General features: G+C 46.3%; 3 protein-coding genes across 3 annotated transcripts; 2 read left to right on the top strand and 1 right to left on the bottom strand.

Moving 5' to 3' along the window:
* Positions 1–4141: 4141 nt before the first annotated feature.
* LOC130128058 (HLA class II histocompatibility antigen, DQ beta 1 chain-like) lies at positions 4142–12807 on the top strand (the record flags this gene model as incomplete). Its single annotated transcript, XM_056297768.1, has 5 exons — positions 4142–4427; positions 10980–11193; positions 12022–12089; positions 12197–12310; positions 12782–12807. Coding segments are annotated over 5 exons (708 nt in total), but the record flags the coding sequence as incomplete, so codon positions are not given.
* A 14978-nt stretch (positions 12808–27785) lies between these two features.
* On the bottom strand, positions 27786–39972 carry LOC130127211 (probable JmjC domain-containing histone demethylation protein 2C). The gene is made up of 4 exons (XM_056296781.1): positions 39913–39972; positions 35911–36087; positions 35562–35693; positions 27786–29959 (listed from the first exon to the last, which is right to left on the bottom strand). Exons 1-4 carry the CDS (start codon positions 39970–39972, stop codon positions 29867–29869), a joined length of 462 nt encoding a protein of 153 aa, XP_056152756.1. The 3' UTR covers positions 27786–29866.
* Positions 39973–48212: 8240 nt separating this feature from the next.
* Positions 48213–58835, top strand: LOC130127210 (H-2 class II histocompatibility antigen, E-S beta chain-like). The gene is made up of 7 exons (XM_056296780.1): positions 48213–48550; positions 49752–49783; positions 51284–51577; positions 57192–57405; positions 57965–58032; positions 58140–58253; positions 58810–58835. Exons 1-7 carry the CDS (start codon positions 48213–48215, stop codon positions 58833–58835), a joined length of 1086 nt encoding a protein of 361 aa, XP_056152755.1.
* The last annotated feature ends 2804 nt before the right edge of the window (positions 58836–61639 follow it).

Below are 61639 nucleotides of genomic sequence, written 5' to 3'. Positions count from 1 at the left end.
TGTGGCTGATCAACTTTATACCTCTGTAGTTGCTACAGTTCTGCACATCGCCCTTGTTCTTGAAAACCGGTACCAGTATGCTTCTTCTCCACTCCTCAGGCATCCTCTCACTTTCCAGGATTGTGTTAAACAATCTAGTTAAAAACTCCACTGCCATCTCTCCTAAACATCTCCATGCCTCCACAGGTATGTCATCAGGACCAACTGCCTTTCCACTCCTCATCCTCTTCATAGCTGCCCTCACTTCCTCCTTGTTAATCCACTGCACTTCCTGATTCACTATCCCCACATCATCCAACCTTCTCTCTCTCTCATTTTCTTCATTCATCAGCCCCTCAAAGTACTCCTTCCACCTTCTCAGCACACTCTCCTCGCTTGTCAGCACATTTCCATCTCTATCTTTGATCGCCCTAACTTGCTGCACATCCTTTGCAGCTTGGTCCCTCTGTCTAGCCAATCGGTACAAGTCCTTTTCTCCTTCCTTAGTGTCTAACCTGTCATACAACTCACCATACGCCTTTTCCTTTGCCTTTGCCACCTCTCTCTTTGCTTTACGCTGCATCTCCTTGTACTCCTGTCTACTTTCTTCATCTCTCTTACTATCCCACTTCTTCTTTGCCAACCTCTTCTTCTGTATACTTTGCTGTACTTCCTCATCCCACCACCAAGTCTCCTTGTCTTCCTTCCTCTGTCCTGATGACACACCAAGTACCTTCCTAGCTGTCTCCCTCACTATTTCTGCAGTGGTTGCCCAGCCAATCGGCAACTCTTCACTACCACCCAGTGCCTGTCTTAACTCCTGCCTGAACTCCACACAACAGTCTTCCTTCTTCAACTTCCACCATTTGATCTTCGGCTGTGTCTTCACTCGCTTCCTCTTCTTGGTCTCCAAAGTCATCCTACAGACCACCATCCGATGCTGCCTAGCTACGTTCTCCCCTGTCACCACCTTGCAGTCTCCAATCCCTTTTAGATGGCGCCTTCTACATAACATATAGTCCACCTGTGTGCACTTTCCTCCACTCTTGTACGTCACCCTGTGTTCCTCCCTCTTCTTGAAATATGTATTCACCACAGCCATTTCCATCCTTTTCACAAAATCAACCTCCATCTGTCCTTCCACATTCCTCTCCTTGACACCATACCTTCCCATCACCTCCTCATCACCTCTGTTCCCTTCACCAACATGTTCATTGAAGTCGGCTCCAATCACCACTCTCTCCTCCTTGGGTACCCTCTCCACCATGTCGTCCAACTCACTCCAGAATTCTTCTTTTTCATCCATCTCACACCCAACTTGCGGGGCATATGCGCTGATAACATTCAGTAATAAACCTTCAATTTCCGGCTTCATACTCATCACTCTGTCTGACACTCTCTTCACCTCCAGCACGCTCTTGACATACTCTTCCTTCAGAATTACCCCTACCCCATTTCTCCTCCCATTCACACCATGGTAGAAGAGTTTGAACCCACCTCCGATACTCCTGGCCTTACTCCCCTTCCAGCTGGTCTCTTGCACACACAGTATGCCTACCTTTCTTCTTTCCATCATGTCAGCCAGCTCTCTCCCTTTACCAGTCATAGTGCCAACATTGAAAGTTCCAACTCTCACCTCCACATGCCTACCCTTCCTCCTCTCTAGCTGCCTTTGGACATGCTTTCCCCCTCTCCTTCTCCTTCGCCCAACAGTAGCAGAGTTTCCACCGACACCCTGCTGGTTAACAGTACCTGTGGCGGTCGTTGGTAACCCGGGCCTCGACCGATCCGGTATGTAAGTCTTATTTATGATCCGCATATTTGATTTGGCAAAGATTTTACGCCGGATGCCCTTCCTGACGCAACCCTCCCCATTTGTCCGGGCTTGGGACCGGCACTAAGGATGCACAAGCCAGTGCAGCCTCAGTGGCTGGGTTAAATAAAGGTCATCAATAAAAGTTATTAAATACTCCATGTTTTATACAGCATGGAGACAATGATATAAATTCTGATCATCACAGCAGATATAATAACTGAGGATTGAGTTTTAACATATTTCAAACTCAAGACCTCAAGAAATATGGTTTTAATGAAAAGGATCTAGCTACTGCTCCAGAAAGGCAAAACCCCCCCAAACATATCCAATGAAGCACCAAACGTCTCCGCTGTTCTGCTCCCGCCATGCAGCTCTCTCGCTCCGTCCCTCCCCCTCTCTCTCGGGGACCGGAACTTCACTTCCCCGGCCTGTCATGTCCTCCATGTGGATTGCTGCAATAGAAAACATATATAGAATTAGGGCCAAAAGTGTTATTTACAACCACGAAAAGCAAGCCAGGCTGAACCGAAGTGACGTGTCCTGTCTGTCTCTCCTCCACAGCTCCGCTCCATCTCAGTAGCAGGGACAGCGCCGCCAGCCGACACACAAACCAGCAAACTTCTGTCTTACCTGCTGTCCTCAGTAGACTTGCAGCCTCCTTGCTTGCTTGTTGAACTTCCTGAGTAAGCGACCCTCCCGGCCTTCTTCCCGAAATCGTCTTGTAAGACCCCCTTCAAACGCCAGTTGGATCAAGTGAGCTTTTCTCTGGTGTAGCATGCTTTACCATTCGGATGGTAGGGTCAGGATTTGGCGTCAACAACATGAAAGCATGGATCCATCCTGCCTTGTATCAACGGTTCAGGCTGGTGGTGGTGGTGTAATGGTGTGGGGGATATTTTCTTGGCACACTTTGGGCCCCTTAGTACCAATTGAGCATCGTGTCAACGCCACAGCCTACCTGAGTATTGTTGCTGACCATGTCCATCCCTTTATGACCACAGTGTTCCCATCTTCTGATGGCTACTTCCAGCAGGATAACGCGCCATGTCATAAAGCTCGAATCATCTCAGACTGGTTTCTTGAACATGACAATGAGTTCACTGTACTCAAATGGCCTCCACAGTCACCAGATCTCAATCCAATAGAGCACCTTTGGGATGTGGTGGACCGGGAGATTCGCATCATGGATGTGCAGCTGACAAATCTGCAGCAACTGCGTGATGGTATCATGTCAATATGGACCAAACTCTCTGAGGAATGTTTCCAGTACCTTGTTGAATCTATGCCACGACGGATTAAGGCAGTTCTGAAGGCAAAAGGGGTCCAACCCGGTACTAGCAAGGTGTACCTAATAAAGTGGCCAGTGAGTGTATACACACACACACACACACACACACACACACACACACACACTGATGAGCCGCCATTGCGTTATGTGACGCAGATCAGGAAGTACTGTGTAAAGAGCCGTGCTGTAGTAACGTACTGAGGCCCCTCCCTCTTTAACTTCTCCTAAAACAGTGTCGTGTCCCCCCCCTGTTGTCCATGACGTCATGAATAAATCCCTCTCAGAGTTTGGGACATTTATACCTATTTCCGCCATTCAGCATCAAACTGATGCATCGCTTTTATTATTGGGCTTGCTTCGCGCTTGGCTTGTGTGTGTGTGTGTGTGTGTGTGTGTGTGTGTGTGTGTGTGTGTGTGTGTGTGTGTGTGTGTGTGTGTGTGTGTGTGTGTGTGTGTGTGTGTGTGTGTTCTTGTACATGTTGAGTGTGTATTGTGTACATGTTGAGTGTGTATTGTGTACATGTTGAGTGTGTATTGTGTACATGTTGAGTGTGTGTTGTGTACATGTTGAGTGTCCTGCAGCTAGGGGGCGATATACTAACAACACATGTCTTCTTGTCATTCTGTCACCGGCCAAAGCTTCTCAGTCCCCGAACAGGCTCGAACCTGTGAGTTTCGGTCCCTTTCCAGCATTAGGCTCTACCCTCTACCTGGTAACAGATGACGTGGAAGGCCTCTGTTTTTTCTATTGGCTGATGTTGGGAGAGCTAGCCAGCCCAGTGAGGTGATTGGGTGGTGGACTGGTTTATGTCCAGGGGGCAGTCCACACCAGTCAGTCTGTAAAGGAGGACAGTTTATTGTGTTCATCAGCAAGACAGACACATGGCTTCATGCTGCCTTGATGTGTGTTGCTCCCTCCTGGTCGTGGGTTTCTATGGAGCAGGTGAGATAAAATATGTAGATCAGTCTCTGTTGGATGGACTCTGCTGTGTTGTTAGAAAAGAGGTTTTAATTATTGTCTTTAAAACAATTCAACTAAGTAACTTGAACCTGTTTCTCTTTCTGTTCCAGATGCGTTTTTGCATTATAACCTGCAGACATGTGTGTTCACCTCCTCTGAGCTTCCTGACATAGAGTTCATATACTCTAAGTATTTCAATAAGATAGAAGTTAACAGGTTTAACAGCACTGTGGGGAAGTTTGTTGGATACACTGAGTTTGGTATCTATAACGCAGAGCGCTTTAACAACGATCCTGCAGTTCTGGCACGCTGGAGAGCTCAGAAAGAGAGAGTCTGCAAACCTAATATAGAGATAGAGTACCGATATGCACTGGATAAGACAGGTGAGATGCTCTGCTATGATGACTATTACTACTACTGTTACTACTACTATTAGTAGTACTGTTATCATGACTATTACTACTACTGTTACTACTACTATTAGTAGTACTATTATTATGACTATTACTACTACTGTTACTACTACTATTAGTAGTACTATTATTATGACTATTACTACTACTGTTACTACTACTATTAGTAGTACTATTAATATGGTTATTACTACTACTGTTACTACTACCATTAGTAGTACTATCATTATGACTATTACTACCATTACTGTTACTACTACTATTAGTAGTACTATTATTATGATTATTACTACTACTGTTACTACTACTATTAGTAGTACTATTATTATGACTATTACTACCACTGTTACTACTACTATTAGTAGTACTATTATGATGACTATTACGACTACTGTTACTACTACTATTAGTAGTACTATTATTATGAGTATTACCACTACTGTTACTACTACTATTAGTAGTACTATTATTATGACTATTACTACTACTGTTACTACTTCTATTAGTAGTACTATTATTATGAGTATTACCACTACTGTTACTACTACTATTAGTAGTACTATTATTATGACTATTACTACTACTGTTACTACTTCTATTAGTAGTACTATTATTATGACTATTACTACTAATGTTACTATTACTATTAGTAGTACTATTATTATGACAATTACTACTACTGTTACTACTACTATTAGTAGTACTATTATTATGACAATTACTACTACTGTTACTACTACTATTAGTAGTACTATTAATATGGTTATTACTACTACTATTACTACTACTATTAGCAGTACTATTATTATGACTATTACTACCATTACTGTTACTACTACTATTAGTAGTACTATTATTATGACTATTACTACTACTGTTACTACTACTATTAGTAGTAATATTATTATGACTATTACTACTAATGTTACTACTACTATTAGTAATACTATTAGTATGACTATTACCACTGCTGTTACTACTACTATTAGTAGTAATATTATTATGACTATTACTACCACTATTACTACTACTATTATTAGTACTATTATTATGACTATTACCACTACTGTTACTAATACTATTAGTAGTACTATTGTTATGACTATTACCACGACGGTTACTAATACTATTAGTAATACTATTAGTAAGACTATTACCACTACTGTTACTACTACTATTAGTAGTATTATTATGATGACTATTACCACTACCGTTACTACTACTATTAGTAGTACTATTATTATGACTATTACTACTACTGTTACTAATACTATTAGTAGTACTATTATTATGACTATTACCACGACGGTTACTAATACTATTAGTAATACTATTAGTATGACTATTACCACTACTGTTACTACTACTATTAGTAGTAATATTATTATGACTATTACCAGTACTGTTACTAATACTATCAGTAGTACTATTATTATGACTACTACTACTACTACTGTTACTAATACTGTTAGTAGTGCATGTATGTGTGCGTGTCTGTGAGTACGCGCGCGTGTGTAATTGTTCGCGCGCGTTTGTGAGTAGTGTACGCACGCGCGTCTGTGAGTTGTGCGCGTGCGCGCGTCCGTTTGTATGTGCGCGCGTATGTAAGTGTGCGCGCGTGTTTGTGAGTTGTGAGTGCGCGCGCTTCTGAGTTGTCTGTCCGTGTGCGCGCGTGTCTGTGTGCGCGCGCGTGTGTCCATGTGTGTGTTTGTGTGTGTTTGTCACCGTGTGTGTGTGTGTATAATTGTGCGCGCGCGTCTGTGAGTTGTGTGTGTCGGTGTGAGCGCATGTATGTGCTCGCGCGTTTTTGTGTGCGCGCGCATGTCCGTGTGTGTTTTGTGTGTGTTTGTCACCGTGCGCGCGTATGCTTGTGTGTGTGCGTGTGCGTGTTTCTGTGTGCGTGTGCGCGCGCGTGTCTGTGTGTGCGTGTGTCTGTGTTTGTGTGTGGGTGCGTGCGCGCGCGTGTTTGTGCGTGTGTGTGCGTTTGTGTGTCTGTGTGTCTGTGTGTGTGTATGTTTGTGTGTGTGCGTGTGTGTGTCTGTATGTCTGTGTGTGTGTATGTGTATGTGCGTGCCTGTGTGTGTGTGTGTGCCTGCGTGTGTGTGTATGTGTGTGTGTGTGTGTGTGTGCGTGTGTGTATGTGCGTGTGTGTGTGTGTGTGTGTGTGTGTGTGTTAGTGAACAATAGAACATGGTACATAAAACAGGTGTGTAGTATTACGGACACACATCAGGTTCAGTATCATTACACAACTACGTCAGAAGAACACAATCAGGGTGTGAGACAGTCCCCGACATAAAGCAGCGCTGCCAGCAGGTATTAACGGGCTCCAAGCCCCCATGTATGTAAGTCGGGTCTGGCTGTCTGTAGGAGCCTCGCTAGTTGAGCTGTTTGCTTATTAGACGGATGCAAGTCTCAGTCTTAAAGAGCGACGGTGGTCGTAAAGCTGTCCGTCAAGATGGTGTATGAGGATGATTGTGAACACAGCGCACAACTATTGATCATCTATGACGTCAACAAAGGATTATTGATGAACCCGGAACAGGTTATTAACATCGTGGGGGTTGGGGCTGGAAGAAAAACAACATATGTGTCTAAAAGAATATAATGACATGTAGGGATGAGGTGGGGAAATGAGTAGTATTAGGCTGTACATACTTGTCAACAATGTGGAGTGTTAAGTACTGAGTACTAACAGTGGAAGAGCGTGTAGTATATGTTTTAGGAGAAGTACAATTCTAGTGTTCCCTCCCATGGACGAGGCAAGTGTGGGGCTGACAGGAGCGAAGAGGTTGTCTTCCACTAACTTCAGAGGGTTTCTTGGCAGCCTTGCAGTGAGTTATTCAGTAAAGTGGGAGAAATGCAGCCTGCTGGAAACCTTGTTCTGAGCTTCAGGGAACTTATTTGTGTTTTAATTAAACCTGCTGAAGTGGGAGTAGGAGGAGATAATGAAGCATGAGTATGCTGCATCTGAGTTCAGCATCTATGCAGTGGATGCGTGAAGGCGTCATCAGGAAACTGAGATTAGTTCTTAACAGACGCAGCTAATGGCGGTGTCTGAGCCAGAGATGTGGAAGCAGAGGCTTATCTTACAGCTGCTATGGGTCATTCTGTGACTTGTTTGCTGATTCTGAAAGAAATGTGTAGTTATACTCCTGTAGTGCGTTGTGTAGCCGTGTCAAAGGGCAGTAGAGTGGACTTGGGGTGATAATGGTTTGCATTATAAAATGTCCTTTACTGAAGGGTGCTCACAAGAGTACATAGCTGCTAGCTGCAAAGCTTCAGTTTGATCACACTGACAGGCTACAAGTAGTTTAGATATATAATGTTAGCGCGTTTCATGATTTTGCAGCATAGCGCCACCTAGTGGCCAATTAACAGTAAATAATGCACAGAACCTCAGGGCGTCATGACTTATTGGTGGACCAAGTTTCGTGTTAATCGGAGTTGCTGTGAACAAGATCCGCCACCTTGAACCAATAGCATAGCTGCTGCTAAAGAGCTGCATGTTGTCCCTTATACTTTAAACGCTTATAACACAAAAACCGTCGCTGATAAACATCTGAACACATTCACACGTCATGCTGGTAGTGTCACGTGTCCTGTCAAATATTTTGGAATAGTTTGATCAAATATGTTTGAAAATAAAAAATATTAGGTATATTGTACACCGTACAGGCATATATTGTACATTGGTGTGGATGCATGTTTTGGACCGATTAGAATGACCTTTGACCCCCTTGATATGTTCATTCTCCAGAATGTCTGTGGCGATGTTGGTAGCAATTGAATGAATCTGTGCAGAAATATTTATGTTTTATGATTTTTCATATTTTGAAAAATATAGAGTGACGGACTTCTGAATTGACCATATGTTGCAGCGCAGCAAAGTGTTGGCATCACTTACTGGATCTGCTCACAACATCTCAGCTCTGTAGGATGTGCAGGGGATTTGGGGGACATTTTGGGGCATTTTTGAAGTTTCGCAGGTGAAATTAACATTTTTGTCATAAACCACGCCCACTTTTCTAAATCATGACCACATTGCACCTATCAACTCCAGTACGGTCCGGAATTGTGCCCCCCAAATGTCATACAAATCCATAATGCCAATTATGAGATATAAACTTCTCCAATTTATATCGCCCCCTACTGGACAAATGAAACGCACTTCATGGGTTAGGATCTTTTCACAATACGAGACATACGTCTAAAATTTCAAGTTGATATGTCAATGCATTGATGAGTTATGGCACCGTCATGGAAAATCACCGTTTTCCAGTCAAGGTTCATTGATCTGTCAAATCAAAACCGAGCAACGGATCAAAATTCTTTCGATAACTTTTTGCCTTGAGTGACTGTAGATGATGTGTGCCACGTTTCGTGTAAATCGATCGCACGGCCTTGGAGGAGTTCGAACAAGTAGTTTTGGCTATTTTCACAAATTTGCGAAATGAAATTACAGCAGAAATGGGCGTGGCCTATACCACGTGATTCAGCTATGCTCAGTGAATGTGCACATGTAAACGTTTTGCATGTCCGATGTACGGTTTGGGAGTTACACGCCAAAACGCGTTGACCTTCAAAATAGCACCACCAACTGGTTGACATGTGTCATGTTTTGCAACTGGGGTAAGTGCGAAGTTCTGTACCAGGCCTCCAAAGGGTTTTGTAGAATCTGTTACGGTGTAGGCTGCAGTACCACTTTTACCAACGGAAAAATAAAAATAAAAACCTGAGCAGAAAAAATAGGGGTCCCCAGCCCCTGGGGCTTGGACCCCTAATAAATGGTAACAACATAATACAAACAAAGAACAGACACACAACAAAACAGAAGGGGGGTACACGTGTACACATGTAAAGTAACAGACGGCTGTCAGGACACAAGTGTGGTAGTAGGTCAGCAGCTCGTTACTTGTGTTGTTGTTTCAAGGCTGAGAGGTTTAAGGAAAGACTCACTTCTTGGAGACAAGCAGGGATCTTAGGTAGTGATTTACACAACTCCTGTTTGTGAGTACACATGTTGCATCTACAGTAACACAATTAATCAGGTGTTGAAGAGCACATCTTCTGGATGAAGACAGCAGCAGATCACGTGTCTCATGTTAAAAGAGGGACAGAGTCACGAGACTCCACACCAGTCCAACACTTATGGGACATTTCACCATCAGACAACAAGTGTGAGCGTGTTTGTGTGTTGTGTTACCAGAATCAACGGAATCTAGAACTTCCAGACCTCCTTCTGCTTCACTGCTGGACAGGACACATGTTTTAAGCTGGTGTGGTTTATTCTTCCAAATGACATTTAAGAAAGTTCTATTTGCTTCTGTGGCGGTAGAACCATAAACCAATAGAGACACAGATGGACCCACAAAGCGAGACAGGCCCTCTGCTTTGGAGAGGAGAACTCCTCCTAAAGTAGAGAAACCCCTTCCAAGACCAATCCTGAAGACAGACTTGGTCTTTTTAATCTGTTGGAGAAATGGAGATGTTGTCTAGCTGTAAGATGTGTAGTTGTATATATTCCCAAATACTTAACGGACTCTTTTACCAGATGTTTCCAACTACACAATCGCTACAATCACGCACAGACAACATTCCACATGTGCACACATTTAGTCGCAGGTCCGAGGCCCTGGAACACTGGTTACCTGAGGTAACAGAGTTCCTCACGTGCTTCTTGTCCTTCAAAACAAAGTGGTGTCGTCTGCCAGTTGTGAGATTTTTAACTCTCCACCAAAACCCAACATTCCTTCCAAACGTCCATCATTCTCGATATTAACTGATAAGAATTCAGCCCCTCAAATAAATAAGGGAGGAGGAACAGGGCAGCCTTGGCGGAGCCCTCTGTTCATCTGGACTCTTTTACAGCTGTTGAAGTTCATCATAACAGAACTATTCATATCTTTGTAAAACACACTGACAATGCCAACAAAGTTATTCCCAAAGCCCAACGCCTCGACGGACTGTAACAGCACCGTGAGTTCAATCACGTCAAAGGCCTCATAGAAGTCTAGGAACAAAATAAGTGCTTCAGGATTTACTGCATCTGCATAATCCAGCAGATCTAGGATGAGTCTCATGTTACAGTAACGTGCCGGGTTTTCATGAGTCCTGTTTGAGGTCCGGCTATAACAGAGTCTAGTCCTCAATGCGGAGGGCTGGACTGAGGCGACTCACCGCAGAAGAGCCGTTTAACATGCTTTATTCCAGCTCTGCTAGACACTGCCGTAAATCAGTTTATGGTAACTCCTCTGGGGGCCGCTGTCGTAATAATGTAAACTAACCTACGACACATCAGTACAACCGCCAAGGTTGGACTAACCCGGGATTCCAACCTACGACCTATCTGCTGTGAGGTGACCGCGCTGACCACTGCGCCACCATGTGGCCCCAAACATTATATACTCTGAGGATTAGCAACTCTACACATTTGACGTTGATTCAGACAGTTAATTTCAAGCCCTGATGATGATGATGATAACGATGATGATGATAATTATTATTATTATTCTTTACCAGCTGAGCCCAGTGTGAGACTGACTTCAGTGAGGCCCCATAGTGGCCGACATCCGGCCATGCTGATGTGCAGTGTCTACAACTTCTACCCCAAATACATCAGTGTCACCTGGCTGAGAGACGGACAGCCAGGGACCTCTGACGTCACTTCCACCGATGAGCTGGCAAATGGTGATTGGTACTACCAGATCCACTCCTACCTGGAGTACACGCCCAGGTCAGAACACTTAGACTCAGTACCGAATGGACCGGTCCAAATACATACACCATACTTTAACTATATATATATACACTCATATTTACACACACACACACACACATACACACACACACACACACACACACACACACACACACACACACACACACACACACACACACACACACACACACACACACACACACAATGATTGGACAACAAAGCAGAAAGTGATGGTTGAGCATTGGAACGTGTCTCCTCAGTGTCTGCTCTGTAGACACCAGCTGTATGTTTAAGGTGGAACGTGTCTCCTCAGTGTCTGCTCTGTAGACACCAGCTGTAAGTTTAAGGTGGAACGTGTCTCCTCAGTGTCTGCTCTGTAGACACCAGCTGTATGTTTAAGGTGGAACGTGTCTCCTCAGTTTCTGCTCTGTAGACACCAGCTGTAAGTTTAAGGTGGAACGTGTCTCCTCAGTGTCTGCTCTGTAGACACCAGCTGTATGTTTAAGGTGGAACGTGTCTCCTCAGTGTCTGCTCTGTAGACACCAGCTGCATGTTTAAGGTGGAACGTGTCTCCTCTGTGTCTGCTCTGTAGACACCAGCTGTATATTTAAGGTGGGATGCATGGCTCTTTACAGGTGAGATCCCAGATGGACGACTGAGTATTTATTGTGTATTAATACCGTCTTTTAAACTGGGCTGATGTTTAGTATCAGACTCGACTAGTTTCTGTGCAGACAGACAGGAAAGTACAGACTTACCTCATCCAATCACATCACGTCTTATTTATTGTTGATATGTTGTTTATTTCCTGTGTTTTCTTCTTCTTCACTTATTTCATCTCAGGTCTGGAGAGAAGATCACCTGCATGGTGGAACACGCCAGTTTCCCCTCTCCTAAGAAAGTGGACTGGAGTGAGTATCTATGTGTGTCTCTGTCCATGGATAGGTGATGAAGACATAGAGAGACAGGTCAACATGCAGATGTGTCTATAGATAGACACATGTGTCTGTCTCTCCAGATCCCTCCATGCCACAAACAGACAGAAACAAGATCGCCACCGGAGCGTCGGGTCTGCTTCTGGGTTTGATTTTGTCTTTGGCAGGTCTGATCTACTACAAGAGGAAGGCCAGAGGTCAGTAACACAAGATCAGTCCAGACCAGGTTTACACTGGTTCACATCAGTCCACATATACACACTACACTATAATACCACTACATATACACACTACACTATAATATCACTACATATACACAGTACACTATAATACCACTACATATACTACATTATAATACAAACATATATAAACAGTACACTCTATATCACTACACTATAGCAGTACATATAGACCATACACTATACATATACATAGACAGTACACTATACATATCAGTACTTATAGACAGTACACTGTACATATAGACAGTACACTATACACATCAGTACACATGTACAGTACACTGTACACATTAGTACTTATAGATAGTTGAAGAAACAATAGTTAAGTTGGGTGTCATCAGTACTTGAAGTGGGCCAGACTTGTTTGGTTGTATTTCAGTCTCTTCACTCTTCACCACTTTTCTTATCTTTGGTCTTTTTTAACAGGGCGTTTTCTGATTCCAACCAGCTGAAGCAGGAAGTGACGCTTCTTCCTCGTTGGTTGTTTTGGTGGCAGTCCAGTGTGTGTTGCTTCCACCTGAAGGTTTTCTCCCAGAATGTCAGTGCTAGCCCCTGCTGGATCTCATTGCCTCCTGCTCGTATTCTTACTAATGCTCTACAGATTCTGATGTCATAGACATACACTCACCGGCCACTTTATTAGGCACACCTTTCCAACTGCTCGGTAACGCAAATTTCTAATCAGCCAATCACATGGCAGCAACTCAATGCATTTAGGCATGTAGACATGGTCAAGACGATGTGCTGCAGTTCAAACCGAGCATCAGAATGGGGAAGAAAGGTGATTTAAGTGACTTTGAACGTGGCATGGTTGTTGGTGCCAGAAGGGCTGGTCTGAGTATTTCAGAAACTGCTGATCTACTGGGATTTTCACGCACAACCATCTCTAGGGTTTACAGAGAATAGTCCGAAAAAGAGAAAATATCCAGTGAGCGGCAGTTCTGTGGGCAAAAATGCCTTGTTGGTGCCAGAGGTCAGAGGAGAATGGCCAGACTGGTTCGAGCTGATAGAAAGGCAACAATAACTCAAATAACCACTCATTACAACCGAGGTATGCAGAAGAGCATCTCTGAACGCACAACCCGTCGAACCTTGAGGCAGATGGGCTACAGCAGCAGAAGACCACACCGGGTGCCACTCCTGTCAGCTAAGAACAGGGAACTGAGGCTACAATACGCACAGGCTCACCAAAATTGGACAATAGAAGATTGGAAAAACGTTGCCTGGTCTGATGAGTCTCGATTTCTGCTGCGACATTCGGATGGTAGGGTCAGAATTTGGCGTCAACAACATGAAAGCATGGATCCATCCTGCCTTGTATCAACGGTTCAGGCTGGTGGTGGTGGTGTAATGGTGTGGGGGATATTTTCTTGGCACACTTTGGGCCCCGTAGTACCAATTGAGCATCGTGTCAACGCCACAGCCTACCTGAGTATTGTTGCTGACCATGTCCATCCCTTTATGACCACAGTGTTCCCATCTTCTGATGGCTACTTCCAGCAGGATAACGCGCCATGTCATAAAGCTCGAATCATCTCAGACTGGTTTCTTGAACATGACAATGAGTTCACTGTACTCAAATGGCTTCCACAGTCACCAGATCTCAATCCAATAGAGCATCTTTGGGATGTGGTGGACCGGGAGAGTCGCATCATGGATCTGCAGCCGACAAATCTGCAGCAACTGCGTGATGCTATCATGTCAATATGGACCAAACTCTCTGAGGAATGTTTCCAGTACCTTGTTGAATCTATGCCACGAAGGATTAAGGCAGTTCTGAAGGCAAAAGGGGGTCCAACCCGGTACTAGCAAGGTGTACCTAATAAAGTGGCCAGTGAGTGTATAAAGAGTAGACGCCGCATCGACCGCTGCTGCCTATTGGCGCTGACGAGCCGTGGGGCCGCCATCTTGGACCGGTCACCCGCTCCACTCAGTGTAATGTGTTTGGCAGGCGCAATGAACTGTCAGCGCAGTTAATCAATCATAACTCGCTGAATACCAAACTAATTTCCACGCCTTTTTTGTTGCTGAAAACGTCATACATGTAGCTATGATACAGGACACATGGTTTGACGTATTTTAATGTTCATAGTTGGCTTGACAGTAATAGAATATTCTGATATATGATATATGTGATGTATGATAGGTAGCTACCGTATTGTTCAGAATATAAGACGGGGTTTTTACCCTGGAAATACGTATGAAAAAGGGGGGGTCGTCTTACATTCGAGGTCTAGACTTTTGAATGTCAATATACATTCTCACTCAGTCAGATTTGTTTCAAGACCGTTCTAAAATTAGACCACCTCGATGGTTAATGCAGGTATTGAAATGTTGAAATGGTTATTTTTTCGCTATGAGATGGATAGTCTCAATAGACTACAGTTTATTTTCATTTGTATGCTATTTAAATACCATAAGTCATTCATTTACAAATGTATTTACATTTTTTTATTTAAATGTGACAATTTCATCTAAAATATATTGAAATCATAATTTTATTTAAAAGCTGTTAAACAGACTACCTTGTTTTATTCAATGTGTTTTTATTATCATTATTTTCAAATATAATGCTTTTCTTTATCTACTACTACTACTACTACTACTACTACTTTCGGCTGCTCCCATTAGGGGGCGCCACAGCGGATCATCCGTTTCCATTTCTTCCTGTCTTCTGCGTCTTCCTCTGTCACACCAGCCACCTGCATGTCTTCCCTCACCACATCCATAAACCTCCTCTTTGGCCTTCCTCTTCTCCTCTTCCCTGGCAGCTCCATATTCAGCATCCTTCTCCCAGTATACCCAGCATCTCTCCTCCACACATGTCCAAAACATCTCAATCTTACCTCTCTTGCTTTGTCTCCAAACCGTCCAACCTGAGCGGTCCCTCTAATATAATCGTTCCTAATCCTGTCCTTCTTCGTTACTCCCAGTGAAAATCTTATCATCTTCATCTCTGCCACCTCCAGCTCCACCTCCTGTCTTTTCGTCAGTGCCACTGTCTCCAAACCATATAACATAGCTGGTCTCACAACCATCTTGTAAACCTTGCCTTTAACTCTTGCTGGTACCCTTCTGTCGCAAATCACTCCTGACACACTTCTCCACCCACTCCACCCTGCCTGTACTCTCTTCTTCACCTCTCTACTGCACTCCCCGTTACTTTGGACGGTTGACCCCAAGTATTTAAACTCAAATGCCTTTGTCACCTCCACTCCTTGCATCCTGACCATTCCACTGTCCTCCCTCTCATTCACGCATAGGTATTCCGTCTTGCTCCTACTGACTTTCATTCCTCTTCTCTCCAGTGCATACCTCCACCTCTCCAGGCTCTCCTCAACCTGCACCCTACTCTCACTACAGATCACAATGTCATCCGCGAACATCATCGTCCATGGAGACTCCTGCCTGATCTTGTCCGTCAACCTGTCCATCACCATTGCAAACAAGAAAGGGCTCAGAGCCGATCCTTGATGTAATCCCACCTCCACCTTGAACCCATCTGTCATTCCAACCACACACCTCACCATTGTCACACTTCCCTCATACTTATCCTGCACCACTCCTACATACTTCTCTGCAACTCCTGACTTCCTCATACAATACCACACCTCCTCTCTCGGCACTCTGTCATAAGCTTTCTCTAAATCTACAAAGACACAATGCAACTCTTTCTGGCCTTCTCTATACTTCTCCATCAACATTCTCAAAGCAAACATCGCATCTGTGGTGCTCTTTCGTGGCATGAAACCATACTGCTGCTGCTGATCATCACCTCTCCTCTTAACCTAGCTTCTATTACTCTTTCCCAAATCTTCAAGCTGTGGCTGATCAACTTCATACCTCTGTAGTTGTTACAGTTCTGCACATCGCCCTTGTTCTTGAAAACCGGTACCAGTATGCTTCTTCTCCACTCCTCAGGCATCCTCTCACTTTCCAGGATTGTGTTAAACAATCTAGTTAAAAACTCCACTGCCATCTCTCCTAAACACCTCCATGCCTCCACAGGTATGTCATCAGGACCAACTGCCTTTCCACTCTTCATCCTCTTCATAGCTGCCCTCACTTCCTCCTTGCTAATCCGCTGAACTTCATGATTCACTATCCCTACATCATCCAACCTTCTCTCTCTCTCATTTTCTTCATTCATCAGCCCCTCAAAGTACTCCTGCACGTTCAATAATAAAAGACAAATACAGATATACATATATATTTTAAAGAGAGATAAATATATAAACAATGTAGCATAACAATGTATAAGAATAAAAGTTGCTAATTAAAGTTGGACATGAAACCCCTAAAACCCTTGAAAGAGACCTGTTCTGCAGAGTTTCTTTCTCGTGCTCCCTCTCTGCAGGTCAAGAGAGGTGAGTTTTGCAATGTGGTGCCACCGTATCTTGAGAAACACAGACACAACCAAAGACAACAAGTTGTAGTGGTGGTTGTCGATGCCAAACGGTGTCTCCTCAGTGTGTCTCCCCAAGCAGAGAAACCTCCTCCTCCGTGCCAGTCTCCTCTCGGACGATGTGGGTGACTGTAGACAGCTTTGGAGTTTGTTTTGTTGCAGCTTGGCGAACCACCCTCTCTGCAGCTCTCAGCACCTTATAATAATAATAATAATAATAATAATAATAATAATAATAATAATACATTATATTTATAGAGCGCTTTACACAGCGCTCAAAGACACTTTACAGAACAGAGAAAGTAAGAACAAAGAACAAAGCAACTTTAATATACAAAGATTAAAGTATGTGTTAAAACAAGATAATGAAACCCAACCTTCCCTGTGCCTTGTGATGGGTCACTAGGCCGCCGCCCGCCGTTGTGTTGCAGGGCCACAAGGTGGCGGGTGGGCAGCTCTCGTCACGTGATGATGGCACGGCAGCATCTCTGACGAGGCTCGCACGGCACACGTCACAGGACAGCTTCCGCTCTAGAACTGTTTTAAATAACTGCGTATGGCGCCAGTGTTTGGGGGGAAGGGAGAGGTCTTATAAACACACACACTGACTTCATTGCGTCACGTCCTGTTTGGTTTCCTTGGAAAAAAGCTCTGTGCTAAGTTGGCGGCGTGTTACTTTGGGCGCGGTTCTCCCCTATCTTCCTGTTGTTAGGATGGATGACATGTGAATAATACAGTCTGTGCTGCGCCACCTGTGTAACATTCGCTGGTCAATATAATACCAGTAACGTTAATATTGTTTTATCTGTACAATAGCATTCTTTTGTCAGCTGTAAAGTCAGTGTTATGGAATATGACTTATAAAGTCTCAGTTCATAGCCGGGTGAACACCGGCACTGAGCATAGCCTAGCTAGCTGGCTACGATTTCGCAGTTGGACATAAATACAGTACAGTAATATTATATTCACAAAATACAACCAATAGTGATGTTCAATCTTACTTGTGAAAAGTAATCCCCCGAGCCCTGTTTTCCACGGTCCGTCGATTGGAGCAGGAATATGCTGAACAGTGTTCCGCCATCTTTCTCAGTCGTGTCGTGTATTCTGCTGCTAGGCAACTCGTAGGATGACCGGTCCAAGATGGCGGCCGTATTTCTCGCGCCCCAACAGCCAATGCGGCGTCTACTCTTTATATGTCTATGGATGCACTGCTACTATCCTTCGCGGACTTCCATATCCCAAGATGCTTTGCGCGCCGCAGCTCCGCCCCTTCTCCTCACCAACAACAAATAAAGATAAATAAATAATGGGCGGCGGACGAATGTCTGTTCAAAGCACCGAGCACGATTTCCCTTATAAATGTAAGTACTGGGTTTCTACTCATTTGGACATCTAACGGCAGATATGTTATACTTCAGGGGCGCTTAAAAGCTCAAAATGTCTGTTAAGATACGTGAGGTTAGTATTGCTTCCATGTAGCCAACTAGCATGCTAGCCGACGGCTCGATGTGAGGCCTCAGTTTCAGCTTTGAACTAAAGCCTTATAACGCTTCACTTTCCCATGTTCCACTTTACAAGCTGGACTCATATCTAAGATGATCGGGACATTTTATAGACTATTGATACTTCATATTATCTACATCAATGCACCAAGATGAACTAATGTCAGGTTAAGTTGTGAGTCCTGCCTTATTTCCAGACTGTAAAACCGTTAAGTGTAGTTAAAGGTTTTAATTATGATGAATGTAGTCCATAAGAAGCCTTCTGTCTGGTGACATAACACACAACATGCTTTACATGTCAGCTTGTTTAAGGCAGCAAGGAACAAACTGAGCAGTTCATCCCACTCCGTGAAGACAACCAGCAACTGTTTACTGGAGCCAGAATGAGAGACAGGCGTTGATTGGTTGTTGTTCTTTGTGTGGGTATTAATTGTTATGAATAAGTTTATTGTGCAAAACGTTAGATGTTTTATAAATTAAAACATTCTTACTTTGTTATATGTGTTATCTATTCTTTTTACTATTTACAACTAAAGTACAACCATTTATAAAAGGGTTAACAAACATTTCACGGACAACAAAGGACTGAATTTTTTCTGTTATTATAATTAATAATTAAGCGACAGTCTTAAAATGTACAACTGTTCACAAATTAGGGGGAACAAATTTGCTGAGCAGGAGTCCCTGACGGTACTGCTGGGCTGGATGGAATGCCACAAGAAAGACCCTGGTGTCTTCTGGCTGCCAGCGGGACTCATCAAGGACGGTCCCCAGAATTTGTTTGGGGGTGCATGTTGTCTTGTACTTTATAGTACTGATATTAGTCATGAATGGACCGGAGACCAAGGCATAACGTTGACCTTTTACTAGGCATGTCTTCAAGTCCCAACACTCGCGCATGCGCGCTCATTACATATCAAAACCTGCTCACTACATCTCCCCCTTTTACACTGATACTTTCAGGATCTTTACAGAACAATTAAATCACATGTTAATAAAGCCTAATGCTGATTTTACCAACAAGGCAGGGGAACAGCTGGCACCTTAAACCTCTCTGTAAACGTGAGCATATGTAGACTGGTTAAATTAACTTCATATCGCACATCTCATATCTAGACATACATTTCCCATCTCATATCTAGACACACATTTCACATCTCATATCTAGACACACATTTCCCATCTCATATCTAGACACACATTTCACATCTCATATCTAGACACACATTTCACATCTCATTTTCCTTTTCTTTTTTTTTAGCCTATGAACATATCAAGGCAAGTACATAACCTAACTGAGAGGTAGGGTAGACTACCTGATCCTCTCTGTTGTGGTATGGAGGTTATTCTGCTCCGTGTATACTCACAACACTAAACTACAAATTCAGTCTTTTAACAGGCTTGACTGCCCTGCCAACTCTGGTGTGTAGTCCAGAGTCCGGCTGGCTTCCAGACGGTGAAGGCACTACTCTCAAATGAGGACGGTTTCTTCGGAGACTGCCCGTTGAGGTTTGGATCACGTATAAACGTGGTGTCCCTGCTGATCCAGAGACGACTCCTGTGTGTGGAACATTCCGTATCCAAACTCTCTGACCTGGCTGGAGTGGTGGTGTCTCCCGTGCTCTATGTCGTCTGTTGTATCTTTCAGCCTGTTGTCTTTTAAGCTCCTGGTCTTTCAACTCAAAAGCTCTCAAGTCTGTCCATGCTGGTTTGAGAGTGCGTGGACACACCGGAAGGGGTGTTTGGATGTTGCGCCCCATCAGGAGCTGTGTCGGTGATCCTCCATGGGCAAGAGGAGTTGCTCTGTACGCCATAAGCGCTTTGTGAGGGTCCTCACTCTTCTGCAACAAGGATTTCACAGTCTTGACCGCACGTTCAGCTTCCCCATTGCTTTGCGGGTAACGGGGGCTACTGGTAACATGTTGAAAGTTGTAATCTTTAGCAAAATCTGTGAACTCTGCAGCAGCAAACTGCGTTCCCTTGTCTGTGATGAGTGTATCCGGCACCCCGTGGCGGCTAAAGATGACTTTTATTTTCACAATCACAGCTGTTGCTGAAGTGCTTGTTAAATTGGCAACTTCAATGTGTCTTGAATAGTAATCAATGACTACTAAATACTGACCCTTCTTCCACTCAAATAAGTCAGCTGCTAGCCGTTCCCATGGGCGTGATGGCAAGGGTGTGGTCATCAGAGCTTTTGTGGCATTTTGACTCTGTTTAGCACAAATTTCACACTGACGTACCTTCTCTCTGATCTGTTTTGTCAGCCCAGGCCACCACACTGCTTCATGGGCCCTGGCCATGCATTTCACCATTCCCTGGTGAATTTTGTCCAAGATGTCCTGTTGCATGCTTGCTGGAATCAGTCTTCTCTTTCCTTTCATCAACAGGCCATCCACCATCAACAGGTCGTCGTTTCTGTATTGCCAGAAAGGCTTTAACTGTGGCGCAGAACTGCTTCTTTCTCATCCTGTGTGGATCAGGGAGGACAGCTGCTTACACACTGGATCTTCTTCTTGTGCTCTTCTTATTTGTAGCAACTTCTCAGGTGAGGCCGGGAGTTGCTGAATGACCTCATTGATTTGAGCTGTGATGTCATTCTGAAGCGCAAGGTCTTCCTCTGTTGTAGTACGCTGGAGTGGAGCTCTTGATAGAGCATCAGCTGCAATAAGATTTTTCCCTGGTACATGTACGATTGAGTAGGAAAAATGCAGAAGTCTCAATCTGAAGCGTATTATACAAGGCGGGACGTCATCCAGCGGTCTTGAGCTGAGAAGACTGATTAACGATTTGTGGTCGGTTCACATCACAAAGTGTAGGCCCAGGAGGTAGGTCTTAAATCTTTTGCGAGCCCAGGTGACAGCAAGGGCCTCCTTTTCAATTTGGGCATATCTGTTCTCTGTTTCAGTCATGCTGCGAGATATGAAAGCCACTGGCCTCCAGTCTCCAGGTTCTTGAAGCTGAGATAAGACCCCTCCTAATCCGTAAGACGATGCGTCTGCTGACACCCTGGTCGGTTTCTCTGGACTGTACTGGGCAAGGACAGTAGATGAGCTGAGCTCGTTTTTCACCTTTTCAAAGGCACACTGCTGCGCTGCTCCCCGCATCCACGTTTTCTGCTTTCAGGAGTTCTCTGATTGGCCCAGTGAGCTCTGCGATGTTAGGAGAGAATTTCCCCACATAGTTGACCATCCCCATGAAGCGTTTTACGTCAGCCACATCTTTGGGTGGTGGCTCTCTAATTGCGCTAATCTTCTCAGGATCTGCTTGTATGCCCTCTGAACTGACGTGTCCGAGAAATTTGACCTGCTTCACTGCGAACTGACATTTGTCATTCAGAGTTAAGCCCCACTGCTGCAGTCTTTGCAACACTTGATGCACCCTGTCATCATGCTCTTTGGGTATGGCACCGAACACCAGGATGTCATCCGCATGACAAAGTTCCTTCTAGGCCGTCAAGCATCTGTGTTAAACGCTTCTGGAAGTGTTCTGGCGCGGATGATATTCCAAAGGGAAGCCGATTAAAACAATAACGGCCAAATGGTGTGATGAAGGTGGTGAGTGGGGCTGAATCTTTGTGCATAGGCACCTGCCAAAAACCGGCAGTGGCATCCACTTTGGAAAAAATCCTAGCTCCAGCTAGCTTAGCTAGCGTCTCATCAACAGCTGGAAGAATATGTCGCTCCCTGCACACATTTTCGTTCAGGCGGGTTAGGTCGACACATATTCTAATTTTTCCATTAGGTTTTGGTACTACGACCATTCCTGAGCACCACTCTGTAGCTTCCTCTATTGGAGAAGTAACGCCCATTTCCTCCATCCTTTTTAACTCTTCTTGAACTTTTCCTCTTAAGGGGAATGGCACATGGCATAACACAGCGAGGGCAAAGGGAGTGGCTTTTTCTTTTAATTTAATTTTGTATTCTCCCTCTAGCTTACCTAAGCCTGTGAAAACTGGGATATTGTTCTTTGTGGCTTACCTCAGCTGCTGTGATAGCTTGCACAGGGCTGAGCAGGCAGAGGTCTTGTATCGCTGGTAAGCCAAGCAAAGGAGTCACTAACCCTGGCACAACATACACTTGCTGCTTCGCTACAATTCCACCGTGACTAATATCCGCAGTAACATGTCCCTTCACCTCTATGGGAGAGTTACTTGGTCCACACAGTCTTTTGGTTGGCATTAGCAGCTTTCCATGTCGCTTTTGTGAATACAAATGTGCCGGGATACTGTCACTGTAGCGCCGTGTCCAACTTGAACGTCATCTGCTCACCATTCACTGCAACCGATTTCTGCCAGAATGTGTTGGATGTTGTACAATTCACTGTGCCCAGGAACAATGTCTCTACGCTTTCATCCAAGTCATTTTCCTTCATTTCTTCCACACTCATTTTCGTTTTACAAACAGGGGCAAAATGCCCCCTTTTCTTACATTTCCTGCACTCAGCAGTGCGCGCGGGACATGCATTGAATGAATTTTCATGTGTCTTCCCACATCTGCCACATTTAGTATTTGCATTATTTTGCCCTCTTTCCTTTGGTTTAAAACCACCTTTTCCGTGTGGAGAGTATTTCTGTTTGAACTTGAATCTAACTGCGTCCATGTTTGCCTCTGTGCCATCTGTGCTACTCTGTCTCAATGCAGGCTGTTGCTTTTTAATTTCCTCACTCTGGCGGATTTGTGTGACAGCTTCCACGAGAGTCAACTCAGAATCTAGCTGCAACTTCTCTGCAGGTCCATGGTCTCTGGTACCTACCACAAGGCGGTCTCTGGTCATCTCGTCTTGGAGAATACTGACATACTGACAATGCTCAGCCAGTTGATGCACAGCAGTAATAACGCTTCAGCCGTCTCACCAGGCTCCTGGCTACGTTTGTTGAATTTTGCTCTTTCCTAGACCACATTATGCTTGCATATGAGATGTTTATGGAACGCTTGCTTTACTTGGTCCTACTTTGTCTTGTCCTCCTCCGTCAGTGCTGACGTGGTCAGAACGTCCTCCGCCATGTCTCCCATAGTGTAAACTAGCGAGTTAGCTTGATTCTCTCGACTCTTTGCATTTAGTCCTGCTGCCGCTATGCGGAATCTTTCTAAACCTCGCATCCAATTAGGCCACTACCAAAGTCTCCCAAGTCAAATGCTTCAGGCGGACTTATTGAAACTAGAGAATCCATTCTGTTTTACCTTCCGGATGCTCCTCTCCAACGTTGTATCAACGCAGCTCCCCGTTAGCGTTAGCTCTGCTAGCTCACTCGGACACTTCAGAAGCTCTTTTCTCACGGAGTCAAACTGCACGGATCATTCCGCTCACTTGCGTCGGGTGATTGTATTCATCTCAGAGGCGAGGACGACGACGTCTGACACCATGTCTTGTACTTTATAGTACTTATATTAGTAAAGAATGGACCGGAGACCAAGGCATAACGTTGACCTTTTACTAGGCATATCCTCAAGGCTCCACACTCGCGCATGCGCGCTCATTACATATCAAAACATGCTCACTACACATGTCTCCACTGTCCACCACATCTACCTATCTAATAATAACATTACCATGGGTTAAAATAATAGGTTTACCTCTCCAGGGTCCTCTCCCTTCCGGATATAAATCAGCCGCCGGCTATGACGGCGGAGCATCTCCTCTTCCTCCAGCATGAGGCAAATTAAAACAGAACAAAAGCGGCAGCTCCGGCTCCATCATTTTTCAGTAGTAACTCCCAAGAGTAATCGTGACGTAAGGATAAGGTGACGCAACCAGAAAATCCACCGAAGGCTGGACCGTCCCATTTAACAACCGTTAACGCGGTATACAGAGGAGCCTCCGGAGGATTCGGCTTCGTAGACCGCGCAGGCTGCACCCTCCGAAGGATGCAGACCCTGAATTGGGACACAGCTAAGAAGGTGAGTATCAATTTAAAACAGGAAGCACAAGACAAGGAAACAAGAGGAGACAAAAACAATGACTCAGATGGACTGTGACAAGTTCTGAAAACCCCTAAGTACGTGAATCCTGAAGTAGACCACGAAAATGGAAAGTCCGGCAAGTTTGGTGTGTTCTCATCACACCCAAGTGGCATAGCCACTGATTTGTTCAAATGTATCTTGTATCCTGAAAGATGATGTGTGACTGACATGATAGGAGGGATGGATTCCTGTAGATCAGCAACAACCAATAAGACGTCATCCCTATACAGACCAATCTTCTATGTAGTAAGTCCGATTGCATTCCTGTTAAATTAGGGTGGCTCCTAATAGCCCCGGCGAGTGGTTCAATGGTAATGGAAAAAACAAGTGGGACTAGAGTCCCCTTGACGTGTAGACCTACCCAACAGGAATTCTGGTGATCCCGTGCCATTAACCACCACACTGGCCCTCGGTGAATGGTGCATCAACTTCATCAAGTTGATTCAGTCCCTGCCAAGGAAAAACGTCCCATGGTACTAAATAGGTAAGGCCACTTACTTTACCAAAGGCCCTTTCCGTATCAAGCGAAATAACAAGACCTTGCTTTTGATAGATTTTCGCATATTGGATAATGATGAGTCTACTACTACTACTACTTTCGGCTTCTCCCGTTAGGGGTCGCCACAGCGGATCATCCGTTTCCATTTCTTTCTGTCTTCTGCGTCTTCCTCTGTCACACCAGCCACCTGCACGTCCTCCCTCACCACATCCATAAACCTCCTCTTTGGCCTTCCTCTTCTCCTCTTCCCTGGCAGCGCCATATTCAGCATCCTTCTCCCAATATACTCAGCATCTCTCCTCCACACATGTCCAATCCATCTCAATCTTGGCTCTCTTGCTTTGTCTCCAAACCGTCCAACCTGAGCGGCCCCTCTAATATAATCGTTCCTAATCCTGTCCTTCTTCGTTACTCCCAGTGAAAATCTTAGCATCTTCAACTCTGCCACCTCCAGTTCCGCCTCCTGTCTTTTCGTCAGTGCCAATGTCTCCAAACCATATAACATAGCTGGTCTCGCAACCATCTTGTAAACCTTCCCTTTAACTCTTGCTGGTACCCTTCTGTCGCAAATCACTCCTGACATACTTCTCCACCCACTCCACCCTGCCTGCACTCTCTTTTTCACCTCTCTACTGCACTCCCTGTTACTTTGGACGGTTGACCCCAAGTATTTAAACTCAAATGCCTTTGTCACCTCCACTCCTTGCATCCTGACCATTCCACTGTCCTCTCTCTCATTCACGCATAGGTATTCCGTCATGCTCCTACTGACTTTCATTCCTCTTCTCTCCAGTGCATACCTCCACCTCTCCAGGCTCTCCTCAACCTGCACCCTACTCTCGCTACAGATCACAATGTCATCCGCGAACATCATCGTCCATGGAGACTCCTGCCTGATCTTGTCCGTCAACCTGTCCATCACCATTGCAAACAAGAAAGGGCTCAGAGCCGATCCTTGATGTAATCCCCCCTCCACCTTGAACCCATCTGTCATTCCAACCGCACACCTCACCATTGTCACACTTCCCTCATACATATCCTGCACCACTCCTACATACTTCTCTGCAACTCCTGACTTCCTCATACAATACCACACCTCCTCTCTCGGCACTCTGTCATAAGCTTTCTCTAAATCTACAAAGACACAATGCAACTCTTTCTGGCCTTCTCTATACTTCTCCATCAACATTCTCAAAGCAAACATCGCATCTGTGGTGCTCTTTCGTGGCATGAAACCATACTGCTGCTCGCTGATCATCACCTCTCCTCTTAACCTAGCTTCTATCACTCTTTCCCAAAACTTCATGCTGTGGCTGATCAACTTTATACCTCTGTAGTTATAAAGTTAAATTAGAATAGAATATTGGATAATGATGAGTAATTTCCTCATATTGGTCCGAGACACCCTATTTTCAATGAAGCTTGTTTAATCACCTTCAATTATAAGAGGAAGAAACCAAGTCGGATCAGCAATAGTTTGGAAAACATTCAGCTATCATTTGTTAAACTAATGGGGCAATATGAACCACCGGCATCTGGGGTTAAGAATCGCCGATATGTTTGCAACATACAAGGTGGGGGGAGGAGAGAGACTCGTTCTTTCCTTTCACCATGTTCCTCACTGACTGCACCAAGTCCAGCAGGGAAGAAGTCCACGTGTGGTGCACAACAGGAATTTTCATAGACCTGTGTAACTTCATGGTTTTGTGTGCTTTAAGCATGTTGTCCAGCAGCTCAGTGGAGTTTGGTGCTCTGTAGTTGCCAAGGAAATCCCCCACAACATCCTGAAACGCCTTCCATGCTGTTTTCCCTGGCCCACTAGCAGATCTTCTACCTCCCTGTCACTGAGGACCTGTCTGACTTGTGGACCAACACAAAGGCCTTCCTTCATCTTGGCACCAGTTATTCTTGGAAACATCTGTCTCAGATAGTGAAGTCCATCACCTCCTTTGTTCCCTGCTTTCACAACATGTCCCATCAGTCTGGGTTTTAGATGAGGAGGCAGAAATATCTGTGTTGGGGTGACAAGTGGTTTATGCCCCACACTTTCTGCCCTGGAGTAAAATGCTTACGGAGTGGCCCGGTCTTTTTAACGTGATGTGAAAGGTTTCTGTAATGTGAAGGTTGCACGAACTGGCAAGTGGGCGTTCCTTTTACTTAGGGGGCGTGTCTTGTGCCTTACGTCCCTGTCTGGCAGTCCGCAGACAGGTACTGTTGAATAAAAACGCAGACTTCTTTCACAGTAGCCAATACGACGCAGGGTAACGAAGTGGCGCTCTAGTACTGCGAGAGAATACTCGCGAACACGAGTTTTACTCAGTACCATCTAAAGGACGACAGATAGACGTCCGTCCAGACGTTGTGCTGGACGCCCAGCAGAGCTTAAAAACCCAACAGCACGTCTGCGGACTGAAGGACAGGGGCGTAACGTACAAGACACGCCCCCAAAGTACAAGACACCCCCCCAAAATAAAAGAAACGCCTACTAGCGGTTACAGCGATGCATTACATCTGACAGTGACGGTCTCAAAGCAAAACTCTGGGCTGATGGATCCCAGCGGCAGGAAGGAGGGTTTTCCCAGCAGGGTAGAACTCGGTTACTCGGGAAGGTGGTGGTCAGTAGCCAGTTTGAATTGGAAACGGCATTCCATGTAGGGGTCCACTTCGAGGAAGACCCAGGAAGTGTGGGAGAAATTCAATCTGCCAGTTAACCTGAGAACACATCTTGGGATTCCGCAGGAGTGGGAAAAACTAACTGGACAAAGACACCCGGCTCACTTTTGCTGCCCGGCTGTAATAAGGGTGAGCAGTAAAAGTACAGCTCGAACATCAGCTATGTAGTATATAATGCATAGTTAGCAATTTAACAGGCTAAGCTAACCCCTGTCCCTTCCTTTGTAGCACTCTAGTCATGTATAGAAATCAGTTCAGCAGTGTACTGCACTCTGCACTGTACCAAAGCCTCTGACTCGTTAGTACACATCCATTCCTCGGGTTTGGGACAAGTGAGACACAGTCCCTGACTAGCCGGTATGCAAACCACAGCAACCACAAGGTTGATAAATCCATTTTAATGGAAAATGTAAAACCCTTTAGAACTTCAATGTACAAAGCATGTAACACTTGCACCTTAAAATCTGAAATTGAAGCAAGCCATGTTTTAAAAAAATACCTCAGTGAATGTATATATGTATATATGTACACAACATAGTTTTTCATTTTTGTATCATTTACTTCAAAAGTTCACTATGGTAACTTTTTAACCAAAGAGAAACAAGACAGGTTTCTTAAATAAATTACATTATGTTGTATAAATGCCTTAACTTTACAGTGAATACCGTTTTAATAAAATGCTGAAGTGTATAAGCCTTGTAGGTCTTCTTGTCTTTACATAATACAACTTTACACCGTCTTTACAATAGTTTGGCAGTTCATTTTCATAAAAAGTATTTTATGGCATGAGGACAGTAGAGCTCAGCAACACTTCCCAAAGTTACAGGCATGAGCTGGTGTGTGTCCTCCATCACAGTAGAGCCGTATCACAACTGAAAACCATGTGGCAAAAAACACAACTGTACAAGTCACATTTACATCAATGTTTTTAGCTCAATAACATTGAAATATCAAAACTATGAAATAAATACATCAGAGGAAAAAAATACTCCGTATGAAAAGAGCCAAGAACAAACACAACAGGAGGGAAACGACAACAGACCAACTACTCAGACACACGAACAAATGAGAACAGGGACGCTGTTTGCTTGCGGACTGAAAGAGCTTTCATGAAGAGTTCTGACATGTTCTGCTTTGTGTGTTAAACGTCTTGACGCATGCGCAGCAACCCAGCTTAGAAAACCACAGAAGGTTGAGTCAGTCCATCTGGACACAGCGTTTACCATAGGCAGATGTCTGACAGATGTTTTACAGATGTCTGACAGGTACTAGATGATGAAACGTATCGGTCGATAAAGGTGTCCAGAGGAACTGATTCAGCGTTTGATAGTTTTAAACGTTTTTCAGGGTTTAATCATTGTAAAAATCACAGTTGTTCTCCTGCTGCTGCTGCTGCTGCTGCTGCTGCTGGTGATGCTGCGGTGATCAGCCAAGTCTGAGACTTATCTGTGGACCACGAGCACAGACTTGAAATAAGCGTAGCACATTAAAAACACTAGCTGACAACTTACCCAGAACAGCTTACAACAAGAGAGCAGAAAGAGATTTCATGCCTTGCTCAAGGACACATGGACTGATAGACCTGGGGCCACCTACTTGCATCTCCCTCAGTACTCCAGCATCCTGCGAGGCTCATTTCCACCTACGCCTGCCCTATGAGGAACATCCCGCTACCACCAGCCTGTGTGGTACAAACTGAAATACTATTGGTCTTCATTAGAGTAATAGTGCCAAGTTGCTTTTAATGCTTGTTGGGCTTCTCTCCACCCCGCTGAGAAGAGGACATTGAGGACATAATGGCACATGCCATGAAACACAAAATATAGTGGTTTCTAATAAGGCTAGCCACTTCAGTCTTAAGCCCTCATCTCTTTACCGGATTTCCTCTCGACCGACTGATTTTCTGAGCCCATTAAAACAGAGAAACCATAAAATTATCGTAGAAAGCACAAGGCTGTCTGTCCCACAGGCCCACAGGCCTTCTGCTCCAAGTCTGCTTGGCACTGAAGGTTTGGGATGATGTGAACCACCATCACAGTTACTGTATTTGTCCATCCATGCATATTCTCAGGTCACATGATGTGTTTGCTGTTGGGTCATGTGACGAAGCCATTGTGACTAGGCCTTCTTGACCACATCACTTCATTTCTGGAAAAGAATGCCTCAAATGCCTTTCTCCTCATATGACCTCACCTCAGGTCATGAGGTCGGTGTTGAAGGTTCCACGACAAAGTCCCAAATGACATGACATAGTTCCAGAACAGCTACAGTTTTACATTACATGACCAAGTGCCAACTCACAGCACCTGCTGAGCCGGCTGACCAGGAGCAGGCAGTGAAGGTGACATGCCGATGGTGGTTTCATCCCCTTTTTCAGAAACAACTTGTTTTTTTTGCAACCAGCTACAAGGATCCCAGCAATGACCCCTGTGGACCTCTGAGGAGGAGAGGGTTGAGGAAGATGGGGTGTCATGAGTTCTCGTCTTCCCCGGCTCCTTCAGCACTGGCCCGCTTCAGGGAGGTCACCACCTCCTTCACACAGTGGTACAAAATGTTTTTCACCTGGGCAGAAAGAGGGAGAGAAGAGAGGTTAAAGATGGACGTCTGGGAGGCAGAGGTCCTTCTTCACACTCCACATCATCAAAGTTCAAACTTCCTAGAAAGAATTCCCCAAATCATTTCTTGGCTGAATTTGAGTTGTTTTTAAAATTGGGAGTGCCTGCTAATGAGGCTGTGCAACAATGTAGGCTGTATCACACAGTACCTCCAAGTCTTTACAATATGTATATTGAATGTGGGTCAATATACAACATCTTGTTATAATTACCTACAGGTAGAAGACTGTCTGTATGGACAGGCAATGCTTGATGGGATTCTACCATAGATTTACCATGTTACCACAGAATGATGCCAGCAGCGGCTGAAATGAGGTCAACCATTAGACACTTATCTGCTCCCGACAGCAAGAACAGTCAACTCTTATACTGTGACTCTACAGACCTGCACAAACATGGTCCATCCTGTCCATCTGACTCTACAGACCTGCAGGGACACGGTCCAGCCTGTCCATCTGACTCTACAGCCCTGCAGGAACATGGTCCAGCCTGTCCATCTGACTCTACAGACCTGCAGGAACAGTCCAGCCTGTCCATCTGACTCTACAGACCTGCAGGAACAGGGTCCAGCCTGTCCATCTGACTCTACAGACCTGCAGGAACATGGTCCAGCCTGTCCATCTGACTCTACAGACCTGCATGAACACAGTGCAGCCTGTCCATCTGACTCTACAGACCTGCATGAACACAGTCCAACCTGTCCATCTGACTCTACAGACCTGCAGGAACACAGTCCAACCTGTCCATCTGACTCTACAGACCTGCAGGAACAGGGTCCAGCCTGTTCATCTGACTCTACAGACCTGCATGAAAACGGTCAAGCCTGTCCATCTGACTCTACAGACCTGCATGAACACAGTGCAGCCTGTCCATCTGACTCTACAGACCTGCAAGAACACAGTGCAGCCTGTCCATCTGACTCTACAGACCTGCAGGAACATGGTCCAGCCTGTCCATCTGACTCTACAGACCTGCACGAACACAGTCCAACCTGTCCATCTGACTCTACAGACCTGCAAGAACACAGTGCAGCCTGTCCATCTGACTCTACAGACCTGCAGGAACACAGTCCAGCCTGTCCATCTGACTCTACAGACCTGCAGGAACACAGTCCAGCCTGTCCATCTGACTCTACAGACCTGCAGGAACACAGTCCAACCTGTCCATCTGACTCTACAAACCTGCATGAAGACAGTCCAACCTGTCCATCTGACTCTACAGACCTGCAAGAACACAGTGCAGCCTGTCCATCTGACTCTACAGACCTGCAGGAACACGGTCCAGCCTGTCCATCTGACTCTACAGACCTGCAGGAACACAGTCCAACCTGTCCATCTGACTCTACAGACCTGCATGAAGACAGTCCAACCTGTCCATCTCACTCTTGTCAAAGAAGGCTGTTAAAGATAGGGAGAGTACCGTGTTAACCCAAAAATAAAACGACCCTGATTATAAACTGACCCCCCACACACACACACACTTTTCAAGACTCATTTTTGGAAAAATACTTTTTGAAAACCAACATTTTTTTTCATGAAGAAATTTATTTTATTTGAAAATAATGACAATAAAAACCATTGAATAAAACCAGGTAGGCTGATGTTTTTAACAACCATAAAACTTAAAATAACGTGTAGTCTATTGGTGTTTCTAATACCAATTAGACTCTCCATCTCATAGTGAAGAAAACCACCATGTAGCCTATCAAAGGTCCAATAACTGCAATAACCATCCAAGTCAAGTCGAACTGTTGAACATTCTTGAAACAAATCAGAATTAAAAAACAAAAACGGGCTGGATTGCTTCAGTAAGAATCGAAACACTTGTTTTACAAATATTTGGCGCCACCTGCTGTTGTGAATGTATACTGACATTTAAAAGCCCAGACCTCAAATAAGACGACCCTACTTTTCAGACGTATTTCCAGAAAAAAAAAAAACGAAACCTCTCTTATATTCAGACCAATACGGTAATATAGAGATGAAAACAGACGCAAGAGATAGGAGGAGTGGGAACTCATTCCCATTTCTGAAATATCCACCCGTCATCCATCCATCATCCATCCATCCATCCGTCATCCATCCATCCATCATCCATCCCTCATCCAAACCGCGTATCCTGCTCTCAGGGTCGCAGGGATGATGGAGCCTATCCCAGCAGTCACTGGCTGGCAGACGGGGAGACACCCTGGACAGGCCGCCAGGCCATCACAGGGCCCACACACACACACACACACACACACACACACACACACACACACACACACACACACACACACACACACACACACACACACACACACACACACACACACACACACACACACACACACGCACACACACACACTATAAGTTGTGTAATGAAGGATTTGAAGCATGAGAAAGAAAGAGAATAGAGGCTAAGTCGGTGAGACAGAAAAAGGCCGAAATGTCTTCTGAACAGTGGACGATTTTAGGAGAGGGGATGACAGAGAGGAAGAGGAAGGGGGAAGATGAAGAGGAAAAGAAAGAGGGGGGTATGAACCAGGCTGTATCTATCATGTGCTGGTGTGTGGGTGCAAAGCGTGGTGAACACAGCTGTCGTCATGTCCTACTGACAGACCCCGTCTACTGACAGCACAGTCCACCAGGTGAGTCACAGACGGCCTTAACTAGCAGGAGGAGGAGGACGAGGAGGAGGAGGAGGAGGAAGCATGGAAAATAGCACCAAAACAAACCGTTTAGTTTTCTTTAAAAAACATCGAGACGAGCAGAGGATGCTCGTTGTGGCCATTGTGACTGATAGTCATTGTGATTGATAGTCATTGTGACTGATAGTCATTGTGACTGATAGCCATTGTGATTGATAGCCACTGTGACTGATAGTCATTGTGATTGATAGCCATTGTGACTGATAGCCATTGTGATTGATAGCCATTATGACTGATAGTCATTGTGACTGGTAGCCATTGTGATTGATAGCCATTGTGACTGATAGCCATTGTGATTGATAGTCATTGTGACTGATAGCCTTTGTGATTGATAGTCATTGTGACTGATAGCCACTGTGACTGATAGCCATTGTGATTGATAGCCATTGTGACTGATAAAATCAGCCATTGTGATTGATAGCCATTGTGACTGATAGTCATTGTGACTGATAGCCATTGTGAGTGATAGCCATTGTGATTGATAGTTATTGTGACTGATAGTCATTGTGATTGATAGTCACTGTGACTGACAGCCATTGTGATTGATAGCCACTGTGACTGATAGTCATTGTGATTGATAGTCACTGTGACTGACAGCCATTAGGACTGATAGCCGTTGTGACTGATAGTCATTGTGATCGATAGCCATTGTGACTGACAGTCATTGTGATCGATAGCCATTGTGACTGATAGCCATTGTGACTGATAGTCATTGTGATTGATAGATAGTCATTATGATTGACAGCCATTGTTAACCGCAGTATCTTCAGCTACTTTGGCTGACTGACAGGAATGTCTGTTGCTTGGCCTTTTTCTATACAAAATAACTGGCAATATCCACATTTACTTTATCGGCCAAAATGACTACCGTTATCGCTCATTTATCTCCTGTTGGTGAAGAGGTGACACACCAGGCTCAATCAAATATAAACTACATGGCCAACAGGATGTGGACAGCTGAACATCACACCCATATGTGCTTGATGAACATCTCATTCCAAACCCATGGGCATTAATATGGTGTTGAGCCCCCCTTTGCTGCTGTAACAGCCTCCACTCTTCTGGGAAGGCTTTCCACTAGATTTGGGAACATGGCTGTGGGAATTCACTCCCATTCAGCCACAAGAGCATCAGTGAGGTCAGGCACTGATGTCGGGGAGAAGGCCGGGTTCACGGTTGGTGTTCCAATTCATCCCAAAGATGTTGGCTAGTTCCTCCACACCAAACTCAGCAAACCATGTCTTTATGGACCTCGCTTTGTGCACAGGAGCATTGTCATGATGAAACAGAAAAGAGCTTCCCCCAAACTGCTGCCACAAACTTGGAAGCACACAATTCTCTAGAATGGTATTGTATGCTGTAGCAGTAAGATTTCCCTTCAGTGGAACTGAGAGGCAAGAACATGGAAAACAGCCCCGGACCATTATTACTCCTCCACCAAACTTTACAGTTGGCACTATGCATTTAGGCAGGTAGGGTTCTCCTGGTATTCGCCAAATCCAGATTGGTCCATCAGACTGCCGGATAGTGAAGCGGGATTCATCACTCCAGAGAACGTGAGTCCAATGGTGGTGTGCTTTACACCACTCCAGCATAGCACATTGTGTGCATTGGCTTATTTATTAGACAGTGATAGTGGAGGCAGGCAGAGAGAAAGGGGTAAGACATGCAACAAACGCTGCCAGCTGGAGTTGAGCTGGTAATGGTTGCAGCCATGTGGCCATGTGATATGCACGCTAGTCAGTCGGCCATGGAGGCACCCCAGGCCACCAGTTCTTGAGCTGACGTTGCTTCCAGAGGCAGTCTGGAACTCGGTAGTGAGTTGTGTAAGCGAGGACACATGGTTTTTACGTGCCTCAGGACTCGGTGGTCCCGTTCTGTGGTCTTGTGTGTTCTACTTCTTCATGTCTGAGCTGCTGTTGCTCTGAGATGTCTCCACTTCACAATAACAGCACTTACAATTGACCGGGGCAGCTGTAGCAGGGCAGGGATTTGACCAAATGACTTGTTGGAAAGGTGGCATCCTATGACGGTGCCATGCTGAAAGTCACTGCGCTCCTAAGGACCCTCCACTCCACTGCCACTGTTTGTCTATGGAGACTGTGTGGCTGGATGCTGGATTTTATGCACCTGCTAGCAACGGGCGTGGCTGAAATATCCGGACCCACTCAGTAGAAGGGTGCCCACATATACTTTGCTACGTAAAGTATCAGGGACTGAATTTTCCAAACATGCTGGAAAAACCAACAGCTGTGGCTGTATTAAAACAACAGCATGGTGCTTTGTGGTGCATTATTACTTACTCTTTTTACCTTTATTATTATTATTATTATTTTTGATTTTCCCGCTTTTACATCTGGCCAATTACCCCACTCCTCCGAGCCGTCCCAGTCTCTGCTACACCCCCTCTGCCGGTCCGGGGAGGGCTGCAGACTACCACATGTCCCCCCCCCCCCCCGATACATGTGGAATCACCAGCTGCTTCTTTTCACCTGACAGGGAGGAGTTTCACCAGGGGGGGCGTAGCACATGGGAGGATCACGCTATTCCCCCCAGCCCTCCGCCCCCGAACAGGCAGCCCAACTGACCAGAGGAGGCGCTAGTGAAGAGACCAGGACACATACCCACACCCGGCTTCCCACCTGCAGACACGGACAACTGTGTCTGTAGGGACGCCTGACCAAGCCGGAGGCAACACGGGGATTCGAACCGGCGATCCCCGTGTTGGTAGGCAACGGAATAGACCGCCACGCTACCCGGACACCCGACTGTTGTCAGGTTTAATCTGGGTTTTGTGTTTGTCTGCTGGTGACGACTGAACACAGCACATGGACCGGATGTGAAGACACTGCTCCACTACCTGTAGCTTATCTTCATAGTTGACGTCCTCCTTAGTGGCTCTCAGCTCCTGGCTCAGGTAGAAGGAGTTGACTACGTGCTCAGGAGAAACAAAGTCATTGATGACCTGAACACAGCTGTGGAGGTTCTGAACCTGAGAGAGAGAGGGAGACAGACAACATGATGGATGACTTCATGCTACACCTGACGTAGCTATCTGTGTCAGGTAGCAGAAGTACAGGAGGACACACCACACAGGGACGGACGCATTAGTTCTCCATGTTGCTAGTGAGGAGGGTTCTGCAGACATGCTTGTGTAACTATGCATTCTGATGTAGACATGCTGTTATGTGTATGTGTCCAGTAAATACCTGGTGCATGGCCCCAGCAGGTATGAGGACCGAGTCCCCTAGGAACTGAACGATGGTCCAACCCTGGACCCCGTGCTCTTCAAACAGACGCTGTCGCTGCTTCCTGCTGAGGTACCAGCCCTGCTCTCTGACCGGGTCCTGCTCTGCAGACATGTCCAACCCCTGCTCCTTACTCAGCTGAGTGGGGACAGGAAGAGACGGGAAAAGGGGGGTGTGGCTAAATATTTCATGGGCTTTGTAGAGTGCCAAGTTACACCAGCATTCATTCTTTCAAACAGCTTTTTATTTGCCAAGATCAACGCAGCGTGACGAGTACAACAATGGAAATGTGCCACACAGTCACAAGTTAACAACATGCACATCTACACTACCAGCCTTGTCACTCCACTCAGGCAACTTTCATTTCCTCTTTCTTTTCTTTTTCTTGATTTCTCCTCCTTTGCCTCCCCAGTTGTACTTGGCCAATTACCCCACTCTTCCGAGCCGTCCCGGTCTCTGCTCCACCCCCTCTGCTGATCCGGGGAGGGCTGCAGACTACCACGTGCCTCCTCCCATACATGTGGAGTCACCAGCCGCTTCTTTTCACCTGACAGTGAGGAGTTTCACCAGGGGGACGTAGCGCGTGGGAGGATCACGCTATCCCCCCCCCCCAAAAAAAAAAAACAGGGACCCCGACCGATCAGAGGAGGTGTTAGTGCAGCAACCAGGACACATACCCAAACCACCAACCCCCGTGTTGGTAGGCAACGGAATAGACCACTACGCTACCTGGACACCTACATTCCTGTTTTTACCAGTGTTCTGTTCTCCCTTTAATATCACTCTTTACTCTTCTGTGTTGTTTCCTTTCTTTTCTTCTACGTATATTCCTCATCTCTTGCCACAGCCACTGGCCTGCTGGTGCCCTTCCTAGTCCTACTCTCTAGTCCTACTCTCTAGTCCTACTCTCTATTCCTACTCCCTAGTCCTACTCCCTACTCCTACTCTCTAGTCCTACTCCCTAGTCCTACTTCCTCGTCCTACTCCCTAGTCCTACTTCCTCATCCTACTCCCTAGTCCTACTTCTTCGTCATACTCCCTAGTCCTACTCTCTAGTCCTACTCCCTAGCCATACTTCCTTATCCTACTTCCCAGCCCTACTTCCTCATCCTACTTCCTAGTCCTACTTCTTCATCCTATTTCCTCGTCCTACTTCCTAGTCCTACTTCCTAGTCCTACTGGAGGCCTGGTAGTAGACTGTACCAGCCCCCTCTTGTTTTTGGGGGGTTTTGTTGCAGTACTGTAAACCTGTATAAGTTGCTCTCATATTACTGACACAACAGAGAAGTATGATGTACATATCTACTAACATTCAACTCTGCTGACTTTAGTGAAGTGCACAAGTTACATTTAAACTTGAACTTGTCAAAGAATTTGGGGAATTTCATCGCCAGCTACGAAACTGTTGTAAAATTCATCACGGTAAGGAATGTAAAATAAAATAATAATAATAATACATTCCTGACTAAAAAGTAAGTGAAAAGGGATATCACATTATTTTCCAGCAACTGAAATGTCAGAGCCAGAGGTTATCCCTGGCTGTATTAATGAACTAACTCAGTTTCATGCACATTACTTTACCTGCTAATACTCCACTAACGAGCTCAAGGTGCTACAGCACATTTACTGAGTATGGGGCTGGCCAACAGGATTCAACAAATCCTGCATTAATGTTGGATTCAAGATTTTCCCTAAACCACTGTTAATACCAGTCTTGCACACTTAGGACTACATGTGTTAGTTTCAGCTATGTGGCTGGATTTCAAGACCAACAATAGACTCTTATTCTGCTAATATTTGAATTCACACTCCTCACCCACTCCATCCCAACAACAACAGCCTAAATCACACCTCTGGCACACCCCCCACCCCCGATTCTCAGGCTGCACTCAAGATACATGTAGGTCAGTGGTTCTCAACCTGTTTGGGGTCCTGGACCCCCTGCGTATTTTTGATCTACCCTGAGGACCCCTCCAACTGATCTTGGGGGAGGGGGGTTGCAATTTGTAGAAACAGTAGAAACTGCATTTTAAATTGCATTATAGCATTTATTCACTCTTTGGGGCAAAAATAAGAGCTTTCAGTTGTAACTTAGATATAGTTAACAAAACAGAATTCTTACGCAGTAACTTTCAGATATATGTAACAAAACAGAATATGTATTCAGTAACTTTCAGATATATGTAACAAAACAGAATATGTATTCAGTAACTTTCAGATATATGTGACAACAGAATTCTTATGCAGTAACTTTTAACAATGCAAACGGAAGCGAGATCTCTTATTAAAATACCATAAATTACACTTGTGAAACAGATGTAATTAGAGAAATAAGTCCTGTTACCCTTTATAGTTTAGGTAGATAAAGGTCTCAGTCACATTTGAGTCAAATAATCCTATTTCTATAAATGTCATAGGATCTTTTTTTAAAGATATTTTATTTTCACGGACCCCTTGCAATTACACCACGGACCACTAGGGGTCCGCGGACCCCCGGTTGAGAAACAATGATGTAGAGGATGTGAATGTGAGGTGGCTTTTGCAGAGACACAAGACCAGGAAAGCACCGGGTCCAGACGGTGTCTACCTATCCTGTCTCAAAGCCTGTGTTGGCCAATTGGCTCCAATCTAAATGCAGTTCTTCAACAGACCCCTGGAGCTGTGTGAAGTCCCCTCCTGCTTCAAATGCTCCACCACCATCCCGGTCCCCAAGAAGCCCTCCTTCACAGGACTGGATGACTACGGGCCTGTCGCTCTGACGTCTGTGGTCATGAAGTTTTTCGAACAACTGGTGTCGGCCCACCTGAAGAACGTCACAGGACACCTGCTGGACCCCATGCAGTTTGCCTACCGGGCAAACACATCAGTGGATGATGCAGTCAACATGGGACTGCACTACATCCTGCAACACACTGACTGACCAGCGACATATGCAAGGATCCTGTTTGTGGACTTCAGCTCGGTGTTCAACACCATCATTCCAGAAATCTTCTCCTCCAAACTCACCCAGCTCACTGTTTCCCCCGCCTTCCGTCAGTGGATCACTAGCTTCCTGACAGGCAGGAAACAGCAGGTGAGGCTGGGGGAAGACACTTCTGGTATACGGACAGTCAACACTGGTGCTCCCCAGGGATGTGTCCTCTTCCCACTGCGCATCTCCTTCTACACCAATGACTGCACCTCCAAGGACCCAGCTGTTAAACTGCTGAAGTTTGCAGACGACACTACGGTCACTGAACTCATCCAGGATGGCGACAAGTCTGCATATCGACGGGAGGTTGAGCAGCTGGTGCTCTGGTGCAGTCAGAACAACTTGGAACTGAACATGCTAAAGATCGTGGAGATGACAGTGAACTTTAGGAGACACCCCTCAGTACTGGTCCCTCCACAATATCCAACAGCCCTGTGTCAACCGTGGAAACGTTCAAGTTTCTGGGAACTACCATTTCTAAAGACCTGAAGTGGGAGACTAGCATCATCTCCATCCTCAAAAAGGCCCAGCAGTGTTTGTTCTTTCTGCGGCAATTGAGGAAGTGTGGTCTGCCACAGGAGCTGTTGAGCCAGTTCTACACCGCGGTCATTGAATCTGCCCTGCGTACATGCATCACGGTCTGGTTCAGAGCAGCAACAAAACAGGAACAGGAACAGGCTGCAGCGAACAGTAAGGACAAGAGAAACACAAAACACTGGCGCTCCCCTGCCCATCCTGCAGGACTTGTACACCTCTAGAGCCCGGAAATGGCTGGGCAGAATCAGCACAGAACCCCCCACCACCACCACCACCACCTAGGACACAGTCTGTCTGAACTATGGATGCTCCGATCGATTGGCCGCCGATCATTATTGGCCGATTTTCCTTCTAAATAGTTTGATCAGTGCTCTCTATTAAGGCCTATCAGAAGAGCCGATCAGAGGACGCAAAATACGTGAGACATTTCTCTGTGCGCGGCAAAAGAAGCTCACTAAAATGGCTCCAGCGGTCTGACAGTAGGGCTGCACGATGTATCGACGATGTGCCTTCATCGCGATATCAACATGTGCGATATACGTATCGCAAAGCACTGCTTGAACTGCGATCAATGCTATCGGCTCTTTATTTAACGATATTACTAGGCGTTTGTGTTGACTTTGGTGCCCCCTTCTGGAAAGAGGCGGTAATGTCACTTGGCTGATTCCGTCTCAGTAACAAAATATAATGTAAAAAAATAAAATTCTAACATGAGTTACTCACTCTGCAAAACTGGTAAGACGTCAGTTTAAATTGAGACTGTTACGTCATTATCTATGATATAAACTCCTCGTAGCTGCTCTAAATCGGCCCAGATGTTGTGGTAAAGTGATTAAGAAACTGTGTTGCCATGCAACCAAGTTGGTGGTGTTTGTTCATTATCAATATAGCGGCTGCAGCCAGGTGCATTTTTCTTCTTCAATAAAACCACGTTGCTGGGATGGAAATACTGCATTTCATGTGTTTATGCAGTGTGCCAGGCTGGCCACTGTCTGGACTCTGTGTCAGCAGCACACCTAGAGCAGAGAGATATTAAAACTGTACACTTCAATATTTGTATATTTATCGCGAGTCATAGCATCATCGCAATATGCAGCAACGTCATGGCATATCGCATGTTTCCCTAATATCGTGCAGCCCTATCTGGCAGCTGTACAAGGTGTCTGGAAAAGACATTAAAATGGCTGTATGCAAGGTGTGTGAAGCAGAAACCCCTCGTGGTGCAACGCAACAACGACATTTTAATACCACGAGCCTCATCAGACATTTGAGAATCTGCCCCGTCAAATGCGGCGAGCATGAAAGGCAAGCCAGCGCCAAGTCAGTAAAGCCAGTTAACCCTTTAGCAAGGCAGTCTTCCGTCACTCAGCTGTCAGTTAGGGAGAAGTCAAAAGAAATATCAGCCAAGATGGAGGAATTCACTGGCCTGGATCAGCAGCCTCTTTCTGTAGTGGAAGATGAGGGGTTCCGACGACTTACCACCTACTTGGATCCAGGCTACATCCTTCCAGGGCCTCAATATTTCATGGACGTATGCCTGCCGCAGGTATACCTCACAGGGTAGACACATACTGACAGCACTTTAAAGGACAACGGCACGCCAATCAGTTTTGCACGTGACATGTGGAGTTGGAGTGCATGTCCCGTGTCCCTGTTAAGAGAAACCGCGCACTTTACTGATCAACACTTCAAATAACACAACGCTGTCCTTCCCTGTCAAGGATCCACCACAGGGTCACACACAGCGGGGCTCTGGCTGTCACATCCAGTGACACGTTCCGATCCTGGGGAACCCCGAGAGGAGAAGGACACACTATTCTAAGGGAGGACACTAAGAACATGGCGAAGGCCACGAAGGATGCAGAGGTACCCAGCCTACCCTGTATGGCGCATACACTCCAGCTCGTTGTGGCGGAGGGAGTACTGCCACAGTGAAGCGTCTCTGATAGAAGAGCTGCAGGATGACGGATCGTCTCTTGAACCTCCACCTTTGTGACGCAGACGGCGCACAAGAGCTTCCTAACACAAGGCGCTGAACCCAGACCCATGTCCACATGTGTCCTGCTAACAGCTGGGCTACTAAAGGCAGCCCCTCCAGCCAGGAAACTGCGATGTTGGGATCTCAGGTTCCAGTCTCCGAGACGCAGGATAATAGAGCTTATGAACAATTCTAACCACTGAGAGATGACGGCTAAAATCAACACTATAAGTCATTTGGGTCATTAAGTGAAATAAAGGTCATCAATAAAAGTTATTAAATACTCCATGTTTTATACAGCATGGAGACAATGATATAAATTCTGATTATCACAGCAGATATAATAACTGAGGATTGAGTTTTAACATATTTCAAACTCAGGACCTCAAGAAATATGTTTTTAATGAAAAGGATCTAGCTACTGCTCCAGAAAGGCAAACCCCCCCCAAACATATCCAATGAAGCACCAAACGTCTCCGCTGTTCTGCTCCTGCCATGCAGCTCTCTCGCTCCGTCCCTCCCCCTCTCTCTCGGGGACCGGAACTTCACTTCCCCGGCCTGTCGTGTCCTCCATGTGGATTGCTGCAATAGAAAACATATATAGAATTAGGGCCAAAAGTGTTATTTACAACCACGAAAAGCAAGCCAGGCTGAACCGAAGTGACGTGTCCTGTCTGTCTCTCCTCCACAGCTCCGCTCCATCTCAGTAGCAGGGACAGCGCCGCCAGCCGACACACAAACCAGCAAACTTCTGTCTTACCTGCTGTCCTCAGTAGACTTGCAGCCTCCTTGCTTGCTTGTTGAACTTCCTGAGTAAGCGACCCTCCCGGCCTTCTTCCCGAAATCGTCTTGTAAGACCCCCTTCAAACGCCAGCTGGATCAAGTGAGCTTTTCTCTGGTGTAGCATGCTTGGTCTGTGCTGACTGAAGACGTTGGTTAGCGGTGAAACTGTGTCCTCGCACGTCGCTGAGGATGCTCCACAAGTCCCTCCATGTTTCAGAGCAGTGAGCACGCTTGGCATGGCGGGGAGGAGCCCAGAGTAGCGCTGCAGGATGGCAGCAGGGCTCCACTGGTCTTCGGTAGAGCGGCCATTTCACACTGTAAAACGGTTTCTGTTCTCAGGCCTGCTTTTCTCGGCTCAGAGAGGACCAGGTTTGTCAGACTTAGCGCATCACAGTGCTTTGTAGAGGCCATGAGCAGCAGTCTTCCGTGCGTCTCATTACCCATGTCTACATAACGGAGCACAATTGGCACATTCTCGCAACCAGTTGGATCTTTTGTCCCGCCCACCTTCAAGGTGAACCAGCTATCTCCTGTTTCTTCCACTGTTTCACTCGTCACTATTTCACTCAGGAGCGCTTTCATTTCGTTCTGAACTTCGTGTGACGTGTAGGTGGCGTTTTTGGGGATGGTGCAAAATACCTGGGCAAGGGTGTGGTCTTTCCTCAGCGTGTACTCCACCATAGACTAAAATAGTCCACTTTCCCCTTCCTCTCTTGACTCCAAAGCGTCCAACGTCCCCCTCAGCGGTTGCTGGTGTGTAACAAGGAACTCCGTTATATCCGCTATCGCACTCAGATATGAGCGACTCCTTTCCAGCTGCCCCTCGCTGACAAGTGTGGAGACCGCAGCTGCTTTGGCACAACCAGGACAGCATCCTTCCAGAGAGCCCTGCATTTCAAATGCTCCCTGCTGGATGCGTGTCTTGCAAAACCTTTGCTGCTTTCCGTCGCAGATTTCCGATTAGAGAATCCGGTTTGGGTGGAGGCTTTGTCCGCATTAGCACCAGACCCAACACTAAGCTTCCCACATGGGAAGCAAAAGGCAGCATCAGCAACCACTGAATAGTCCAGCCAGCCCCTCCATTAAACCAGCTTCTGCTAAACGAGCCATTTGGGGTTTTATTAAATATCCGAATAGGGTAGGATTGCAGGTGCACCTGGGCTGGCTCCTCTGTCCCAAGATGGACAGGAACAGTGGGAGCTGAGGGGGGGGGGGGGGGGCTGCGGGCCCATTCTGACCGTGCTTGCCGCCGGGCCCGGGGCAACACCTTCTGCGACGGGTGGAGCTGAAGTCAGCTGATTAAGTTCATGCTCGGAGATGCTGCTGCTGCTGCTGCTGCTGCTGCTGGGGCTCCTGGCCTCGGCTGGGGTCTCTTCTACGATGTTTCTTTTTCCTTTCTTTCGTTTTTTACAAAGCCGCGGTCTGATCTCCATCCTTGAACTGCTTTTTGGCTCAACAAACAAGCTCCGTAAGGCGACGGCGAAGTTAGCTGAGCTCAGCAAGCAAACGAGCTCAGCAGCTTGAAGGTTTTAACAGCAAACCGCCTGCAGCGTGGCCCCGAGGCTCCACCCTAAGGCCGTGTTCACACTCGACGTCTTTTATCATGATTAAAAACGCTGCCAGAGCATTTCTCAGGGAGAAAGACGTCGAGGGCGTCTGCTGTTGCCATAACAACAGCTACGGCAACATTTTCGCGATACAAAAATGGCGAGGAGACAACGACAAGTGTCTTGAAGCCGAAGGGGAGAATGTCCGTTCCCCCCACGTTGGTGGCTGCATGACATGTTACAGGCATCTAGCTACGATGTAGCAGCTGCCAGCGATGCTGCGGCCTATCTAGTTACATTGTTGCCCTTAGCTACGGGCTAGTTTTACCAGCGATGTTTCTTAACCGTCTCTGGTTTTGCTGACGACAAGCAGCAGCTAAACACTGATCAGAACCTCCTGGACCCGTCCAATGTGGTTCCAGATGGCCTCTCCTGTTGCGGTTACACCGCCCCGAGCTACCTCCCCGGCACGTTCGAGCCACGCCCCCAGCTCGGACGTGCCGGAAACATCCGAGCGCTCGGCTCGCGCTCTGAGGAGACGAGCGCTGCGCTGCACCAGGTGTTTGCCATCATCCATCAGGCACACCTGCGGTAATCAGGCAGCCCTCTACAAGAAGTCTCCCAGAACACCACTCCGGGCTTCGACGTACCGAACCCTGCGGTAAAGCTCTGACAAGCCCTCCAGCGGTCTTTGCATCCTGTTTATTCCCCAGTGTCTTATCTTCGTGTCTCTGTTTCCTCCCAAGACTCTCCCTCCGCCACTTCCACGGCTCCCCGCGTCTCCCTCGTCCCCAGCGACCTTCACGTTTTTCACCCGGACCTCTCCTGCGATCTCCCCCCTTGTCCCTCTACATGGACCCCCCCCCCCCTTTCGGACTCGACTTCCCGGATCTCGGACCCGGACTTCCTCGGACAACCCCTCTTGGCTCACGGACTGGACTTTCTTGCCAGGGGCACGCACATTATTTCAACACCTCCTGGTCATTTACATACCGCACCACACATAGGCTAAGAACACTCACACATAGTTCTACACGCAAACCACGGGACACCACACATAGTTTATTCACACATCCCACTAACAGAACGCTTTTAGCACCACACATTCCCCTCCCACAATAAAACCACCTTTTTGGATTTTGAAGTCATCCTGTGTCTGTCTGCCTTGGGTTTCGCCACACGGGTCGGGTTCTGGTGCGCGAGCATAACAATTCTAACAACCTCACACGTCATGTGTCATGTCATGTTGCTCCACCCACCTCTTGTTGCTCCGCCCTACGTCTGTTCATTGTGTTATTCTAACAACAAGACACCTACACGTCATGTGTCATATAATGTTGCTCCACCCAGCTCTTGTTGCTCCGCCCTACATCTGTTCATTGTGTTATTCTAACAACACCACACCTCACACGTCATGTATCATGTCATGTTGCTCCACCCACCTCTTGTTGCTCCATCCTACATCTGTTCATTGTGTTATTCTAACAACAAGACACCTACACGTCATGTCATGTTGCTCCCCCCACCTCTTGTTGCTCCATCCTACGTCTGTTTTTTGTGTTATTTAACAACAAGACTGTTGTGGTCTAGACGCAAGGCGCGTCTCCGCCTGAGTCTACCGGCAGGGTTCAATCAGCGCGCTCGTTGAGAGCGCAGCTCCGCACCAGAGGCTCCTCGGAGATCAGCGCACCTGAAGCCAATCTGCAGCCAGCTAGAAGAGAGGACGCTGACGTGCAGTCGGGGCCAGATTGTGCCATCTAGTACGAACCCCCGGTACCGGTGCTTCTTGGGCTCCGTCTTCCTTGGGTTCCTCGGACCCCTCGCTTTTGCTCCCACGCTGCCTCCCTCAGAACCCCTACTCCTGGACTTGCGCTTCACCAAAACGCACAAACACCCTCCAGTCATTTACATTCCTGCACCACACTCGCCCTGCACACAAACACACAGGCTTTTACACCGCCCACATCCAGGACTCTAGTGGCACCACACACATCCCGCATTTCCCTTCCCTGAATAGCAATAAACGTGCCTACGGGCTTGACCCTGCCGGACCCCTGCACTGGTTCCTTTCCGACGTACAAAACTACAATCTGGCCACGATGGAACCGGATCCAGCAGGAATCCAACAGCAACTCCGGCGCTTACTCCCAGCGGGATCTGGCGATCCTCCGCTCATCGTAGGACTCAACGCAGCAGTCCAACAACAAGGCACACGGATGACGGCGCTGGAGAACCGTCTCACCGCCGCCTTCGCTCAGGTCCGCGCTCGGCTGGATCGCCTGGACGTGACGGTAAGCCCACCGCAACCCGCGCCTCAAGCGGACCAACCTGCCCCAGGACCAGTTCTAGCCTCAGCTCCGGTTCTCGGGCCCGCTCATAGAGAGCCCAAGCTAACCCCCCCGAAGTCCTATGAGGGTGAGTTCGAGCTCTGCCGTGGCTTCTTAGTCCAGTGCGAGCTGGTATTCCGCCACCAGCCCAGCCGTTACACCTCAGACGGCGCTAAGGTCGCCTTTATCGTGTCCCTGCTTACGGGTAAGGCTCTCAGATGGGCCACGGCTACCCTAGACCAGAAACCCGCCCTATCTACTGATTATGCAGCCTTTTTCGGGGAATTCACGAGTGTGTTCGATCACCCCATTGGTGGCTGTGATGCCACCGCCCGTCTCCACACCATCAAACAGGGCTCTCGTTCGGTGGCCGAATACACCGTCGATTTCCGAGTCCTGGCCGCAGAATGCCGTTGGAATGACGAGGCCCTGCTGAGTGCATACAGGCGGGGCTTAAGCGAGGAGGTCAAGGATGGACTTTTTAGAGACTGGCCGGCGACCTGCAATGAGTTAATCGGCCTGGCTCTGAAGATGGACCAACGCCTCCAGGCAAGGCGAGACGAACGCGCTCGAGCTCAACGCCTTTCCCTCACTCCTTCCCGGGGTACCCCCCAGTCATCTCGACCCCTCCGGGATTCCTAGCCAGCACCAGCAGCTCCGCCCACTCCCTCGCCACGACCACCTGAGCCTGGGGTGGAGCCCATGGAGGTGGCTCGGTCACGCCTCACCGGGGCTGAGCGCGAACAGCGCATGCGAGGCTGGCTCTGTTTGTACTGTGGGCAGGCCGGACACTTCATTCGGGACTGTACCACACGCCCAAAAGGTCGAGCTTACTAGGGGAGGGGCTACTAGTAAGCTGCATGACTCTGCCCCAGAACAAGCTTTCCCCCTCCCCATTATTCCCTGCGTCTCTCGCCTGGGGTCAGCAGTCTCTGCCTATCGGCGCCTTTATCGACTCTGGAGCCGACGGGAGTTTCATCGACGGGGCCCTAGCTCGGCAGACTGGCATCAGTCTCACCCCGCTGGAGACCCCTATTGAGACCCGCTCGCTGGATGGACGCGCTCTCTGTCGCATCACCCACACCACTTAGCCTCTCAAGCTAACTGTCTCGCGCAACCATGTCGAGATGATCCGCCTCCTTGTGTTCACTGCTCCCTCCTCACCCTGGTTCTCCGGAGGCCTTGGTTGCGGAGGCATGACCCCAACATCGCCTGGTCCTCCGCTCGGATCATCTGGTGGAGTGTTGCGTGCCACGCAAACTGTCTCCGCTCCATCTCCTATCCTCCTGGGGCTCCTAAGGCTGCGCCTCCTCCTCCAGACCTCTCCGACGTGCCCGAGGTTTATCATGACCTTGCGGCTGCCTTCGGCAAGACCGAGGCGCTCTCTCCCTCCACACCGCCCCTACGACTGCGCTATTGAGCTCCTCCCTGGTGCCCGCACTCCACCCGGGAGGCTGTATAACATCACTCTTCCTGAGAAGAAGGCCATGCAGGAGTGCCTGTCCGCTCCAGGGTTCTCGAGTGGGGCCACTCCAGCCGCTTCACCTGCCACCCTGGCGCCTCCAGGACACTGTCCTTCCTCCGGCGGCGCTTCTGGTGGCCTACCATGGAGGCTGACGTTCGGGAGTTTGTGGCGGCGTGTATCACCTGCGCCCGGAGTAAGACCTCCCATCGCCGTCCTGCGTCCCGTCCCGGTCCCCGGTCGCCCCTGGTCACACATCTCCCTGGACTTCGTGACTGGCCTCCCGGTGTCTCAGGGTAACACAGTCATACTCACCACTGTCGACCGTTTTTCCAAGCAGGCCCATTTCGTGGCGCTCCCCAAGCTCCGGTCCTCCGCCGAGACCTCCGAACTGCTGGTTGCCCACGTGGTCCGTCTCCATGGCATTCCCCTGGACATTGTTTCTGACCGGGGTCCCCAATTCTCTTCCCAGGTGTGGCGGGCCTTCTGTAGGGGGATTGGGGCCACGGTCAGTCCCTCTTCGGGTTACCACCCTCAGACATACGGACAGGCGGAGCGCACCAACCAGAGCCTGGAGTCTGCCCTGAGCTGTGTGACCACCAGCAGCCCCTCGACCTGGAGCAAGCACCTGGCCTGGGTTGAGTATGCTCACAACACCATGACTAGCTCTGCCACTGGAATGTCTCCTTTCCAATGTTATCTGGGCTACCAGCCCCCCATGTTTCCCCAGCAAGAGACTGAGGTGGCGGTCCCGTCAGCCGGGGATCATCTCCGCCGCATGTGGAGGTCTGCTCGTGCCGCCCTGCTGCGAGCCAACGACCGGTCCCAACGCTCCTCTAACCGGCGTCGCGTCCCAGGCCCGGTCTACCAGCCTGGTCAGCGTGTCTGGCTCCTGGCCAAGGACCTCCCCATCCCGACGACCTCTCGCAAGCTCGCCGCTCGCTACGTGGGACCCTACACTGTGGAGAGGATCATCAAACCCACTGCGGTGCGTTTGTCTCTCCCTCCTTCTCTTCGGGCACATCCCGTGTTTCATGTTTCCAAGCTGAAGCCTGTGTCCGTCAGTGCCCTCTCCCCACCTGTCGCAGCACCACCTCCTCCCCCCCGTGTACTCCAGGACGGCGACCCGGTCTGGCCGGTCAGGAAGCTGTTGCGTGTCCGCCGCCGTGGGAGGGGCTTCCAGTACCTGGTGGACTGGGAGGGCTACGGTCCGGAAGACCAGAGCTGGGTGCCCTGGTCTTACATCGCCGACCCCGCCCTCCTGTCGGACTTCTACTTGGAACACCCTGACGCACCTGGACGGTCACCCGGTGGCTCCCGTAGGAGGGGGGGGGGGGTACTGTTGTGGTCCAGACGCAAGGCGCGTCTCCGCCTGAGTCTACCAGCAGGGTTCAATCAGCGCGCTCGTTGAGAGCGCAGCTACGCACCAGAGGCTCCTCGGAGATCAGCGCACCTGAAGCCAATCTGCAGCCAGCTAGAAGAGAGGACGCTGACGTGCAGTCGGGGCCAGATTGTGCCATCTAGTACGAACCCCCGGTACCGGTGCTTCTCGGGGTCCGTCTTCCTCGCGTTACTTGGGTTCCTCGGACCCCTCCCTGGTGCTCCCACGCTGCCTCCCGCAGAACCCCTACTCCTGGACTTGCGCTGCACCAGCACGCACAAACATCCTCCAGTCATTTACATTCCTGCACCACACTCGCCCTGCACACAAACACACAGTCTTTTACACCGCCCACATCCAGGACTCTAGTGGCACCACACATATCCCGCATTTCCCTTCCCTGAATAGCAATAAACGTGCCTACGGGCTGGACCCTGCCGGACCCCTGCACTGGTTCCTTTCCGACGTACAACAAGACACCTCACACGTCATGTGTCATGTTGCTCCACCCACCTCTTGTTGCTCCATCCTACATCTGTTCATTGTGTTGTTCTAACAACAAGACACCTCACATGTATGTGTCATGTCTTGTTGCTCCACCCACCTCTTGTTGCTCCATCCTACATCTGTTCATTGTTATTTAACAACAAGACACCTCACACGTCATGTGTCATGTCATGTTGCTCCACCCACCTCTTGTTGCTCCATCCTACATGTGTTCATTGTGTTATATTAAACTTACTTAGTGGTGCACACATCTTCATATCTTCTCTCCACGTGCTCCATAGATGAATCCTCTGATGTTACACAATGAAGTGTTGCTGCTGTGCTCACCAGTTGTTTAGTGAATACACACATTCCACACAACAGATCAACTAAACACAACTTCACTCACATCATGCCCAAGTAACACACTGAACATAACAAACTCACCACACCAAACTGACCCAACAACCTGAACACAAGGGGGCGCACATGTACTGGCTGGTCCCACCATTCTGACACACAAGGGCAACACACAAACAACACTCTACCAACTAAACTACAAATAACACAACACAGCACAATTCTTCAACAAGTTAACATTTAGATAGTAACCAAGGCAACACAACCACAACACAACCTTCTAAACACACACACAACACATCTACATTAAGAATACCCCCCCCATGACATGGAGGGTAGTTGGTAGAGTCCAGCGGGCCGCCCTGTATTTAACAGCTGCTCTGTGGAGCGCCCTCTGCTGTTCAGCCTGACAAGAAGTCCTGCAGCAGCGACGCCCCAGCACTGCTGCCTCAACACACAACATTAACACAACACGAACTACACATGTGGCCCCGAGAGCTGCCATCACACACACACACACACACACACATATATACACACACACACACACACACACTCACACATATATATATATATATATATATATATATATATATATATATACATACACACACACACACACACACACACACACACACACACACACACACACCGCCATTGCGTTATGTGACGCAGATCAGGAAGTACTGTGTAAAGAGTCGTGCTGTAGTAACGTACTGAGGCCCCTCCCTCTTTAACTTCTCCTAAAACAGTGACGTGTCCCCCCTGTTGTCCATGACGTCATGAATAAATCCCTCTAAGAGTTTGGGACATTTATACCTATTTCCGCCATTCAGCGTCAAACTGATGCATCGCTTTTATTATTGGGCTTGCTTCGCGCTTGGCTTGTGTGTGTGTGTGTGTGTGTGTGTGTGTGTGTGTGTGTGTGTGTGTGTGTGTGTGTTCCTGTACATGTTGAGTGTGTATTGTGTACATGTTGAGTGTGTATTGTGTACTTGTTGAATGTGTATTGTGTACATGTTGAGTGTCCTGCAGCTAGGGGGCGCTATACTATCAACACATGTCCTCTTGTCATTCTGTCACCGGCCAAAGCTTCTCAGTCCCCGAACAGGCTCGAACCTGTGAGTTTCTGTCCCTTTCCAGCATTAGGCTCTACCCTCTACCTGGTAACAGATGACGTGCAGGCCTCTGTTTTTTCTATTGGCTGATGTTGGGAGAGCTAGCCAGCCCAGTGAGGTGATTGGGTGGTGGACTGGTTTATGTCCAGGGGGCAGTCCACACCAGTCAGTCTGTAAAGGAGGACAGTTTATTGTGTTCATCAGCAAGACAGACACATGGCTTCATGCTGCCTTGTTGTGTGTTGCTCCCTCCTGGTCGTGGGTTTCTATGGAGCAGGTGAGATAAAATATGTAAATCAGTCTCTGTTGGATGGACTCTGCTGTGTTGTTAGAAAAGAGGTTTTAATTATTGTCTTTAAAACAATTCAACTAAGTAACTTGAACCTGTTTCTCTTTCTGTTCCAGATGCGTTTTTGAATTATTACCTGGACATATGTGTGTTCACCTCCTCTGAGCTTCCTGACATAGAGTACATACGCTCTCTGTATTTCAATAAGATAGAATATGTCAGGTTTAACAGCACTGTGGGGAAGTTTGTTGGATACACTGATTATGGTATCTATGTCGCAGAGGTCTGGAACAACGATCCTGCAAAGATGGCAGAGATGAGATCTGCGAAAGAGAGATACTGCAAACATAATATAGAGATATGGTACCAAGCTGCCCTGGATAAGACAGGTGAGCTGCTCTGCTATGATGACTATTACTACTACTGTTACTACTACTATTAGTAGTACTGTTATTATGACTATTACTACTACTGTTACTACTACTATTAGTAGTACTGTTATTATGCATGCATGTATCCGTGTGTGTAAGTGAGCGCGCGTGTGTGTGTTTGTCACCGTGTGTGGGTCTGTGTGTGTGTTTGTGTGTATCTGTGTGGGTAAGTGCGCGCGCGCGTTTGTGAGTTGTGTGCGCGCGTGCGTCTGTGAGTTGTGTGTGTGTCGGTGTGTGCGCGTGTACGTGCGCAAGCGTTTGTGTGTGTTTGTCACGCTGTGTGCGTCTTTGTGAGTAGTGCGCGGGCCCGTTGGAGTTGTGTGTCGTGTGCGCGCGCGTCCGTTCGCGCGCGCGCCCGTGCGTGTGTGTGTCTCTGTGCGTGTGTTTGTTTGTGTGTGTGTGTGTGTCTGTCTGTGTGTGTGTGTGTGCGTGTGTCTGTATGTCTTTGTGTGTGTCTGTGTCTGTGTGCGTGTGTCTGTATGTGTGTGTGTGTGTGCGTGTGTCTGTATGTCTTTGTGTGTGTCTGTGTCTGTGTGCGTGTGTCTGTGTGTGTCTGTGTGTGTTTTTTGTGTGTGTGTCTTTGTGTGTGTGTGTGTTTGTGCGTGTGTGCGTGTGTGTGTGTGTGTCTGTCTGTGTGTGTGTGCGTGCGTTTGTCTGTATGTCTTTGTGTGTGTCTGTGTCTGTGTGCTTGTGTGTGTGTGTGTGTGTGTCTGTCTGTATGTGTGTCTATGTGTGTGTTTTTGTGTGTGTGTCTTTGTGTGTTTGTGTGTTTGGGTGTGTGTGTCTGTGTGTGTGCGTATGTGTGTGTGTGTGCGTGTGCGTGTGCGTGTCTTTGTCTGTGTGCGTGTGTCTGTGTGTGTGTGTGAGTGTTTTTGTGTGTGTGTCTTTGTGTGTTTGTGTGTGTGTCTGTGTGTGTGTTTTTGTGCGTGTGTGCGTGTGTGTGTGTGTGTCTGTGTGTGTGTGTGTGTCTGTCTGTGTGTGTGTGCATGTGTCTGTATGTCTGTGTGTGTGTTTGTGTCTGTGTGCGTTTGTCTGTGTGTGTGTTTGTATGTGTGTGTGTCTGTGTGTCTCTGTGTGCGTCTGTATGTGTGTCTGTGTGTGTCTGTGTGTGTGTGTGTGTGTGTGTCTCTGTGTGCGTCTGTATGTGTGTCTGTGTGTGTCTGTGTGTGTGTGTGTGTGTGTGTCTCTGTGTGTATGTTTGTGTGTGTGTGTGTGTGTATTATTGAACAATAGAACATGGTACATAAAACAGGTCTGTAGTATTACGGACACACATCAGGTTCAGTATCATTACACAACTACGTCAGAAGAACCCAATCAGGGTGTGAGACAGTCCCCGACATAAAGCAGCGCTGCCAGCAGGTATTAACGGGCTCCAAGCCCCCATGTATGTAAGTCGGGTCTGGCTGTCTGTAGGAGCCTCGCTAGTTGAGCTGTTTGCTTATTAGACGGATGCAAGTCTCAGTCTTAAAGAGCGACGGTGGTCGTAAAGCTGTCCGTCAAGATGGTGTATGAGGATGGTTGTGAACACAGCGCACAACTATTGATCATCTATGACGTCAACAAAGGATTATTGATGAACCCGGAACAGGTTATTAACATCGTGTGGGTTGGGGCTGGAAGAAAAACAACATATGTGTCTAAAAGAATATAATGACATGTAGGGATGAGGTGGGGAAATGAGTAGTATTAGGCTGTACATACTTGTCAACAATGTTGAGTGTTAAGTACTGAGTACTAACAGTGGAAGAGCGTGTAGTATCTGTTTTAGGAGAAGTACAATTCTAGTGTTCCCTCCCATGGACGAGGCAAGTGTGGGGCTGACAGGAGCGAAGAGGTTGTCTTCCACTAACTTCAGAGGGTTTCTTGGCAGCCTTGCAGTGAGTTATTCAGTAAAGTGGGAGAAATGCAGCCTGCTGGAAACCTTGTTCTGAGCTTCAGGGAACTTATTTGTGTTTTAATTAAACCTGCTGAAGTGGGAGTAGGAGGAGATAATGAAGCATGAGTATGCTGCATCTGAGTTCAGCATCTATGCAGTGGATGCGTGAAGGCGTCATCAGGAAACTGAGATTAGTTCTTAACAGACGCAGCTAATGGCGGTGTCTGAGCCAGAGATGTGGAAGCAGAGGCTTATCTTACAGCTGCTATGGGTCATTCTGTGACTTGTTTGCTGATTCTGAAAGAAATGTGTAGTTATACTCCTGTAGTGCGTTGTGTAGCCGTGTCAAAGGGCAGTAGAGTGGACTTGGGGTGATAATGGTTTGCATTATAAAATGTCCTTTACTGAAGGGTGCTCACAAGAGTACATAGCTGCTAGCTGCAAAGCTTCAGTTTGATCACACTGACAGGCTACAAGTAGTTTGGATATATAATGTTAGCGCATTTCATGATTTTGCAGCATAGCGCCACCTAGTGGCCAATTAACAGTAAATAATGCACAGAACCTCAGGGCGTCATGACTTCTTGGTGGACCAAGTTTCGTGTTAATGGGAGTTGCTGTGAACAAGATCCGCCACCTTGAACCAATAACATAGCTGCTGCTAAAGAGCTGCATGTTGTCCCTTATACTTTAAACGCTTATAACACAAAAACCGTCGCTGATAAACATCTGAAAACATTCACACATCATGCTGGTAGTGTCACGTGTCCTGTCAAATATTTTGGAATAGTTTGATCAAATATGTGTGAAAATAAAAAATATTAGGTACATTGTACACTGTACAGGCATATATTGTACATTGTTGTGGATGCATGTTTTGACCGATCAGAATGACCTTTGACCCCCTTGATATCTTCATTCTCCAGAATGTCTGTGGCGATGTTGGTAGCAATTGAATGAATCTGTGCGGAAATGTTTATGCTCTATTATTTTTCATATTCTGAAAAATATAGAGTGACGGACTTCTGAATTGACCATATGTTGCAGTGCAGCAAAGTGTTGGCATCACTTACTGGATCTGCTCACAACATCTCAGCTCTGTAGGATGTGCAGGGGATTTGTGGGAAATTTTGGGGCATTTTTGAAGTTTCGCAGGTGAAATTAACATTTTTGTCATAAACCACGCCCACTTTTAAAATTATGACTAAATTGCACGTATCAACTCCAGTATGAGCCTAGATTGCGCACCCCAAATTTCCTCCAAATCCATAGTGCCTATTATGAGATATAATCTTCTCCGATTTATAGCGCCCCCTACTGGACAAATGAAACGCACGTCATGTTTTAGGATCTTTTCACAATATGTGACATACGTCTAAAATTTCAAGTTGATATGTCAATGCATTGATGAGTTATGGCACCGTCATGGAAAATCACCGTTTTTCAGTCAAGGTTCATTGATCTGTCGAATCAAAACCGAGCAACGGATCAAAATTCTTTCGACAACTTTTTTGCCTTGAGTGACTGTAGATGATGTGTGCCACGTTTCGTGTAAATCGATCGCACGGCCTAGGAGGAGTTCGAACAAGTAGTTTTGGCTATTTTCACAAATTTGCGAAATGAAATTACAGCAGAAATGGGCGTGGCCTATACCACGTGATTCAGCTATGCTCAGTGAATCTGTGCATGTAAAGGTTTGCATGTCCGATGTACCGTTTGGGAGTTACACGCCAAAACGCGTTGACCTTCAAAATAGCGCCACCAACTGGTTGACATGTGTCATTTTTTTGCATCTGGGGTAAGTGCGAAGTTCTGTACCAGGCCTCCAAAGGGTTTTGTAGAATCTGTTACGGTGTAGGCTGCAGTACCACTTTTACCAACGGAAAAATAAAAAAATAAAATAAAATAAGAATAAAAATCTGAGCGGAAACAATAGGGGTCCCCAGCCCCTGGGGCTTGGACCCCTAATAAATGGTAACAACATAATACAAACAAAGAACAGACACACAACAAAACAGAAGGGGAGTACACGTGTACACATGTAAAGTAACAGACGGCTGTCAGGACACAAGTGTGGTAGTAGGTCAGCAGCTCGTTACTTGTGTTGTTGTTTCAAGGTTGAGAGGTTTAATTTAAGACTCACTTCTTGGAGACAAGCAGGGATCTTAGGTAGTGATTTACACAACTCCTGTTTGTGAGTACACATGTTGCATCTACAGTAACACAATTAATCAGGTGTTGAAGAGCACATCTTCTGGATGAAGACAGCACCAGGTCACGTGTCTCATGTTAAAGGAGGGACAGAGTCACGAGACTCCACACCAGTCCAACACTTATGGGACATTTCACCATCACACAACAAGTGTGAGCGTGTTTGTGTGTTGTGTTACCAGAATCAACGGAATCTAGAACTTCCAGACCTCCTTCTGCTTCACTGCTGGACAGGACACATGTTTTAAGCTGGTGTGGTTTATTCTTCCAAATGACATTTAAGAAAGTTCTATTTGCTTCTGTGGCGGTAGAACCATAAACCAATAGAGACACAGATGGACCCACAAAGCGAGACAGGCCCTCTGCTTTGGAGAGGAGAACTCCTCCTAAAATAGAGAAACCCCTTCCAAGACCAATCCTGAAGACAGACTTGGTCTTTTTAATCTGTTGGAGAAATGGAGACGTTGTCTAGCTGTAAGATGTGTAGTTGTATATATTCCCAAATACTTAACGGACTCTTTTACCGGATGTTTCCAACTACACAATCGCTACAATCACGCACAGACAACATTCCACATGTGCACACATTTAGTCGCAGGTCCGAGGCCCTGGAACATTGGTTACCTGAGGTAACAGAGTTCCTCACGTGCTTCTTGTCCTTCAAAACAAAGTGGTGTCGTCTGCCAGTTGTGAGATTTTTAACTCTCCACCAAAACCCGACATTCCTTCCAAACGTCCATCATTCACGATATTAACTGATAAGAATTCAGCCCCTCAAATAAATAAGGGAGGAGGAACAGGGCAGCCTTGGCGGAGCCCTCTGTTCATCTGGACTCTTTTACAGCTGTTAAAGTTCATCATAACAGAACTATTCATATCTTTGTAAAACATATTGACAATGCCAACAAAGTTATTCCCAAAGCCCAACGCCTCGACGGACTGTAACAGAACCGTGAGTTCAATCGCGTCAAAGGCCTCATAGAAGTCGAGGAACAAAATAAGTGCTTCAGAATGTACTGTATCTGCATAATCCAGCAGATCTAGGATTAGTCTCATGTTACAGTAACGTGCCGGGTTTTCATGAGTCCTGTTTGAGGTCCGGCTATAACAGAGTCTAGTCCTCAATGCGGAGGGCTGGACTGAGGCGACTCATCGCAGAAGAGCCGTTTAACATGCTTTATTCCAGCTCTGCTAGGCACTGCCGTAAATCAGTTTATGGTAACTCCTCTGGGGGCCGCTGTCGTAATAATGTAAACTAACCTACGACACATCAGTACAACCGCCAAGGTTGGACTACCCCGGGATTCCAACCCACGACCTTTCTGCTGTGAGGCGACCGCGCTAACCACTGCGCCACCATGTGGCCCCAAACATTATATACTCTCGGGATTAGCAACTCTACACATTTGACATTGATTCAAAAAGTTAATTTCAAGTCCTGATGATGATGATGATGATGATAACAAAATAATTCTTTATCAGCTGAGCCCAGTGTGAGACTGACTTCAGTGACGCCCCATAGTGGCCGACATCCGGCCATGCTGATGTGCAGTGTCTACAACTTCTACCCCAAATACATCAGTGTCACCTGGCTGAGAGACGGACAGCCGGTGACCTCTGACGTCACTTCCACCGATGAGCTGGCAAATGGTGATTGGTACTACCAGATCCACTCCTACCTGGAGTACACGCCCAGGTCAGAACACTTAGACTCAGTACCAAATGGACCGGTCCAAATACATACACCATACTTTAACACTACACACTCATGCACACACACACACACACACACACACACACACACACACACACACACACACACACACACAATGACTGGAAAACAAAGCACAAAGTGATGATTTAAGGTGGAAGGTGTCTCCTCAGTGTCTGCTCTGTAGACACCAGCTGTATGTTTAAGGTGGAACTTGTCTCCTCAGCGTCTGCTCTGTAGACACCAGCTGCATGTTTAAGGTGGAACGTGTCTCCTCAGTGTCTGCTCTGTAGACACCAGCTGTATATTTAAGGTGGGATGCGTGGCTCTTTACAGGTGAGATCCCAGATGGACGACAGAGTATTTATTGTGTATTAATACCGTGTTTTAAACTGGGCTGATGTTTAGTATCAGACTCGACTAGTTTCTGTGCAGACAGACAGGAAAGTACAGACTTACCTCATCCAATCACATCACGTCTTATTTATTGTTGATATGTTGTTTATTTCCTGTGTTTTCTTCTTCTTCACTTATTTCATCTCAGGTCTGGAGAGAAGATCACCTGCATGGTGGAACACGCCAGTTTCCCCTCTCCTAAGAAAGTGGACTGGAGTGAGTATCTATGTGTGTCTCTGTCCATGGATAGGTGATGAAGACATAGAGAGACAGGTCAACATGCAGATGTGTCTATAGATAGAGACATGTGTCTGTCTCTCCAGATCCCTCCATGTCACAATCAGACAGAAACAAGATCGCCAGCGGAGCGTCAGGTCTGCTTCTGGGTTTGATTTTGTCTTTGGCAGGTCTGATCTACTACAAGAGGAAGGCCAGAGGTCAGTAACACTAGATCATTCCAGACCAGGTTTACACTGGTTCACATCAGTCCACATGTACACACTACACTATAATACCACTACACTATAATACCACTACATATACACACTACACTATAATATCACTACATATACACAGTACACTATAATAACACTACATATACACAGTACACTATAATACCACTACATATACACACTACACTATAATACCACTACATATACGCAGTATACTACATCACTACATTATAATACAAACACATATAAACAGTACACTCTATATCACTACACTATATCAGTACATATAGACTATACACTATACATATACAGACAGTACACTATACATATCAGTACTTATAGACAGTACACTGTACATATTAGTACATATAGACAGTACACTATACATATAGACAGTACACTATACATATCAGTACACATGTACAGTACACTGTACACATTAGTGGGTGTCATCAGTACTTGAAGTGGGCCAGACTTGTTTGGTTGTATTTCAGTCTCTTCACTCTTCACCACTTTTCTTATCGTTGGTCTTTTTTAACAGGGCGTGTTCTGGTTCCAACCAGCTGAAGCAGGAAGTGACGCTTCTTCCTCGTTGGTTGTTTTGGTGGCAGTTCAGTGTGTGTTGCTTTCACCTGAAGGTTTTCTCCCAGGTTGTCAGTGCTGCCCCCTGCTGGATCTCATTGCCTCCTGCTCGTATTCTCACTAATGCTCTACAGATTCTGATGTCATAGACATATAAAGAGTAGACGCCGCATCGACCGCTGCTGCCTATTGACGCTGACGAGCCGTGGGGCCGCCATCTTGGACCGGTCACCCGCTCCACTCAGTGTAATGTGTTTGGCAGGCGCAATGAACTGTCAGCGCAGTTAATCAATCATAACTCGCTGAATACCAAACTGATTTCCACGCCTCTTTTGTTGATGAAAACGTCATACATGTAGCTGATACAGGACACATGGTTTGACGTATTTTAATGTTCATAGTTGGCTTAACAGTAATAGAATATTCTGATATATGATATATGTGATGTATGATAGGTAGCTACCGTATTGTTCTGAATAGAAGACGGGGTTTTTACCTTGGAAATACGTATGAAAAAGGGGGGGTCGTCTTACATTCGAGTTCTAGACTTTTGAATGTCAATATACATTCTCACTTAGTCAGATTTGTTTCAAGACCGTTCTAAAATTAGACCACTTCGATGGTTAATGCAGGTATTGAAATGTTGAAATGGTTATTTTTTCACTATGAGATGGATAGTCTCAATAGACTACAGTTTATTTTCATTTGTATGCTATTTAAATACCATAAGTCATTCATTTACAAATGTATTTACATTTTTTTATTTAAATGTGACAATTTCATCTGAAATATATTGAAAACATAATTTCATTTAAAAGCTGTTAAACAGACTACCTTCTTTTTTCAATGTGTTTTATTATCATTATTTTCAAATATAATGTTTTTCTTTATAAAACCAATATTTGCTCCTCAAAAAGTATTTTTCCAAAAATGATTCTTGAAAAAGGGGGGGGGGTCGTCTTATAATCAGGGTCGTCTTATGTTCGGAACAATACGGTATTTAGCAAAACGCTCACTATATATATATATATATATACACACACACACACACACAAGGTAAAATATGATAGAGAGGCAGAAGCAGATAGTGGCAGTAAAGTCAGCTATTTTAATAAGTTGAAGAAACAATATATGATTAGGCTATATAAATATATAAACAATATATGAACACATTATATATCTACAGTATATATAACAACAATATATGTTATATATCAGAGAAAATGAAAAATATATATAAATCCCCGCCCCAAACCATATTTACACATGTACAAAGTTGCTTACATAGGTGACCAGTGCATTACACACAATGGACAAACGTAAACACTGACAACAACACAAAATATTTACATGTGAGGGTAGGAAGTATACAGTGTGTGTGTGTGTGTGTGTGTGTATAATAAATTGGTATAATACTGTAATAATATCGTAATTATATCCAATAGTATGATGTAATAATAAAACATAAATACAGATATACATATATATTTTAAAGAGAGATAAATATATAAACAATGTAGCATAACAATGTCGGGGAAAGAATAAAAGTTGCTAATTAAAGTTTGACATGAAACCCCTAAAACCCTTGAAAGAGACCTGTTCTGCAGAGTTTCTTTCTCGTGCTCCCTCTCTGCAGGTCAAGAGAGGTGAGTTTTGCAGTGTGGTGCCACCGTATATTCAATCTTACTTGTGAAAAGTAATCCCCCGAGCCCTGTTTTCAACGGTCCGTCGATTGGAGCAGGAATATGCTGAACAGTGTTCTGCCATCTTTCTCAGTCGTGTCGTGTATTCTGCTGCTAGGCAACTCGTAGGATGACCGGTCCAAGATGGCGGCCGTATTTCTCGCGCCCCAACAGCCAATGCGGCGTCTACTCTTTATATGTCTATGTGTGCACCGCTACTATCCTTCGCGGACTTCCATATCCCAAGATGCTTTGCGCGCCGCTGCTCCGCCCCTTCTCCTCACCAACAACAAATAAAGATAAATAAATAATGGGCGGCGGACGAATGTCTGTTCAAAGCACCGAGCAAGATTTCCCTTATAAATGTAAGTACTGGGTTTCTACTCATTTGAACATCTAACGGCAGATATGTTAAACTTCAGGGGAGCTTAAAAGCTCAAAATGTCTGTTAGGATACGTGAGGTTAGTATTGCTTCCATGTAGCCACCTAGCATGCTAGCCGACGGCTCGATGTGAGGCCTCAGTTTCAGCTTTGAACTAAAGCCTTATAACGCTTCACTTTCCCATGTTCCACTTTACAAGCTGGACTCATATCTAAGATGATCGGGACATTTTATAGACTATTGATACTTCATATTATCTACATCAATGCACCAAGATGAACTAATGTCAGGTTAAGTTGTGAGTCCTGCCTTATTTCCAGACTGTAAAACCGTTAAGTGTAGTTACACGTTTTAATTATGATGAATGTAGTCCATAAGAAGCCTTGTGTCTGGTGACATAACACACAACATGCTTTACATGTCAGCTTGTTTAAGGCAGCAAGGAACAAACTGAGCAGTTCATCCCACTCCGTGAAGACAACCAGCAACTGTTTACTGGAGCCAGAATGAGAGACAGGCGTTGATTGGTTGTTGTTCTTTGTGTGGGTATTAATTGTTATGAATAAGTTTACTGTGCAAAACGTTAGATGTTTTATAAATTAAAATATTGTTACTTTGTTATATGTGTTATCTACTCTTTTTACTATTTACAACTAAAGTACAACCATTTATAAAAGGGTTAACAAACATTTCACGGACAACAAAGGACTGAATTTTTTCTTTT

Source organism: Lampris incognitus, chromosome 17 (assembly GCF_029633865.1).
Source record: "Lampris incognitus isolate fLamInc1 chromosome 17, fLamInc1.hap2, whole genome shotgun sequence".
Lineage (NCBI taxonomy): Eukaryota > Metazoa > Chordata > Actinopteri > Lampriformes > Lampridae > Lampris > Lampris incognitus.
This window is presented reverse-complemented; position numbering and strand designations above follow the sequence as displayed.

Bases quoted from the DNA above. Each gene is read 5' to 3' on its own strand.
- LOC130127211 (XM_056296781.1), bottom strand. From the start codon at position 39,972: ATGAAGGCACATCGTCGATACATCGTGCAGCCCTACTGTCAGACCGCT. The intron at 36,088-39,912 runs GTGAGCTTCTTT...GTCCCCACTCAG, and splicing joins AGACCGCTGGAGCCATTTTA to CTGAGTAAGGAGCAGGGGTT. The intron at 35,694-35,910 runs GTATTTACTGGA...TCTCTCTCTCAG, and splicing joins CTGCTGGGGCCATGCACCAG to GTTCAGAACCTCCACAGCTG.
- LOC130127210 (XM_056296780.1), top strand. From the start codon at position 48,213: ATGACTAGCTCTGCCACTGGAATGTCTCCTTTCCAATGTTATCTGGGC. The intron at 49,784-51,283 runs ATACACACATTC...AGTAACTTGAAC, and splicing joins GCTCACCAGTTGTTTAGTGA to CTGTTTCTCTTTCTGTTCCA. The intron at 57,406-57,964 runs GTCAGAACACTT...ATTTCATCTCAG, and splicing joins TACCTGGAGTACACGCCCAG to GTCTGGAGAGAAGATCACCT.